This window comes from Choloepus didactylus, chromosome 6 (assembly GCF_015220235.1).
Source record: "Choloepus didactylus isolate mChoDid1 chromosome 6, mChoDid1.pri, whole genome shotgun sequence".
NCBI lineage: Eukaryota > Metazoa > Chordata > Mammalia > Pilosa > Megalonychidae > Choloepus > Choloepus didactylus.
The window spans coordinates 80,517,120-80,588,935 of record NC_051312.1 but is presented as its reverse complement, the minus strand read 5'-3'; the positions used below and the strand labels follow the sequence as shown (position 1 = coordinate 80,588,935).

At 39.1% G+C, this 71,816-nt stretch overlaps 4 protein-coding genes and 2 pseudogenes across 5 annotated transcripts; 1 reads left to right on the top strand and 5 right to left on the bottom strand.

Moving 5' to 3' along the window:
- Positions 1 to 4,706: 4,706 nt before the first annotated feature.
- HBB (hemoglobin subunit beta) lies at positions 4,707 to 6,104 on the bottom strand. The gene is made up of 3 exons (XM_037840313.1): positions 5,943 to 6,104; positions 5,591 to 5,813; positions 4,707 to 4,968 (listed from the first exon to the last, which is right to left on the bottom strand). Exons 1-3 carry the CDS (start codon positions 6,032 to 6,034, stop codon positions 4,840 to 4,842), a joined length of 444 nt encoding a protein of 147 aa, XP_037696241.1. The 5' UTR covers positions 6,035 to 6,104; the 3' UTR covers positions 4,707 to 4,839.
- Positions 6,105 to 8,745: 2,641 nt separating this feature from the next.
- Positions 8,746 to 10,043, bottom strand: LOC119537767 (annotated as a pseudogene).
- A 7,496-nt stretch (positions 10,044 to 17,539) lies between these two features.
- Positions 17,540 to 18,948, bottom strand: LOC119537766 (annotated as a pseudogene).
- A 3,304-nt stretch (positions 18,949 to 22,252) lies between these two features.
- On the bottom strand, positions 22,253 to 23,568 carry LOC119537765 (hemoglobin subunit epsilon-like). The gene is made up of 3 exons (XM_037840312.1): positions 23,477 to 23,568; positions 23,131 to 23,353; positions 22,253 to 22,333 (listed from the first exon to the last, which is right to left on the bottom strand). The coding sequence occupies exons 1-3, from the start codon at positions 23,566 to 23,568 to the stop codon at positions 22,253 to 22,255; spliced, it is 396 nt and encodes a 131-aa protein (XP_037696240.1).
- A 4,322-nt stretch (positions 23,569 to 27,890) lies between these two features.
- Positions 27,891 to 30,889, bottom strand: LOC119537764 (hemoglobin subunit epsilon). 2 transcript variants are annotated; one of them, XM_037840311.1, is made up of 3 exons: positions 30,870 to 30,889; positions 28,903 to 29,125; positions 27,891 to 28,127 (listed from the first exon to the last, which is right to left on the bottom strand). In XM_037840311.1, the coding sequence occupies exons 1-3, from the start codon at positions 30,875 to 30,877 to the stop codon at positions 27,999 to 28,001; spliced, it is 360 nt and encodes a 119-aa protein (XP_037696239.1). In that variant the 5' UTR covers positions 30,878 to 30,889; the 3' UTR covers positions 27,891 to 27,998. The 2 variants fall into 2 exon arrangements, with proteins under 2 accessions (XP_037696239.1, XP_037696238.1); XM_037840310.1 differs by lacking the exon at positions 30,870 to 30,889 and adding an exon at positions 29,244 to 29,366.
- Positions 30,890 to 62,714: 31,825 nt separating this feature from the next.
- LOC119537074 (putative olfactory receptor 52P1) lies at positions 62,715 to 63,686 on the top strand. Its single transcript, XM_037839684.1, has one exon. It carries the CDS (start codon positions 62,715 to 62,717, stop codon positions 63,684 to 63,686), a length of 972 nt encoding a protein of 323 aa, XP_037695612.1.
- The last annotated feature ends 8,130 nt before the right edge of the window (positions 63,687 to 71,816 follow it).

The following is a 71,816-nucleotide window of genomic DNA, read 5'->3' as shown; positions in this document are numbered from 1 at the left end:
AAATTTGATTTATCTTACCTATTACATAATTCATTTTAACTGACACCAACACCTACGGTATGCTAGGTATGTCAGGTATCAAGTTATTGCCTCTCAATTTCAAATCTACTCTTCATTACCTGTTCTGTGATAATGGAGAGGGACTCTAAAATAATAGAGGCAGACTCTAAAAAGCTCTCCTTTGCCAGGAGGCATGATAAATTTTGTCAGTAGAGTGCGCTGGAGAGGTACTGGAGAAGGAAGCAGATCTTTTCCTGGTTCTACTGTATTACTCTAAGCAGGGTCCTGCAGCAAGCTCAGTTTCTGCAGCACCAGGTTCCAGCAGGGTGTGTGTCTTCTGCAGTGCAAGATTCCAGAAGCACACGTGGCTTTGTAGTGGAGTGCTAACAGTGCAGCACCACCTGTGATGGCTTTCCCTGGATCCCCATCATTGAGGGTTGCAGTAGATGCTGTTTGCCTGGATTCACTTCTCTCCCTCCCTCAGACAGCTTCACAGGGAGGTCTGAAGTGCAGTTCCTCCCCATGAGTGTCTTCCCTGCTCCTTGATGCTGACCTAGCACCTCCCAATGGATGGCTTTCACATTTCTCTGCCTCAGGTAGCTTCTACAGTCTCAGTAAACTTGACCACTATCCATTAAGCCTTCACCATGTTCTCTATCAAGAGGTCTAGATCTCAGCCCTGGGGAAAAGTACTCTTCATATTGTCCCTTATTTGGTTGCTCTATCTCAGTACTAGGAATAGTGGCTGCTCCCTATTTTTGCTATTCTTAAATTTTTAACAGTTATCTTTACTTCTTACTAGCCAATCTTCCATTTCTCTAGCCACTTATTATAGTTACTAATTCTTTCTACTTACATTTTTCTTTTCAAATATTGCATGTCCCAGTGTCCTGTTCGGACTCGGACTGATACACACAGCTGTAAAAAAGCAATATCTCTGAATATATGGTCTTAAGTGGCATGGGTGGGTCTGAAAGGGAGCAGTAATTCTGACAATATTGTTTTCTCTTTAATGAGACCACTCTTGCTGGCATTATCATCAATAGTAATACTACAATTTCTACCCCTATTAGTATTAATAATAATAATCAACATTATTATTATATATTACATATTTTGAGCTCTTATCATGTGTCAGGCATTTGTAGGTTACCAGAGATTGCAGTGAACTTTTTGTATACTTGACCTCATTTCCTCCTTACAATCGCACCAAACATAATAGATATATATCATTTTGGGTAATTTACAGTTAAGGAAAATGAGGCTCAGAAAAGTTAAGTAACTTCCACAAGTTCAGACCTACTGAGTGGTAATGTTAATTTCAACCCAGACTGATTTCAAAGTTCATGTTCTAAACTATCATCTCATTTGCCAGTTCTCAGTATAAACATCCCTTATTTATGATGAATAAATTGTATCCTCTCATTTGTGGATATTTAATCTTAAATACATCCTCCACAGTGTTCACCAAAACTCATATTTATGGCAGCCTAGTGTCAGTGTGGAGGCCAACAACGGGGTAATATGATCAGAGTGCATGGGTTCAAATCTTGGTTCTCTCACATACTCAATGCTTGATTTTTGGTTACTTACTAAGCCTTGATTTTTGGTTACTTACTAAGCCTCAGTGCCTTTATCTTTGACTTAAGATAGTAATTAGTTTATCTCTGTCCATTTATTCATTCTGAAGTATTTTTGCATGCCTCCCATGTGCAAAGTATGAACTCTGAGGATACAACAATGACTAAAAGAGACAAACTCTATCCTCATAGGAAGTTTGTGATGACAAAGTGAAATTATATGTGTAAAATGCTCTGCAAGGGTTTGAAATAATAACACTCAAAAATATTAGCTGTAATAAAATAAGAATAAATGTCATAATAGTTGTGTTACTGTCTTCCCTCTTCTTTTTCTTCCTCTTCCTCCTTTTCTTTTCCTCCATAGAATCCTAAACTTAATAGAAGAGCCATCATACATACCAAGACCTCTTGTTATTTGGCTAAAGCAAGCACTAGTGACTAATAAAAAATATATAATTGCTTGATTTCAAAAGAGGTGAACTTTTCTAGCAGGTATGAAAGATCATGTAGAGCAGATGCACATATCTATGAGAGAATCAGTGATTTTGACTTCAGTTGCCTCAAGCAGAGTGTGGTTAGACATTAAATACTGATATTTTTATTTTAGTGTAAGTGAAATTTGCTTTGATCTTATGAAAAACACAAAATGGCCAGCATAATAGTTAGGGAAAAGCTTTCAGAGCCAATAAAGGTAATTTTTACTTGTAACAAATCAACTTCAAACCATGATCAAAGAACATGAACAAAGAAAGCAGATACCTGGTTTTCAGTTAGAATTGATGCATCAGTTAAGACACTTGATAGAAAATGACCAAAACATAGTGAAAACAAATAAAAACAAAAAAGGAGATTTTTTAGTTTTTATTTTATTTTGTCTATTTTTACAAGGTACTCTGGTAACTCAACTAAAAGGAAATGCTAAAGAATGTCTCAGAAACATCAGAGACCCTAAGGAAGAGGCCTCTCCTCATCCTGCTTCTCATTGTTTCTTTCTAAGGTGTCATTTTATTTCTTAAGGATTCTCCATATCATAGGTGCATAACTGCCAATATTTCTAGGTTCAGATTCCTACATCACCATTATCATGGAAAAAGGGAATTTTCTTTGATAATTACCTTCAAAAAACATAAATCAGCTATGGATTCAAATTAAAGAAGAAGCCTTTATCTCAACCTGTCACTTTGGCCAGAGGGTTGGGATACCAAGATTGGCTTGACATTGGTCTTGTGCAAATTATTCCTTTTGGGGGGAAGGTATATTGTACTTTTAAACCTTACCAGAATCAACCTGTTGGCCTGGGGTAGGATCAGTTTCCCCCAAATAGAAAAAGTTCTCCTAACCAGAAGAAAATGGGAGCTAGTAAGATAAAAGTAAGAGGTGTTCAAGGAAAAAAAAAAAAAAAAAAAAAAAAAGCTTATGCTAAGTGTAATAAATTGTGGTAAAGACTTCCATTCACGATTTGCTACTTATGGGAAATGGCCCTGCTACATGGCCAATCACATGACTGTGGTGCTCACCATGTGACGTGGTTTTACATAATTTTGTATTGTATTGGTCATTTCCATGTATGGAGAGAGGAAGAGATTTTGTCTGAGGTCACATTACCATCTTACAATGTGGCATTCAACAGCCACTTAATGAGCCCTTCTATTTCCAATCTCTCAGCTCTGTGACGCCATCCTACACTGCCCCACAATCAAGTTTCTGAAGTAAGAATTCAATTACACACTGTATTTGCCTAAAACCCCTCAATGATTCATCACTGTCCAAAGCATAAAATCCATGCACATTAAATAATGGAGTGTGGAAGAGTCTTCGAAGACTGGCCCTCTGTTCTCCAGTCATGGTCTTCTCTATTCCCTTGCAGGTAGTTTTGCTTCAATTGCCTTTCATGTCTACTTGAAACTCTCAAAATATCAAACACCCTATTCATCAGTGACTTTGCATATGCTGCTCTCTCTGTCTAGTTTTCTTTTTATTTTTCCTGTCCTTTTTTCAGGCACATATCTACGTATCTTTATAACAATTTATTTTGAGAGTTTCACCATCTCGTGTCATAAAACCTTGTACGCTCTCTTTTATGATCACTTATCACATACTACATGATTTATTTTCAGAAGCTTCCCAACAAGACTCAAAATTGGTGGGGTTGGGGTGAGGAAGAGGTTAGGGACCACTTAAACTTCTTTATTTTTTATTCAGAATCTAGCATTTACATAAGTAGCTTATGAACGAGGAAATGGAATTAGGCTGTTATTGCTGGTAATGCTATGCTAATAAATCCAAAGGCAGAAAAGCCATCAGACGAGGATAAGGAAAAAAACAGATCTTCAATCACTTCCTGAATAGTCATGCTAAAGCATCCTAAGAGTGAAAAGGACTTCCATTTGGCATTGGTGCATGAAAGGTTACAGCATTGCTATACAAAATGAAAAGGCCCTTTTCATATTATCCTCAGCTATGTAGTTACATATTTATTGCACTATTAGCAACCCATTCCTTCCATGTAGTCTGTGAAAGAGCAAAAGTCTCAAGGAGACCAGAACTACAGATTATCTGGTCACTGTTAGTGGTGGTGATAGGAAACAGGAGCTCAAAGACAGGAGAGCCAAAGTACCACCCTGTGTTTTCCCTCTTTCAAGCAGATATTTGTAGGATGAATTAACACTATATTGGGTCAGATGAGGAGAAGCAACAGGGCCAGTAGACCATGAAAGGGAAACTATAGGGAAAATGGGGTTTCTTTTGGCAGCAGAACTAAACAGAGTTAGCAATGTGGGGTTCTGGCCAAGTGTTTGGAGAAAGAGAAGACATTTCTGAGGGAGGCTAAATAAAATCAGTAATATAAAATAAAACAACAGAATGCTAACCCAAATTAAGCTTCCACTTGAATACTTCTGAGGGAAAGTATGGAATAGGGAGCAGGAGCTTTTTCCCACATACAAGTAGCTCCTTACACCCTTTCCTCACTTCATGGATGCAGAGACATGGGTACAGCTTTCTAAGATCTGAACTAACACATAATTCACCATTTTAATTCACTGGCTTGTTTCTTTATGTCCTCATTTCCACCATGCACTCCCATGTGCCCATATGAGAGATGCAGAAATAATTTAAATACACAAATGCAATGAAAATACATGTTCTTTATTAGGCAGAAGCCAGATTCCCAAGGCCTTTAACTATTTCTCCATGTTCAGTAGTTGGGCTCTGAGGACAAAGGGACCTTTTTCAGGAACTGGAAAGCAGAAAGGGGTGCTCAGTGGTACCTGTGGGCCAGGGCATTAGCCACACCAGTCACCACCTTCTGATAGGCAGCCTGCAACGGCACAGTGAATTCCTTTCCAAAGTGGTGGGCCAGCACAATCACCAGTACGTTACCCAGGAGCTGAGGGGAAGAGAAAAGAGGCAAGAACAGTTATCAGAGGGCTCCATACTGGAATCAGAATATTCCAGCATCATCCTAAACTGTGCCTAAGGTTTGCCCACAAAGCAAGAGCAAGATGATAACCGGATGTTACCTCTGCCACTGATGCTACTCCTCCTATATCAGCCTGAATTTATATGCAGAAATGGCTCCCCCTACCCATCTTAACTTAGAACTTTAACATGGTTATTCTTTAGACCTATGCAAAGTAGCAGCTGTCCATTCCTTCTCTAGGAAAGAAAACGTTAGTGAAAGAAAATATAGAGATAAACAAGAACAACAAAAAAATAGTGGACTAAAAGAAGAAAGTTTAAAAATAATTTAAAGGTACAAAATGAAAAGTTTAAATAAAAATAAAGAGAGAAAAAATTACGGAAAAGAAAAAGAAGAATGAAACGAGAAAACAATGATTGTGAACAAAGCCGGTAAAGAAAATAAATGGCCCTGAGGAGTCCATAGGGATGCAACCAGAAGATTTTTTCTTTTCCGAACTAGACCCTGAATACTATGCCCTTTTCCTATGAAATGAGCCTGGCCATAGAAAGAAGGAGGAAGGAGAGCATTGAAGGTCCCACAGACTCACCTTGAAATTTTCAGGATCCACGTGCAGCTTGTCACAGTGCAGCTCACTCAGATGAGCATAGGTGTCCTTGAGATTGTCCAGGTGCTTCAGACCCTCACTAAAGGAGGTCAACACCTTCTTGCCATGGGCCTTCACTTTAGGATTGGAAAACACAGCATCAGCAGTGGACAAGTCCCCAAAGTGTTCAAAGAACCTCTGGGTCCAGGGGTACACGACCAGCAGCCTGAAAGGTAGAAGTAGCACAGGAGACAGAAGGAGTCAGTGCCTGTCAGAAACCCAGGAGACTGCTCTGTCTCCACAAGCCCAGCTTCCATCCTCCCTCCTTAATCTGTCTTATAACCTCAATACCAACCTGCCCAGGGCTTCGCCACCAACTTGTTCCACATCCACCTTGCCCCACAGGGCGGAGACAGCAGCCTTCTCATCATCAGTCAGGTGCACCATGGTGTCTGTTTTGTGGTTGCTAGTGAGCACAGTTGTGTCAGAAGCAAGCGTAAGCAGCAGCAGGCCCTTCTCCTCCTTTTATGCCAAGCCCTGGGCCCTCCCCTTCCTTACAGGGAGCAGATTGGCCAAGGCCTGGGTGTGGCCCACAGGGTGAGCCCTAAATGATGACAGCCATACGTGTCCTTGGCAGTTCTGGCACAGTCCTGTGGGTCTGACTTCAGATTCTCCATCTTCCCTTTTGTTATCTCCTGGCCTTGACCTTTCAGATATTGCTGCAAAAAAGCATCTTCTTTGGCAAGTTTATTTGTACAATTTTTAGAATCACACCCAGGCAGGACTTTCCCAATTCTCTTATTTAAAAAATGGGGAAACAGAGTTCCAGAAAGTAGAAGTGATTTGCAAACAGTGGTTAAATTTGAGTATGTGGATGGATCTCCTCCTATGTCTTCAGAATATGCAAAACAATTACTCCTGTAGTGTAGCGTTCCTCTCCTTGCCATTAAACAATGCAGTGAAGAGTGCAAAACCCATCTGCAAGCATTTCTAAGCTTAGTGTGTGATCTCAGAGTTCTCTGAGGGCCCGGCTAGTCATTTTCTCCACTTTCTACATCTCTGTCTCCTACATTTTACTCCCTACCTGAATTCCCAGTTCCTTTCTTTTACTTACCATGTTTTTTCTACCTTAAAATCTTCTTCTGATCCAAGCAATCCCATGTCTAGAGTCATCTTTCTCTCTCCTTTGTTTTCACCAGCAACAAATATTTAACAGCGATCCCTCATCTTCCCAGCTCTAACACTCTGAAACTCCAACTGCAAAAATATTTTTAGGTTAACCAAAAGATAAGGACTACTCTATTTCTAGTTGTTTCAAAGAAATTCACAAAATCCCATTTCTTTTGTTCCATTCCCCTAAATATTTTCTTCATCACTGTCTAGAAAAATAAAATTTTCTCATACTTTTAGATGTGTCCCAATTCCTATTAAGTACTTGTGAAAAATATCCTCTAATTTTGCTCAGCAATGTTAGGAAAGGCTTATTTCCCATCTGGATACTTGGAGGATAGGTCAGAATTATAAGCCTCTAAATGATTAGGGGACTGAAAGGAATAAAATTTAAATATTTTCTAATTATCTTGATTTTCCTCTAACCTCAGAAGCAGTGAAGACCTAAGTCCATAAGTCGATGCTCAGGAAAGATTTCACATTGCAAATTCTGGGAAAAGAGATACTTCAAATGTTTTAAATGTTGTTGTTGTTGTTTTAAAAAAAAAAGATTTGACTTTTAGAATTTGGGAGTTTTCATTTTATTAAATTTAAAACTGCAGTAGCCTTATCATTGGTTTACATTCAGACTGTTTTCAAGAACCAATTCCACACCCTTAATATCTGAGGTCAAGCATGTATATGTGAAAAAAGGAGGCCTTCTCTTTGGAGGGAGTCTTATGTTATAGAACATTTGCAGGCCTCACCAAATGATTATAGAAAATAAGTTCATATTTTTCTATAAAGAGCCAAATTAACAGGAACATGGCATAGATTAAAAAATGCATACATGCTAGAAAAATAATGCTCAATAGAAGGAAGTTTCCTGCCTATGCTCAGCAATGCAATTGCTGACTGATCTGGATTCCAGTTTTGCTAATTGTCAGATTAGTGTCCTTTACTTTTCCACATACTGTCTCATGTGTTGTGCCATTAATGGCAACGGAACTCTATGCAAATGTTTTGTTGTTCAGATTGCCCTCTATTCCTAAAAGTTCCAACAATGACTAATAAATCATTGATTGATTGATTGATTGATTCATTATTTCATTTAAAAATGGTCACTTATTCCCTATGGAAGAACTCAGTCAAGGCAGATTACTCAGGGAGGATGGCACAGAATAGGCGAACGTGTTTATATAGAATGGAGTATGTGTATGATGGATAAAAATAAAGGTGAAAAATGGGCAAAGGGAAAGGGTTCAAAATCATTTCCTTACACAGTAAATGTCATTGAAGCTGGGACACAGAGAGGTCACAGGCATTGAACTCTGTCAGAAATGAGAATACACACACACACACACACACACACACACACACACACACACATACACATATACACACACAAACCAGGGGATATTTGGAGATATTGTGGGATCAGTTATAGAGAAGATAGTTCCTTAATGCAGGAGCACATGGTGGAGTGTAGTATTGGGGGCTACAATGTGTAGGCAAGAGAAGTAGGAAAAAAGGAAACACAACAGTGTGTTGAATGCTTTCATTAAATCCATTATTTTGTTGGAAATTGTTGTACCTTAGGTTTGATATACTCCATAGAGCTACTGAGGTGCCAGTATCCTTTCTCTATGCCAAACCTGCTTCCCAATCCCTACACTTTGGAGGTAGAAGTGTCATCTGTCAGTGTCTGGTTATGGCCTCCTTCATATTCCCATTTCCCTTGACATCTTTTCATATGACACGTGAGTTCCCTATTTGTAGACCCTAAGGGATCTTCCCATACCACTAGGCTGAGCAAAAATGAAAGAAAATAAGTGAGATGAATCATAAAGTTGAGCTGAAAGATCTTTATTAGGCAGAAGTAACAAAAATAAATAAAAAAAAAGAAAATTAAAAAAAAAAAAAGGCAGAAGTAATGCTATTGATGGTGAGCATTATTTCCCCAAGTTCTGAAGAGAGAATATAGGGAAACACTGACTTCTGATGGATGCCAGCAAACAGGCCAGGATCTCAATGGTACTTGTGAGCCAGGGCATTAGCCACACCAGTCACCACCTTCTGATAGGAAGCCTGCAACTCCGGGGTAAATTCCTTGCCAAAGCGGTGGGCCAGCACAATCACCACGATGTTACCCAGGAGCTGAAGGAAGAGGTAGGTAGACACATAGACATGGTTAACAGAGGAATCCAGCTTGACTTCTGAGAAACTGGGGTAATGCCCAATTATTCTACCCACGCCCTAGCCAAAACGGATCCCAATTTTATTCCCACCAAACTTAAAAAAAGTGAATCTATAAATAAATATTAATTAACAAATTCATTGATTAATTAGTGTGATATGGGCTGTCTCTTATCAACTTTTGCTGCCCCCACTTCCTATATGACCTTCTGATCTTTCATGCTCAGATACTGACTCTCCTCCCAATTTATTCCTGACTTCTGGCAATTCAAATTTCAAAATAATGCAGTTTCTAGAACATCATGTGCCACTTCTCTTTGATTCAGGCTTTACCAAACCCAATTTGGAGAAAAAGAAGCAATTTCCCAAGGGTAGAAGTAGCAGATAATAGCTGGTATGCATAATTTGAGTATTGGTTAGTGGAAAAAGCATTAAGAAAAAGGGAGAGAGAGGCAAACGCTAGTAAATTAACTAAGAGCTTGATAGAAAATAAGGTCATGAGACAGGAAACAAAGAATATTGAAAGAAAACAAGGATGTAAAATTTAAAAAGCATTTAATGATAAAATAGAGAAAAAGTGAAAAGGAATGTGGAGGCAAAGCTAGTAAGTGAAAGAAGTACAGTGAAAGATAAGACATGAAAAGATTGGAACATCTCCTAAATTCACCCTGAAGTTCTCAGGATCCACGTGCAGCTTGTCACAGTGCAGCTCAGTCAGCTGAGCATAGGTGTCCTTGAGATTGTCCAGGTGCTTCAGACCATCACTAAAGGAGGTCAGCACCTTCTTGCCATGGGCCTTCACTTTAGGATTGGAAAACACAGCATCAGCAGTGGACAAGTCCCTAAAGTGTTCAAAGAACCTCTGGGTCCAGGGGTACACGACCAGCAGCCTGAAAGGTAGAAGTAGCACAGGAGACAGAAGGAGTCAGTGCCTGTCAGAAACCCAGGAGACTGCTCTGTCTCCACAAGCCCAGCTTCCATCTTCCCTCCTTAATCTGTCTTATAACCTCAATACCAACCTGCCCAGGGCCTCGCCACCAACTTGTTCCACATCCACCTTGCCCTACAGGGCGGAGACGGCAGCCTTCTCATCATCAGTCAGGTGCACCATGGTGTCTGTTTTGTGGTTGCTAGTGAGCACAGTTGTGTCAGAAGCAAGCATAAGCAGCAGCTGGCCCTTCTCCTCCTTTTGTGCCCAGCCCTTTCCCTGCCCTCCCTGATCCTTGAGCTGATTAGCCTAGGACATGACAGAAATTGTTTGTGAGAATGTAGGATGTGCCCTTATTCCTCACATTTCTTCAGCTGTCTGAGAGTGACTATTCTAGTTCTTTTATGTCTTGCTGATAGTCTGCACTCCCTCTACCTATTTCCGGACCTCATCTCCTTCAGTACTTGCTTCTATCAATATGCTCCCAGTTTCATTTATGTGTAAAAGTTTTTGTCTGATATAATGGGAATATATTGGTGTTTAACTCTTCCAATTCTGCCACTGGATAGATAAGAAATTTGAGATCCAGAAAGAAGAAATAAACGTATCCAGTTGACTCTGAATGGAGCTAGTCTTGTCTCTAAGAAATGTAAGATGAGTTTAAATGATTAGATTAGGTAAATATATTGCCATGTTTGTGTGTTACTTCTCTCCCTGTCTGTGGTTGGGTAAATTATTCCAGTCACCAAACTACTTTTTCCTCTTTGTTCTTTGAAATAAATATCCATTAAAAAAAAGAAACAAAAATTAATTCTATATTGCCTCTCTATCAGCCACTGAATTAGGCTTCGGGAACTTGGATTATAATGGGAAAATTTTAAATGAGAGATAATGACAAAAACCAAGAATCTATAATATGTTGAAGGCCGTGATATGACTAAAGAAAGAAGACAGAGGAAAGCAAAGCAAATTTATCTTATTTGTTCAAGTCAAATCTGACAAAGATTCTGGGAAAATGCAAGTATAGTAATTTCCACACCAGTGTCCTCAAGAAGAAAGAGGAGTTACTCCCAGGAATGAAGATTCAAAGGGCATTTCACTCTTTTCTCAGAACAAAATCATTTAACCTGATTCTCACCTAAAGTCCATATATCAGTCTTTCCCTTATTTTCATCTTATTTTCACCAGATCATTTTGGAAATGTTTTTTTGTAATACAAACCCCATGTAAGCTAAATGGAAATTGATTGGAGTTAGTACATCATTGTTCCAGTTAGACAGAGCAAAGAGGAAAAGAGAATGTTTTTCATATTTTGTTTCCTTGGCCCTCCCCTTAACATTTCAAACTCTAAGGGTACCAGCAACACAAGGTTCTTAGAATTCCCCCATTTTCTCACAGAGCTTCCATTGTGCTTCTTACCCTTTTGCACTAGCCTGTATTCTCCTTTCCCTTCTGTGTGGTTTGAAGCTGTATGTACCCCAGAAAAACATTTTCTTAAATTGAATCCATTCCAGTGGTTCTGAACCCATTGTAAGTAGGAGCTTTTGATGACTTTACTTCATTTAAGTGGTGTCCCGCCTCAATAGGATGGGTCTTAATCCTATTACTGGTGTCCGTTATAAGTGGAGTGAAATTCAGACAGAGAAAAAGAGAAAACAAGTCACAGAGGGAGCAGCCAGAAGCTGAAACCAATGGAACCTGGAATAGAAGGGAGAGGACAAAAGAGACTGCCATGTGCCTTGTCACGTGACAGAGGAGCCAGCCCCAGAATACCAGTCTTTGGTAGAAAGCATTGCCTTGATGATGCCTTGGTTTGAACTTTATTTTAGCCACAAAATCATAAGCTAATAAATTCCCATTGTTTAAGCCAACCCATTGAGGAGTTTAGGAAACTAAAACAGCCTTCATATATAAAAATAGCCATTTTCCAATTATGCCACTACCATTTTTGCCTGTAATCCACTCCAGATTGGCATTTGCTTTTTTTCTTAAGTATTTAAAAAATGAAAATATTAGGCCATGTTTTTAATAATATTATTTCTATAACAAACAAAGAACCATTAGGATTTCCTATTTCTTTTTGTTTTAAGTACTGAGCACTTTCCTTCAAAGACCTGCAAGTAAAGAATGAGTGCTATGGACACTTGATCCCAGAGTCATAGTTATGCAATGTGGCAAGAAAAATAGATGATTGGAAAGGAAAAACAAACAAGCAAACAAACTATCACTGTTTGTAAAGGTCATTAAGGTCATTTGATTTAAATACAATATATGAAATATAATTTTACTTAAAAGATTTTCAATACCTTGAAAAAATTTGAATTCCTACAAAATAATCTGATGAATATTATATGAGACCTATACACTCAAAACTACAAAATGTTGCTGACAGAAGCTAAAGAACACTGAGTTAATGGAGTTCGTGGATTGGAAACCTTCATTTTTTAAAACACTTATCATTCCCAATTTGACAGATACAAGAAAATCCCGATAAAATTCTAACATGGTTATGTGAACATTGACAAGGTGAATTAATAATTTATGTGAAAATTGGAATATCCAAAACAAAAATTCGAACTTGAACAAGAAAATTGAAATAAGTAAGCCATCAGCTCTCAAAAAGTAATGCACATCTAGGCTAAATAAGATAGTGTGATATTTGTACAGTGAAAGGCAAGTAGATTAATACAACAGGAAATGTCATTGAATGCAATGAAGAATAATGGTATTTTCAAGACATGTATCAATTAGATAGCCATTTGGAAAAGAAAAATTTGTCTGAACTCCAACCCCATCCTCCATGTAGAGATTAGAATGAAATTTGAAAGATAAAATTATGAAGCTCCAAAGAGAAAAGGTAGGTTGATATTCTCTTCACATTAGTGTAAGTAAGGGGACAACATGCACTGACCATAAAAGTAAAGACTGTTAAATAGAGCTTCATGAAAATTAAGAACTTGTTTATATCAAAATCCACCATGAGGAGAGTAGGAGAATATATTTATAATGCAAATACCTGGCACATATCAAATTGGTAAAATAATTGCTATAAATACATATTAAAAAGACAGACAACTCATTTTAAAAATGAACAAAGAGGATATGATAACCATTTGCCAACGAAAAATAAGTGCTAACATAATCAGTTCAAAGTAATACCACAGTGGGTGTTTTGGTTTCTAAAGTTGCCAGAATGCAATATACCAGAAATGGACTGGCTTTTAACAATGGAGATTTATTAACTTAGAATTTACAGTTCTTAGGCAGTGAAAATGTCCAACTTAAGGCGTCAGCAGGATGCTACCTGGTCTCTGAAGACAGATTGCTGGCATCAGGACACCTCTGTCACATGGAAAGGAATATGGCTGATGCCTACTGGTCCTTCACTCCTAGATTTCATTGCTTTCAACTTCTGGTTCCAGTGGCTTCCTCTCTGAGCTTCTGTGCAGCTTCTCTAGGGCTTTTCTCTGTGGGCTTTTCTTAATGTCATCTCTTTTCTTCTGTTTGTGATTTATCCTCTCATAAGGGACTCCAGTATCAAGACCCACCTTGAATGGGGTGGGTCACATCTCAACTGAAAAAATCTAACCAAAAGGTCCCACCTATAACAGGTCTGCACCCACAGGATAGAAAGTACATGGCCTTTTCTGGGGGTACATAATAGCTTCAAACCACCACAATAGCATTCAAATATACATCTACCTGCATAACTAGAAAAAAGGAAGGGTGGAAGGAAGGAAGGAAAGGAGGGAGAGATGGAGAGAGGAGGGAGAGATGGAGAGAGAAGGAGGGAAAGAGGGAGGAAGGAAAGAATGGAAGGAAGGAAGGAAGAAAGGAAGGAAGGAAGGAAGAGGAAGGAAGGAAGGAAGGAAGGAAGGAAGGAAGGAAGGAAGAAAGGAAGGGAGGGAGGAAGAAAAGAAGGGAGGTGTGGTGGTTTATAGCTCTATACCCCAGGAAAAACATTCCTGATCTTAATCCATTCTTGTGGATATAAACCCATTTTAAATATTTCTATTTCTTATATGACAGTGTTCCCCAGGATTCTCTCAGCCCATAATTCTCTTAGAATTATGTATTTCCATAATACTTAACCAATACAGTAATCATTGTGACTATCATTCCACACTATACTTATTCATTTACTGTACATATTGCAGTTTTCTGCCATCTGTCAGTCGCTAGTCTGCTGTCTGATTTATTCCTCATACTTCTCCCAATTTTATCTTTATTTGAGTAGTTTATATTTCCCAGGTCTCCTTGCCCTTTGGCTTCTCTGTTTATTCTATAATGTGAATCACCAGCTGAAGGAGGACATAAACAAGGTTATTTCTGGCCCTTTCTATCTCTCTCTGGTGGGGTCTCCTGCATCGGTGAAGTCTCTAATGATTGTATCAAAATGCCCGCATTGGACAGTTCCATCTGTTTGCAGGTGAGTCCCCACCATCTTGCTCACCCCAAAAGACCTCCAGTTCTGGGCTTGGGTATAAACATCTCTTCCCTTTGCTCTTCCAGGCCTAAGTGCCGAAGAAGCTTCCTGATACTAACATCTGGGTTGCCACACTGTTAGCTCTTTGGCTTCTCATCTCTTCCAACATATATGTTGAAACAACTGATAGTGGTTTCTTTTTCCTGGATGGACTCTAACAGACAAATTTAATAACCTGATTTCTGAGGCTATATCAAATAGTCACTGAATTCCTTATGTGAAAAATATCTGACTCAAAATATTCATTCAATATACTTGTAATGACCAGAAAGATTAAGAGAGAAAATTGACGAAAAGGTCAACAACTGCATAGTCAGAGGAAGGAAAAATATGACCCATAAAGGTTAAGATATCACTAAGAAATTTTGGAACCAGAGTTTCCCCATATTAAGGCCCCACCAAACTTCTTTTGGAGCACTGAAAGGAGGCATTATGTAGGAAAGAGAAGTCTGATTTTGGAATAATTCATTCACTCCTCCACATATCAAATATGTAATAAGTGCAAACTTTGTGTGGAGTTCTGTGTTTGGTGCCAGGGAAAGAAGTGTTTCCAAGACAAAGTTTCTATCTTAAAAGAGTTTAATATTTACTGGTGGAAATACAAAGGAGCAGGCTAAGTGCACTAATTTGTAAAGTGTTAAGTGCTATGATAGGAAGAAGCCTGTAAAAGTAGCAGAGTTTATAAAATGGCTTTATAACCCAACTATAACGCAGAGAGAATGGTTTCTTAATTGAGTTAACACACAAGTGGAAACTGAGAGCATGAGTACAGGTAGACAGGGCAATGTGAGGGGAGGAAGTCAGCCAGACTGAGTGATCAGCATATATATGGGCAAAAAAAAAAAAAAAATCATTTGCAGAAATCCAAATCATATACATTGGCTGGGGCAATTTTAATTAGGTCAGTGCTCATATGTCAGTATATGTTCTTGATTGTGCATGGGTTATTTGTGCATGTGATATATGAAATTTTATATGTATCTGTCATCTATCTATCTGCCTGGCTGCCTTCCTATGTATCTACCTATCTATCTACATCAGAGAGCATTTATATTCATATATGATTATATGTGATGATATGCACCAAAACCCATTTTTTTTTTTTACATTTTGTGTGTTTGCCTGTATACCAAGGTGCATGTTTGTACGTTTGTCAGTAAAGGTGTGTGTGGGAATTGCTTTGTGAGAAATGAGGAATAAATAACACAGGAAATGGAACCCTCTACCCTAATTTAGAAAATAAGCTGATGTCTAAAAGGGCAAAGAATAGGATGATTAGACATTCGAATTGCTCAGAGAAATTGCTTAATTAATACACGTTGCAGTAGCAAGTGACTAAATGATAACTGTGCATGAATGACTCCTGTCAACTCCAATTAGGGGGCTACAAGTGGCAGAGGACTATGATGAAGCTAAAGAAATTCCAGACACTGGTGAATGGTAGCAGCTGATTTTCCATATGCTCCCATGGAGTGAGGAGTGAGGAGATCTCTCTGGGATGGATACATATGGAAAATATTCTGAGGAAGGGGTTTTCAGAGTGAAGATTAGTGCAAAGGGGGAAGAAAGGAAATGAGTCTTCTAAAATCTATTACCTGTTTATTACTATTATTAAGTCTTCAGTTTGAGAGTGCTGAAGATATCTTCAAGGCCTTGGGTACAGGAGTTTGAAGTGATAGATAATTGCCAGCTCCAAACAGAGGTAGATGGAGGCATTTTGTATTTGGTCAGTAGATTTTCCTTCTTTCCATTCACAAACTGGGAACCTGGTCATCATCTATGACTCCCCTGCTCTCTGTTTTCACAATGAGGCTCCAAGACCTGCTGAATCTTTGATTTTTTTTTTTCTTAGTTTCATTGATCCTGTCAAGTCCAGTCCTTAACCACATCACTGTGTATAATCACAAGCTCCTCTGATCATACCCAAGTTTCGGCCCTTTTGTCTCTAAGCTGTTCTGTCTCAACATATGAATCAATATACTTAAAACTCCGTATTCATTATGTTCCTATTTCTTGTAATATTAACTTATTTTCCTGCATCATCTAGTCTCTCTATTAGTTTCCCTAATATGTTAACACCCCTCTCTTTTTAAAGGACCAGTCACTCCTCTGGCTCCTTGCTGAGACAACTGGTCTGCTGATTTCTGACTTTCAGCCTTTGAATTTACCATTTTTCCACATAAATTGCCTTTTATCTCCACCAAAGATTTGTTTCAATAGTGTCTATTCCTATTAAAAATGTAAAATAAAAACATACCATAAAAGTTGTATGTGTATACATACATGTATACATAAAAAAGAGAATAAAAACACCACCATTAAAAACAATTAAAATTGTATATCTCTATGAATAGAGAGAGCTAGTTATTTTCCAGATAGTGTGATAAAAACTTTGCAAGTATTCATTTAATTCACGCAAAAAAAAAAAAAAAAAAAAAAAGAAGAAGATAAATATGGTGAGAAAATATGGGCTTAAATGATTAAGAAATATGTCCCAGGTCACAGTGCTGGCAAGTAAAGCTCAGATTCAAACCAGGGCAGTCAGTTTGTATGTCTTAAGAATGACTCTTGCTAATACCATTGAAAATACTAGGGGGAAGTTCAGGGCATGGTCCTTGATGTGGAAAACCCGGCCTTCACCCCATTAGAGCTGATCAAGAATATGTTTACTATGCTAAATAGTAATGAACCATGATTCCAAACTGTGCTCTGCCCTGCGTTCAGACAGCTAACTGCCTACACAGGACTCCTACTTTTGGTTCCTAATAGATGCTCACCTTATCATCAGCAATTCTATTACATCTCTCAAGAGTACCTCCATTTTCTGCCTTTCTGTAAAGACATGGTGGCATTCTAGAGTCTACTTTCCCTTGCAAGGAGTCTGAGATCCCAATGAAGCCACCCAAAAGTTTTGTCTTATCTTGCAGAAAATCACAAAGATCTCTTCCTTATTCCCCCCAAACACTCACACACCAACTCTCTTTCCCATTGCATACTTCCTCTCTTCTGAATGGGCATGAAAGATAAACACAGAGAAGTGAAGACAATGACATTTCTTATAGGGCAGACATTTTAATTTTATTATTATCATACAGAAACAGTACCCAGAGCAGGGCAGTGACTTCCCCACAATTGGAGATGGACTCAGAGGACACAGTCCCCCAGTAGATAGCAACAGAGCTGAACAGGGTACTCAGCGGTACTTGTGGGCCAGAGCATTAGCCACAGCAGCTGTCAGCTTCTGCCAGGAGGCCTGCATCTGTTGGGTAAATTCCTTGTTAAAGTAGGTTGCCAAGGCAATCAATATCATGTTCCCTAGGAGCTGGGAAGGGAGCCAAAATAAAAAATAATCATACATACTAGCCAGAGGGCCTTGGGCTAGCCAAGCAGTATGTCGATGTAACACACATTTACTTACTGAAAGCATTTGACCTGCTTTCAAGGTCATACTTCCACAAACTGTACATTATGCTTGGCATCAGCTACAATATGACTCAGCCCTGGAACTCCCATTGTGTTCTATACTTCTCTCACTTGCCTCATCAATTCACTATCACAGAATGTTGATATTAATTTCTTCCCTCCTTAAAAGATCTTTTGCCTTTCTTTAAAGTAAGATGATAACACCACAAGGAGCTTCAAAGGTGTAGTATAAATCTCCAGTCAACATATGTATACAATTTGCTTGGATGGACATTTAGGTGACAGAACCATGTGCCATATATCCAAGGGCATTTCATCATTGTTCAGAGAGAGAGGAAAAAACAAAAATCTCCCTTGAAAAGACCACCCCAGCCCTTATTTTACCCTGCTTGGACTTGTTCTAACCTTGAGAAATGTGCAGAAAAGTGTTCACCAACTTTCACAAAAAATTTCAGTTACCAAGGGAGATAGAATTCTCTCTGCCCAAACTTCTCTTCTTCAGGCCAAAAGCACTCAGTTCGGTTTGGGGCAGTGCTCCTTAAAAGAGACATATATATATATATAATAATCAGTGACCTCCACTGGCCGTAGTAATTAATCTACTTGTCTTATCTATGCTCTTTGAACAATTTAATTCCCCAAATCAAGCCCTTCTCAGAGATAACTTCTACATATGAGAGGTAACTGTCTCTCTTTCCTAAAATATCCATGACACAAATATCTAGAGTAAAAAAAAAGAATGCACTAGCACCCCAGAACTCACCCAGAAGTTCTCAGGATAAGCTGCAGCTTATCACAGTGAGCAAAGGCGTTCTTGAGGTCATCCATGTACTTAACAGCATCTACAAAGGAAGTGAGCACCTTCTTGTCATGAGCTTTGACCCTGGGGTTGCCCATAATGGGAGGTACAGAGGGCAGATAGCTAAAGTTGTCAAAGAACCTCTGGGTCCAGGGGTAAACAAACAGCAGCCTATGGAATGTTCCCAGAACAGATCAAAAGACAGAGACTGACAGAAAACCTAGCCTAATCCCCATTTCCCCTTCACTCTTTGGCTTTCTGTTCTCTGCCCTGGCCTCCAGTGTCTACCAGTTCAGGATCTCACCTCCAACCTCCTCCACATTCACCTTGCCCCACAGGCTAGTGACAGCAGCCTTCTCCTCAGCAGTAAAATTCACCATAGTGTGGAGTCTGGGAGCCTGCTGGTGACTGCAGATGAGTCAGAAGCAGGTCTGCTGATGCTGCTCTGTGTGGCCTTTTATTCCTCATCTCTGACACCCAGCCTCTGGTTTCATCCAATGATATAAAGCTGTTACTGGTCAAGCATGGTTTGTCACCTCCAAGGGTGGGTTTGCGAAAGGGACGGTCTGCAAAACGGACAATTGAGTCTCTGACAGTGTTTGAATGGCTCTCTCAGGGGAACTCGGCTGTTCAAGGTCAACTTGAAACACCATTCCTTCCTCCTCTTTCCGTCTATACTACATCCCTTCCCTCAGCATTTTCTATGCAATTTATATCTCAAGCTCCCCGCCGCTACTAGCCCTGTGATGCTCTGAAGGTTGTATACGAGACATGGATTAGAACCAGAAAGGTTCAGAATTCTAAGTCTGTTAGGCATTGGGCCAGCTGCTGTGACAAGACATCGTTCTCTTATTCAGACCAATTTTCTATAGTAAAGTCCAGTGTTTCTTGGCTCTCAACAATTTTAAAAAATGTATTGGACCCAAGTTTTTATAACTCTTTTAAACAGGATGAAACACCCCTATCCAGCATCAGTTTGGAAGCAGAATAGGGAAGAACCGGGCAATTTAGAGCAGTGCTTTTGCATTCTATTAATAGTATGTATACTTGTCTGAGCACAAATTATTTCCTCTGAGTGGACAGGTGTCTGTGGCTCATCCCATGCATCTACCCATTTAGTTCAGAAATGCAGGTATTTGGGTGTTGGGAGAGGAGGGAGCTTCTGTGATCATTGAAGACCACACATGGCAAAGACAGGATTAAGTGCATTGTTTGTATATACTAGATCCACTTTTAAACATCCCCTCCATCAGGAAGAGGCAGTCTTCATTGACAGCATAATATGCACTACTGCCACTGTAAACTAAGGTACTGTGGTCTCATGCACCTCAATAAAAGCAATTACAGTCATGTACAGGGCACACTTCTAGTGGTAGAGGAAATAATTTATTTTATTTTTTCTCTCAGAGGCTATTTCCCCAAATTCAGAATTCCAGGAAACTGGTTTGTCTGTTTCTCCCTAACAGAAAGAGTATATTTTAAGAACTCAATCTCTGTGTATACTTCCAGGGGTACTCAAAAATTCAAAGAATTCAACCTAATATATTAGTGCTGGGTTTCTGCTTTAGAGAATAAACCTGTCAGTCTACTTTGATCTAGTAAGGGGCTCTTTTATCTAGTCTGCTTAAGGAGTGGGGAAGACTTAATTTTACAACAAGGGTAAGAGTTTGAGGCTCACCTGAGAGGATACTCTTTTAAGATCAGAGGTCAATGAAATGAAGAAACAAACAAACAAACAAAGAGACAACTTTGAACAGCCAGAATTCCCACTTGTATTCAGCTGCAGGTCCTGGCCTGAAAGAAGGGCTCAAGGTAATTCCCCTCTCATGACCCAAATGCTATTCTGAGCAGAGTGTGACTTTGCTGCAATCCTGCAGGTTGTGGGACATCTACAACTCTGCAAGTCCTTGAATAGCTTCTTCATCTTTTCAACAAAGCAGCAAATCCATCATTTACTCCTAACTCTGCCCTATCTGAATCACTTTCCAAGACTCATTGAATTTTTTGTGCTATGGCTGTTCCATTCTTCTCATTTTCTACTGTCTCTTTGGTCTACATTCTTATCACATCAATACCAGATCCTCATCACAGTCTCTGAACATTTTCCCTATTATTCTTCATTTATTAATTCAACAAATATTTGTTCTCCCCCTACATGGCATTCACTGTTCTTGACACTGGAAATATTGGAAGAACAGGACAGACAGCCTTTTTGCTCCCATGATGTTCACATTCTAGTGGGCAGAGGACACAGAAACAAACAATTAAACAAATAAACCAATAAGAGATATTCAGATGGCATTAAAAGACAGTCAGGAAATGGAAATGGTGATACGGTAGAAGTGACTACAGAAAAATAATATCAGCATAGATATCTTACAGGAGGTTATATTTGAAGTGGAACCTTAATCAGAAGTTTGGAGAAAGTAGTTTGTGGAAAAAGGAATGATTAGTTCAGAACTCTGAAGCTGGGGATAAAAGAAGAAAGGAAACAACAACAACAACAACAACAACAAAGAAAACCTCAATACTATATTACAGAGAAAGAAATTACGTGACCAAGTGTAGGAGACAGGAAATCTGGAGACATGGGCCCAGGATTTATTATTTGGGTCTTATAGGTGAGAGAAAGAGTGGGTATTTATTCCAAATTCATTAGAAAAAAAGGGAGATTTATAAACTGAAGATTATCATGATCTCTAATTCACTTGACACACAGAGAGTAATCCTCTTATCTTCTCTATTGATCACATCACAGTCTTACCTATAAATATATATTAATTCCCAGTCATGCAGTAACTCCCACATATCTGATCTCACCTACCAGTCTATGAAATTTATTCCCACTGACTTCCCATCTAACATTCCCATGGAGCCTTTTCTCTGTAATCCTACTCTACTATATATTGTTTTCCCTGGCAGCATTCTTAGATATACGGTGCTTTATTGTCTTATCTTTTCTTGTAAAAATCTCCACCCCATGCAAAAAGTGAGTGGGAATGTATAATTATACACATACCCCAATGTAAATACTATGGGGTGTGGTGGTTTGAAACTGTATGTACCCCAGAAAACATGTTCTCAAATTTAATCCATTCCTGTGTGTTTGAACCCATTGTAAGTAGGAACTTTTGATGAGGTTACTTCAATTAAGAAAGTGTGTCCCACCTCATTTCTGATGGGTCTTAATCCTATTACTGACATTCTTTATAAATGGAGTGAATTTCCAAAAGAGAGAGAAAGAGGCTGAATATTGATGGAAGCTGGAAGAGAAGGGAGAAACAAGGGAATGCTGTCATGCACCTTGCCACATGACAGAGGAGCCAAAGATCGCCAGCAGCCAGCCCCAGAATGCCAATCTGTGGGGAGAAAGGATTGCCTTAGTGATGCCTTGATTTGGTCTTTCTTTGGTCTCAAAACAGTAAACCAATAAATTCCCATTGTTTAAGACAACCCATTTCATGGTATTTGCTTGAGCATCTTATGTAAGTAAAATAGCGGGGTTCATTTACTTGAAATTACACACAAAGACAAGTTATGTCAATTATATTTGATTTCTTAGCATGACATCTTTATTACTTTGTTGTTATTTGAAAAATAAATCTTGCTAAAGGCTGTGCACTGGTGGCAGGAGACTCAGTGGTATTTGTGGGCCATGGCACTGGCCACTCTATTCACAATCTTCTACCAGACAGCCTGAACCTGGGGGGTGAAATCCTTGCCAAAATGGTTTGCCAGGACAATCACTAGCACATTTCCCAGAAGCTGTGGAAGTGGAAACAGACAACAGATGTATGTATTTGAGAAAGCAGAGGACCCCAGCCTGGCCTCCAGCTATCTGGCCACCCCACCACCATGCAAACCTAAGCCTATATTAGCTTCACCCAAAGCCTGAGGTCTTGCTTAGCCCTGAAACACAATTAAATCACTGCACTTGATGAACAGTCCTTAGCCATGATTTCACTGTTTCTATCTTCTAACCACCAGCATCCCCACATTTTGTGGGTGAACAAAAATATGAAAAGCAAAATCTCACAGCTTTCTTTCTATACTCACTCCAGTTCACATATACCAGTCGTGTCCCTCCCTCAGAGATTCTTTGTTCCACTCCTGGAGTACAGGATATAAGTTTGAAATGAGGCATTAGCAGCATTTTGTACAAATGTCCAGTCAGTATAGGAATAGACTTGACAATACATGTCTGACCACCTAGGTTCCTTCCTTATACTGAGCCAACATGCACCTGCATGTTATCTTTCCCCATGACCCTACTTTTCCCACTTCAAGAAAAGGATAAAATAAAAGAAAGAAAAGCAAAGCTCCTTCCACAGGACTACAGATTTCTTCATCTCTATACAACCCTCATCTAAAAGCCAACAGAGTTCAGAAAAGTACCTATAGACTTAAAGAAACATCTCTTCAGTCCTGATACTTGGTGTTACTTCACCTCTCTGGAGTTGCTTCACGAGCAGCCCCAAGATCTGCAAATATTTCACAGCCCATCACTGCCTTGGTTGGGCTCAGACTAACTTCAAAACAATGCGAGCAAATCCTGGACTCACCCTGAAGTTCTCAGGATCCACATGCAGCTTGTCACAGTGCAGCTCACTCAGGTGGGCAAAGGTGCTCTTGAGGTCATCTAGGTGTTTCACACCCTCACTAAAGGAAGTCAGCACCTTCTTGCCATGGGCCTTGACTTTGGGGTTGTCTATAATGGCAAAGGCAGAGGACAAATTGCCGAAGTTGGCAAAAAATCTCTGAGTCCAGGGATAGACAACCAGGAGCCTATGGGATGGTCCAGAGCAGATGGCAACTCAGATCTTGTCACAAGACCCAAAACCTAGCCTACATTTTTGCCAGGCTCAGCTTCCTTCCTTCCCTCCCCTGTCCTGGACCCCAAGAGTATACCTACTCAGGGCTTCTCCTCCAGCCTCTTCCACATTCACTTTGTCCCACAGTGCAGTGACAGCAGCCTCCTCCTCTGCAGTAAAATGCACCATGGTGTCTGGTGTTAGAACTTGCTGCTGATCTCAGATGAGTCAGAAGCAGGTTTGTGGTGCTACTGGAAGCTGTGGCTTTTAATCCTCATTTCTGTCCTTTGGCCTTTTGCTCCCCTTGATGCCATAAGGCTATAGGTCAAAGCTAGGTTGTGACAGCCCCCCCCCCAGGGGTGGGGTTCAGGAAAGGAAGGTTTAAGATGGACATTTGCGTCTGTGATAATGCCTGTGGGGGCCATCCAAGAGAACTCTTGTGCTCAATTTTTATGGTCATTTCCCTGTTTCAACTCAGTAACACAATTTTTTTTTCTCACTTATTCTTTCCATTAGCCACTCTCCTTCTCTTCCTACTGTAGAATACTATAGGACTTCTTTGTCAACCTTTCCCATATTCTTACCACTACTTCCAAGCATAACTATAAATTAAAGCTGAAGCATGACTAAGAATCTGGAAAGTTTAGAGTCCATTGAGTTCTTTAAAGCATAGGTACAAGAGCTCTAATAGGATCAGTATAAATCTCATTCAGTGAAAAGTGATTTCCAAAGGAGGATCTTTGAATAAACTTTCTGTAGCTCAGATTAAACCCTGATCTCTTTAGCTAACAATAGTCAGGGAGAAATTATTTCCATACAGCATCAGTTTGAGTATAGGAATAAGATAATGATGGGTAATATGTAGGGTGGAACCCTTACCTCAAATCTATATACCTGTACTTATGTGAAATAAAGCATGTTTCCTTGTATGAGCAAAAGTGTTCACCTTCGTGTTAGTGTATTCACCAGTGTGTATTTTTTCCACACATGTGTGTGCTGACTGGTTGCGATGGGTTTTGGCACAGTGTGGCTTTTCTAAGCTCATTGAAGACAGAATTGGAAAGTCCTTAGAAGGTACTGTGGAATGAGATTTCCTTGGTAAATGCTTGGTCCACTTTAAGCCAGTCTTAGTCCCAGACAAAACATTGGATAGCACCTCCTTTGTTTCTGCTTATATACTTGTAAGACACGTCTGAAGGATCAAGAGCTCTTTTTGGTAGCTAATAGTTCACACACTGTCACAGCTGGGACATCACCACACTTATCTTCACTTCAGTGCAACCTTTTGACAAATCATACTTCTCAAATGGCATGCAAAGTTCATGCTTCATCCCCCTCTAGAAGTTATGGACAATCTCAGAACTTGCTAGATTATGAACAGAAGTTTCAGAAAACTGGCTTATTTTCCCCTGAGACCATCAGATATTGCTGATCACTTAAAAAGGCAGATTAAAAATTTACTTGTTCATCTGATTATACATAGAAGGTCTCTGTCTTCAAATTATTTCACCTCCTAACATTTCAGGTTGCCTGAAATTATAACATTGCAGATAAATCCTTTCAGTCGTCATGATTTCATATGAACTCTATGCCTGTTGGTTAAGGGAGACAGCTAAAACCAGGGGGATAAAATTTATCAAGATTTCAGTATTATATTCTAGTAATAGCTATGATAATTTGTGATCTCTCTCAACTTAAGGGTGAGATGGGGAGAATTTTATTGGTATAGAATTATTATAGTGTTCAGAGTCTGAGAGAAGTCCATATTACAGTCTCTTTAGAAGTAAAAGTCTATGGAATAGGATGTAGATAGATCTTTGACCGCATATGATAATTCCGCTGGATTCAGTGTATGGAACTTTGTCTGACAGGATAACTTATAAGGTGACATCCAAGCTTCTGAAGGTTTTAACAAGTGAGTGAGTTTTAATTGCAATTCCTAGACTCCTCATTTTTGCTAACAACTTCCTATCTTAGAGGAAACCCAGTCAGTGATCCAACAGTCATATGTAACTGTTGTTTTGCTCTTAATCTATTGACACCATCTCTTTCAAATACTTGTTGGTTCCTCCTTGTTCATAGCTGTTCCACCTTTTCATGTTTCCTATGTCACTACTTCTGACATTGCCTGAATTCTCGCCTATAAACCTATTATTCACAATAGCCATTCAACAGTCAGTGTTTTGAAAACATTCATTCAATATATTTTTATTGAGCAACTATGTGCCACATACTTTTCTGAATATTGGGCATTTAAGATAAACAAGTCAGAGAAGGAAACTGCTCTCATAAAGTGTATGCACTAGGGAGTGGGAGTTATAGAAAATGAGTAAGTAAATCAACAAAATCAATTCAGATGTTATTATTTGCTATCGAGAAAATTAGCATTGGGTTTTTTTATGTGACTGGGGCACAAATATGTCAGAAATGGTCTCACTATGGTAGTAATATTTGAACTGGGGCCAAAAAGACAAGAAGAAACCTGTCATGGGAAGATATTGGGAAGGAAAGTTTATGGAAGTCAAATAGAAAATGCCAAGCTCCAAGACAGGAAAAATCAAATCCTGTATTATTGAGACATAAATAATGGGCCCAGTGAGTTTGATACATAAACAGTAAAGGGAAGACAGAAGAGGAATCATGGGCCTAAGCACTTAGAACTTGTCTTCATTGGTGGGAAGTAGAAGTCATTATAGGATTTTAATCCTGGTGCTGACATACTCTCTAATCCACTTGTACTCTTACCTAGATCAATATTAAAAGAATATCTTCTTCATCACAACATTATTTTTTTCTCAAGTAGCTTTTATTGCTTATTGGCAATAAGTAGTTATCCATTCTTATATGAAACATCTTGAGTCATCCAGGCCTATTTGTGTGTGAGTGTGCATGTGTGAGTACGTTACATATGTATTTATTTTCAATGAAAATGTAGTTGAACTGGCAATTTCTAGATATAGATAAAGAGTTAGATCTAGATCTTTATCCCTAAGGGAAAAATAGTGTATCTTCTGCCCACCACTCCATCATCACCACCCTTGACCCCTGCATGGTTCTGGACTTTAGAAAAGCCAGATCAATAATTGTGAGTAAGGAAGAGGAAACAAGATTAAGTAAAAACTCCATTACTCTCATTTGTTGACTGACTGGGTGAAGACATTTGGTGTTATAAGTGGCCCCTGTTTACTCTGTTTAGGGACCTAATGGGAGATTGCATGGACCAGGGAGACAGGTACTACTTATATTCTGCAGCTATAATAAACAGTAGGCTTTCATCCCTATTGCGGAGACATAAAACACAGATTTGAAAGTAATTCACAGGACAAATTCTGATCAATATGTGGGGTCAATGAAATGTCTAATAGTTTTAAGTTTGCCATAATCTAGCATTCTAACCTGGAATGTGTGAAGGTCTCAAGCCCTGATACCAGAGGTTGATTCCTTCACTTTTTGCAGACCTCACTGCTCCCTATGGTTTAGGCTTCCCCTGGGTCATCACTACATGCCTAATTTCTGCAACTTCAAATCCATTTTGCATGATTAAACAGAATTACTTTCCTCAGAAATCCTATTCCTTGAATCATGTAAGATCCTAAGAGTATTTATTGTTTATTATTGCAAACAGCATAGTAATACTTTCCATTTTATATACAAGGCCCTGCATTATCTGGTCTTTCCTAATTCCCCACCTTACGTCTCACTCTCCACTGTACTTCCAGAGAGCCAGCATCATGTTCTTTCTGCTGGTATTAGACTCTGAGCCTTTGTTAGTACTTTACATCCTACATGGAGGCTCCATCTTCTCACCACCCCTAAGAAAATTTTACATTTTTATCTTAACCCTGACTTTATTTTAGTGCATGTTACATTCTGTCAAGGATAATGCACAATGACTTCATGTGTCTTAGCCTTGACTCCAAATGATTCAGTCAAACTGATCAGGAAAGAGCAAGTTGTTATTGTTTCATAGGAACTTTTCCTGGAAAGATTCTAGCCATCTTCCAAATCAATCTCTTATCTCCAACTCAACCTCACAAGCATTCTGACAAGCTAGCTGCTTAAAAATATGTATTAGAGCAAATTGAAATAGTAGCTCTAGGCTAGAACTTGGATCCCTTCAAAGCTTATTTTTTATTATTTTATGTATGTATGTAAGTATGTATGCATGCATGTATTTACCACAAATCTGCTTTCTTCTTTCTCAAATACCACTTACCATCTCCTTCCTTCCTTTGTGTAAGTTTTTGCCACGCTGCCCCACAAATCCCTGTCCACTTCACGGAAGCCTTTTCCACACCTTAGAAAACTTCTTCCCCATCTTAGTATGCCCCTTGGCCCTCTAGAATGCTCCCATTAACTTCTACCTTCCTTTGATGAGAACTCAAACCCTCCTCAAAAGAATACTTGCTCATGCTTATGTCTCTTCCCACCCCTCAGCCAGTGAACACTTCCTCCTTTAAAACAAGAGTAAAAGATGAAGAAAATAAAATGTTAATTACTGATTACTGAATAGAATGCACTTTATTAAACAGAAGCTGTGCTCTCAAAGCCAAAACCCATTCCACATGTGCAGAAGGATGGCTGGGGACACAGGGGCCCTGGTGAGGTGGACAGAAGGCTCAGTGGTACTTGTGAGCCAGAGCATTGGCGACACCACCCACCAGCTTCTGCCAAGCAGCCTGCACTTCAGGAGTGAATTCTTTGCCAAAATGAGAAGCCAAAACAACCACCATCACATTGCCCAGGAGCTGTTAAGGGAAAGGCAGACAACACATAGGCATGTGAACAGAAGTTTCCAAAAAGAATTTTCAGATAAAATGGCTAAATACCAACACTGTCTGCCCACTCCTCACCTCAAACTGCTCCAAGGGTTGTGTCTATCCAATATGCTCAAATTAACTAGATCCTCGGTTCAATTTTATTTTTATGAACCATCAGTCCAATATTCTGCCTATGTATATTCCCACCTCCTTTCCCCATTTCAGCAGTTTTATTTACCTCCTTCACTCATTTACCAATTATCTCACTCCTGTAATCAAAGGAGTTCAGTACTGCAAGGTTTCTCAGAGGGAGTTAAAATCTCCAGCCAATACAGGAACAAGCCTTTTCTTGAACACAATACTGATAGGGAATTTAATATATTTTAGGAAATTCGTTGTATTTTTCTTTCAAAAAATCTGTCTCAAATTTTTCTCCAAATCAATCCTTAGTACTCGGACAAAATAAGGCTTATTCCTTCTTTTATATAGGCCTTCATTTACAAATAGCCAAATTTGATTTCTCCTTGCACAATTCTGCTATTCACCAATACTCTCCAGGATAAACACATCTAACATTGGCTAGAGTTCCTAAAAAGTTTTAAATAAAATCAGGCTGTTAGTAGGCCCATACTGGTTCCACTTCTGAAACTAGTTGTTATTGGTTATGCCAACTAGAGGTCTGTCCTCCTAACACTGAACTTGACCGATCATTTCAGAATAAGTACAAAGCAAAAATGAGCACATGTGCGTTTCCTGGACTTACCCGGAAGTTCTCAGGATCCACGTGCAGCTTATCACAGTGCAGCTCACTCAGATGGGCAAAGGTGCCCTTGAGGTCATCCATGTGCTTAATAGCATCTCCAAAGGAAGTCAGCACCTTCTTGCCGTGGGCCTTGACCTTGGGGTTGCCCATGATTGCAGAGGAAGAAGACAGGTTACCAAAGTTGTCAAAAAATCTCTGGGTCCAGGGGTAGACGACCAGAAGCCTATGAGATGAAATCATAGAAAATGGAAAATCAGACACAGAAATCCTTTGGATATTTCTTGTCAATTTTCCAGGCTTGCATTCACCTTCTTTCCCCTGCGTTGAGACCCAATGCCTACCTGCCCAGAGCCTCGCCTCCGGCCTCCTCCACATTCACCTTGCCCCACAGGCTAGCCACAGTAGCCTTCTCTTCAGCAGAAAAATGCACCATGATGTAGGATCTAATTGCTTGCTGGCAATCACAGATGCGTCAGAAGCAGATCTGTGCTGCTTCTAGAAGATGTGGCTTTTTATTCTTCACTGTGGATCTCTGGCCTCTTGTTCCTCTGGTACTTTACAGTCATTGGTCAGGGCTGAGCTGTGTCCCTCAGGGGTGGAGCTAGGTCAGCAGAGGGTCAGCAGTGAAGGATATACACTGCCTTTGTGATAATGTGCACTGGCTCCTGAGACACCCTTTCCTTGTTGGTTCCTCTTCCACCCTCAACAGAATTTTTGTTCATTCCACTTTATCCCTCTTTTCTCTCCTCATGCTATATTCCCGGCTGACATCCATATCTCTAATTCTACTTCTCTAAGCAAGGCCCAGAGAGAGGAGCTAAAGTCAAGACTGAAAAAGAGATCTGGTCAAAACAGATATAATGATTTGGGTTAAGGATGTTGTCAGTGGCAAGTATGGTGTCAAGAAAAAAAATTACATTTAATGACACAGAATCTCAACCAAGTCTATCTGTCTTTAGATGTGGATCATAAGGAAGTCCTCTGGATTTCAGTCTTCCCAGGGAGACAAGATCCATGCATAGATATATTTGGAAACTAAACAGAGTAACAAGGTATCCACAATGAGACTTGGGCATTAAGCACATATTATAATATCAGGGGTGATTAGCTAGAGAGAACAGAACAAAATTACATCCCGTGTTTCCAGGGAATCTTCTCTGTGTCCATTTCTCTATATTATCAGGGGATTTGGCTACTTTGGGGGGATAGCCTAGGCTCTCTTGTTTTTATGTCCTGCCTATACTCCTTCTTACCAGTGAGACAACTGAGGAAATTGGAGTTTTTTTTAAAACCAATATTTGTGATCAAACTGAAGAACAGGTGAATTGATTTGTTAATCTGCCTAGGAGTTGGGCTGAGTATAATGTTTGTTGTAGGTGTAGGTGCGGAGACTTCAAAATCCTGCAGTTTTTTGTTGTTTGTTTGTTTGTTTGTTTTTCTCCCCTGTGGTACTTGGGCTTTCCAAAGAAATCCTTAGAGTCTCTACTTTGTACGTATCTCACCTGTAATCCACTGTTACTATATTGGAGTCTTATTTGATGTGGTGTTAAGGAGTGAGGGAGGAAAATAATTCTATAATCTTATGATTAAATCTGTGAACTTCACATGTACTTCTTAGCCTTTTAATGTACTCTTAGGTGAGATAGGAAGGCTAAGGGAGCTGGAGTTGATGAAATGCTCTTCTCCTAGGTGGGCTAAGGCTACAGTGGAGTCATTTCTCCTGGAGAGCAGGCCTTTGCTACGGAGAACGCTCTGGGTTTATTTCAAAATGGTTACCTCCCCCCGCCCTCCGCGAGAGCAAAGTGGGGACTCTTCACCATGAGAACATGATGTGCTTCTGGTGGTTAAAGCCCCCACCGGTCCCTACTCTCTCCCACCACGACTGCAGCTCTCAGGAGATTCTCAAGCTTCTGTTAGTCCATTCAGCCGCCAGCAATTCATCAAAATTACCATATAGGTGTTCCTACCTGTTCATTGCTCCAGTGAGTCCTGCTCAAATAAGTACATCTTAGCTGTGTCTGCCTAGTTACTCTTGTTTCTCAAGATTTGGGGCTGGTGTGACCTCAAATCTCTGATGGGTTCAAGAAAAGTTGTTGAATCTGTTTGTCAAGCTTTTTTTTTCTTGTTGTAAGGATGGGAGTGACAACTTGCAAGTTGTTTACATGATTCTACAATGCTAATAGTAGTCTCCATCTGTTTTGATTACTTTTCCCAAATTGGTATTACTCCATGTGTAAGGGCAAAAGCAAATTTAAAAATAAAAATAAAAAATGTTAAAACCTACAGAACTCTATGCACAAAGAGTGAACCCTAATGTAAACCATGGACTTTCATTAATAATAATGCTTTGATTTGATTCCTCGATTGTAACAAATGTACCACTAAGGCAAGATGTTGACAATAGGGGAAACCATGGGTGTGGAAGATTTTGGAAATAAAGAAACTCTGTGCTTTTGGTGCAATTTTTTTTTTCTTTGTAATCTAAAACTTCTGTAAAAATAAAGTTTATGAAATTATATTGTAATTATATACTTTAATTATAAGCTCTAATTTCTTTGCCAATTGCCTATGATATATCACCTTCTTGTTTAATGCTTATTCAATGATAAAATTGTTTTTCTTTTTCTTCTACTTTTGTGGAGAGTTTTGTGGAGAGTTTTTGTGAGTTAGGAGTAGATTTTGTTTATAATTATACTGTAGTGTAATGTGAAAATACCTGTGATTTCTATCTGCAACTAGGCAATGGGTACTGCAAATTTTACCCTAGTTTGCTCCTTACATTCAAAGTGGATGGAAATGCTAAATTTCAATCAGAAATTAAGGAAAATAGAGTTTTTTTTTTTTTCTTTCACATGAAACTTCACTGGGCCAGAATACATAGACCAGAGAGACAGGATTTTAGGCCAAGAAAGAAGATATTTGATCACTGAAGTAGAAGATCGATGAGCAGACATGAAGTATCTGGCCTCAAGCCTTCAAGTGAATGAGAGTTTTCTTATCAACAGAGCTCTGGATTTCCAAGGCAAGGCTTCTTCATATCCACAGTGTGAAGACAGTAACCTTTCCTTTCACCATGGGTATTAGGGACAAACATTGCCAAGGCCCAAGAATAAGGAGCAGGCCCCCCCTAGGTGAAGAGTTTGGAGAACAAGCCTTTCTCTGAAGCAGGGTATGGAGACCACCTCTGCCATGCTCTCTGGGAGTGCCCCATCCTCCGCTCACCTTGGCGGGTTATGGATACCCATCTTCTCACAGATTCAGAGTATGGGCTTGATCCTCCTCCCTCAGATGCAATTGCAGGGCCCATATGTCTTCCTTTAGTTGCAGTCTATGGGACCAGAACTGCTTGCCTCTGAGATCACAACCCATCCCTGCTAACTTGTTACTGAAGTTACAGAGAAGGGCTTCAAGAACGGCAACAGCTGGAAAGGCAGCTGGACTGTGGCTCAGTACAAGACTTATGAATTCTGATTCCCACATCATCTAGGCTCATTAGTGCTTAGGTACTTTTCGGCTCGAGCTAAATTAGCCAAGCTGTTCATTTGAAGCATTTCTTTTTTATTCTATTGAAGAACATGAATATCTCCTTTCTTGAACAAAACACTTGAAGTTTAGACGAGAAGTGACATGATTATCCAGGATACATCAGAAAGATTAAATAGTCAGAAAAATTAAATAGAAAGAATATTCATTTATTATTTGAAATGTAAAAATAAGATAAAACCCACACCTTGTATGTCTTAAAGTAGTTAATAAAAAGAACTTTAACAAATACCCCTGAATTTGAGAAAGATTAATTCCTGCCTCTTAGGGTTTTGTATAGCATTTATATTTTATAAATTCTGTGGAGGATTTTGACATGTGTAAGACATATCTTTTCAACAGGGAAAAATCAAGTTATTTTCTAAAATCTTGCTGGTTAATTTATGACATGTATACTGATCCCAAGAGTAAAATACTGTGCTGTCTTTAGAAGCTATTAGTGTAGAAAATTATATCAATCAGATTATTGGTAGATAAAGTAGACCCTTTACCTTCTGTTTTTCAAAGAATTATCTGAGAAAAATTACTTCAATACTTATTCTTTGCCACAAATGTGTTGTTTAATTTTAAAGTAGGGAAGAATTAGGGACAAAGTTTGTTAACCATTGAGGGGGGAAAAAGCTCTTTAGGGTTCTTGATTAGAGAGTCTATAAGTTATTCTCCTTCCATTATGTCTGAATTACATCCTCATAGTTTGAATAGACAGACCATATAAAATGTTCTATTAGGTTTCGCATTAGCCTGGAATGACCTGAATACCACGAGTAGCAGAAATGCTGGTGGCTGCCAGGTAGGAAGCCTATAAACCATTTTTTCTTCTGATTGCAAAAAAAATACAAGATAGACCATAACTAGACGGTCAGCTGTCCACACACGGTGCTTCTAGCCTTACTTATTAGAATGGGTGGTTGGTGAGTTTAAGCCAGCGTGGGAACTCAGCCTTCGAGTGACTTCTCTCCATTGATAGCTTAGAGGCACAGACATTGGTTTGGTTGAACATCTAAAGCAACTGAGCCTAAAAAATAGCAAGAGAAATTGTGACTGTTTATTAAGCAGGGGCATCTGGAAGAGAGGGGAATGGAAAGCATAATCAGCCAGGGTGTATGCTACTTCTGCATGACGGAGCCTGGAGGACTAGCTAAAGCTTAAATCCGACAACTTTGAAAAAGTCATAAATTTCCCATTTTTCTGTTGAATGTGGCTTTACTTTCTGGGTTCTTTGACTCTTTTTGTTTTTCCTACCTTGAATAAAAGATTGCTTTTGTTTATTTTCATGGTTAAAATGTTGACAATAGTATTGTCTAATGTAACTCTATCAACTAAGATCAGAATAGAAATAAAAATACTTTGAAATAGCCAGAAGGAACCACACCATTAAGAGAGCTAGTGTTTTATAATCTTCCTTCCTTCAGTTTACTGGCACTACACAAAGGTTATGTGGGCCAATCTCATTGCTCTTTCCCAAGAACTAACTCAAGTAGTAATTTACAACCTTTATTTAAATGTAGCACCCCTGAAGCATGAATAAACTCAATATTTGCATTTCTACTTAGGGTGATTAAAATAGGACTTTTCTTGTGGCAGGACTTAGAATTCTATTTCCATGAATGATTGAAAACATACACTCTATGCTGAGATCTAGCTCTGCTTCTAAAAGATTGGGAAGTTCTTGGTTAGATTTTGTTTGTAAAAAATTATTTTACTTCTTACTTAAGCGTCCTGACTTTGGTACTTTAGGTATTCGGTACTGAAGATAGCAAAGACTATTTCCTGGATAACGAGTTAACATATTTCCAGAGGAAGATAATTTGAGGTTTGGGCAGTTAAAGCAGGGCTTCAGTGGAAGTAGTAAATACATGATTAGACTGTATCCATTAACAAAAACATCCACCATGAAGAATTAGCAGAATCCAGGGTGTTTTGTTTTGCAATGTTGGACAGGTGGATTGGGATTTAATGAATTGACGCCTCTCAACACTCTTTTTGGCCCTTGCTAATTCTAATCCCTGGCAGGAATCCTTCTGAAACCAAATTTCCTCAACCCCTAGCTTGACGAGTCTGAGGTATCGACCATGGAAGGAACAGCTTTTCTCAGGTCCCTAGTCCAGCATTCATGATGCTGAAGCCCTTCTCACCAACTTTATCCTCATACAGGCCCCAACATCACCAGCCTTTTCCTGCAACCTGTTTGTTTTTCTTTGTATTGGTTGTTCATTTTGTGGGTTTGTGTTTGTTTTCTTGCTTTGTTTCGAATCAACAGAGGATGGCAGACTTGTGTTTTCTCGTTCTGGAGAACTGGGCTGGTGATAGCTGGGTGGGGTCAGAAAGCTGTGGGTATAGATAAGGACACAGGACAGCACGGAGCTGCTGGTGGGAGAGGGGCCTAGCTAAAGACAGTGAGAGCCTAAGATTCTTCTCCTATTGCTTCTAAATCCCCATCCCTGGACACGACTCCCAGGAATGAGGCTGGCCTTAACATTGAGGGATTGAGAATGCCTTCTTGACTGAAAGGGGAAAAAGAAGGGCAAATGAAATAAAGTTTCAGTGGCTACGAGTGTTCAAATAGAGTGTTGAGAGGCTGGCCTGGAGGTTATTCTTAAACAAGCTTCACTAGATATTTGAAATGGCCACAGTAAGCCAAGCCCTAATCAACTGATGGAACTGAAATACCTAGGTCCCATTCTGAGACTCTATAAAAGTTTCACCAAGTCTATTTTTTCAGAAACTTATATCCTCCTGAGCATTCTAGTGCAGATAGATCCCCAGACCAGAGGGCAACAGCCTATTTGAGAACATCAACCAGATGCAGCTCCACTTCCCCTTTTCAATATGAACAAGCTATGGTGTCTCACTAGCCTAGACATTCCTGAAGGTCAAGAAAGTGATTAAACTAAAGGAAGGGGTAACAAACAGACAAGACAGGGAGATTTACAAAGGATTGCAAGATTTGAATCTTCATATAAATATTTTTTTGGATGCTAGGGTATTAGAATAGCTAGTAGGAAATTACTGAGAGTGGTTGAAAGTGTAACCCATAACATTCTTTGGAATTTGTTCTATTGCTACTTGTTAAATTGTACTTTAAAAGTTATCACCTTTCTGTATATATGTTATATTTCACAATAAAATATAAAATCATCAATCAATCAATCCCCATTACCTGCTCCCAATACAAATAGATAATGGAGAGGATTGTGGATTATTGCTTGAGGGCTCTGCATGGTCAATTGCTCAAACATTCCTGATAAATATGTTCTCTGTGTGTTTTATGTTTATGTGTGGGTACAAATATGTGAGTATTGTAAAAAATGTGAAGGCTACAGTGAGGAGATAGTTTGAAAGGCTTGGCAGCTAGGGACATAAACTGCTTTCTTCAAATTCAACTGAGGTTTTTTTTTTTTTTTTTTTTTTTTAAGTGACAAACAGAAAGAGAGAGAGAGAGAGAACTAGGGTCACCTGAAAGAGACAGAGTGACTCCCAGGTTGGAAGCTCTGACTATAATCTGTTGCAATGTCCTAAGATAAATATTTTAACTGTTAGGTATTTGACTGACTAGCAAAGCATAGTAAAAAGAAGGATTCTCTGTTGGCTTGGAGTCCAGAGATGTTTTGAATCTCACATAACTGTGATGTCCAGGCCAAGGCTATCCTTCCCGTGAAAAATGGATGAATAACCATCCCTGACCCCATTGGTTTGGTGCCTACTTTAGTGACCTAATTCCATCAGTCTACCTGTCTTGGCACAACTTGTATCCTCTACTTCTACCTGATTGATAAGGAAAGAATTTATTGGTCACACAGACATGAGTATTCCAGTTAGAAACATCAATGTAAATTAATAAATATATACCCAGGTTTCTATTTTAGTCTTCTATGCCTTTTAATTTGGCTGGAACAAATCTTTAAGAGCCAGTGTCACCTTTAAAACAAATAGGCCAGATCCTGGAATTCAATAACTGGATCAAAATCCTGCCTGCTGAGGCCTTCCTAGTTCTGGTTGGCCTTATCACTTTCAGAATTACTGCTCTGATATAGTTTCTATATGTGTAGCAGTGAGTTTTGTGTATATATCTTTATACTTAGTTATTTATATATTTAGCTTTTGATTCTTTCATTCAACACTGTAATTAGTGCTAGGAATATAGCAATGAAAACAATCCTGTTGTTGACAGTGGGAACAGACAGGCAATAAATAAATAATCGAGTAAAATATATGGTATATGCCAAATGATGTTAAGTGTTATGGAGGAAAACAAAGCAGATATGGAGGACAGAGTGTTCTGGGGATAAGTGTGAAAGGATACTGTTTTTTTTTTTTTAAATCATGTGGCAGGGAAGTCCTCAGTATAAGTTGACATCTGAGAGGACAACAATCGATAATGAAGAAACAGTTCATATGGAACTGTGAGCTCAAGGAAGAAAGAATTGTAAGAACAAAGATGCTAAACTGGGAGCATGTTTAGAATTTTCAGGGAATGCCAATACCAGTGTGTACCAGAGCCTGCACTGGGCCCTGAGTATACAAAACCAACACAGCTCCTGACTTCAGGGTGCTCCAGGGTAGTAAGTGAAGCATAATAACCTTTGTCTGAAAATTCTTCCATGAGGCCAGTTGAAATAATCTATCTGCCTCTCTTTTTATTTTTTCCCTGTTGTATAATTCCTTAAGTCATTTCACATTTCTGAAATGTCTTTTGGCAACCATTAACTATCCCATAGAAACCAACTCCATAGTCATACTCTCCTGGAGGCATTCTCTGATTAAGGGAGGCCATCTCCCTTAAATTCCTGGCTATTTCTCCTCATAGTAACACTCTCTACTCATCTTGGTTTTATTCCCTTTGAGGTCTTTAACTGCTACACACAAATGGGGGCCCTGTTAGCCTCTCTGAGGGATGTTTCTTCCCCATCAAGCTTGGAGTCAGCCACATCTTCCCATAAGAGTGACAGCAGAGGACTGGTGTAGTGGTTTCCTTAAATTGGGGCTCCCTGGTGGCATCCCCCTGCCCAGTCAGATCAGACCAAGATGTGAGCATGTGCCCTCACTGAAAACACAGGCCCTTTGTTACCCACCTGTCTGGGGTGCCCTAAAATGGTGATGAGTCACCCCTTTCTCTGTTTTACCCCTTCTTTTTCCATGCCCTTGTCTCAATCCATGTCTCCAGAACTCTGTGCAAAGTAGAGGTTCAGTATGTAGATTCTTAGAAGGGTCAGAGCTGGAAAAATCCTTTAGTCATTCAGCTATGTTGCATCTTTATCTAGAGAAGGAAGGTAAGGTTGTGCCCTGGGTTATACAGTACATAAGAAGTATCACAGATCTCACTGCGTAAGTCCAATTCTTCAACTTACTCTGATAGCAATTGATTAATGACTACATTTTATGAGATTAAAAATCCAAACAAAAGGACTGACAAAGGATGTTTTTGCTGCTTCTAGGTAAGAAGACATAATTTTCAAGATAAATATTTGATGAATAATGACTGAATATCCTGTGGTATCTGATAGGACAACCAGAAATAATTTTTAAATCAGAAGAGAATATATTCTGAGATGTATCATATCCTTTCTAAGGGCCCCTTTCTCTTCATGATGCTGGTTAGAGTGGTGCTAGAGTCAGGCAGTCAACTTCTGCTTTTCCTGCCATCTGTTCTGCAAGTCTCCGGCTGGGAACCCAGATAGCAGTCATCATTCAGAGCAGAAAACATCTGGCCACACACCCTAAGCCTCTAAATAACTCAGCATGACTCAGCATTGCCGTGCTGGGGCCAGATCCTGGCCTAGACAGACCCAGAAGGAAGAGGGCAGGGCACTGACTCAGACTGGGCCCAGCCAGATTTTCTACCCATGGACCATGGAGGCAGCGGTGGGGAACTAGACAGAAATGGAATATGGATTAAGGGAAAACTGGAGCTTATTTAATTAGAGATGAGGAGGCTGAGGGGGATAAAGGGGCTGGGCTTATAGAAAGCATTCTCATTCAGTGAATATTTTTGGAGCGCCTGCTGTGGGCTGGACATTAATTTCAGTATTTGAATCATAAACAAGAAAAGACATTTATCCTGCCCTCTGGGAATCCTACTCAAATATAACTGTGAATGATAATAAAATATTACAATATTTTCCATACTTAACCAAAAGATGTATGAAGCATAAAGGGAGGAAAAAAAGAATGGATGACTCTGTGTGGATCCTTTTTAGGGAGTGAGGAATGGTATGAAAGATTTCCCAGAATTAAGGAAAGGTAAGTTGGACCTTGGGAGTTGATAATGGATTTCCTGGATGGAGAATACCTGTTCTCCATCTCCTTTCAGGGCAAGGTGGATGGAACCAGATGAAACACAGTGCAACAGAGTTGTTGAGTCTTGGGGAAAAGTCCCTGCGGTGCAAGGACAAAGAGTGAGACTTTGTCACTCTTTATAAAAGCCCTCCCTCTCTTCTCTCTTCTACATCAGGGATTTTATAAGCCTACTAGGGTCAGGCAAGTTGCACAAAAGAACAAGGTCTACAGTGAAAACAAGCCCATCTGTGATGAAGGAGGGCAGTGAATGCTTTAGCCCCCTGCTGTCCTGAGGGATTACAGTGGAGAGGGAGGCAATTGCTTAACCTCTTCGTGTCTCTGATCTGTAGGATGATGACATGGCTTAGCTCATAGGATGGTTATGAGGATCAACTGGTTTATTGTAAAAGGGTTTAGAATTGTACCAGGGGCGTGGGACATGCTCACTAAGCATTATATAATACATAGCAAGTATATAAATATAACTGCTAAGTTTACCTCTTATTTTCAAGAGATGACTGGAGATACAGCTATTTAGAGGCATTCCTTGATTTTCAATGTTGGCTGCAGATTCCATGGATTTTAAAACACTCTTCAGGCCGTACAGAGCAATTCTATAGATGAGTTTTATATAATATGCCATTAGGTTGCAACTTCTAATCTACCTTCTCTCTCTCTGACTCTCCCATTAGCTCATTCCCTTTTCTCTTTGTACTTTTCAAAATGCCCTTCTCCCTGGTCTACCTTTGGCCACTGAGTGTCTCCTCGGGACAGGTAAAATCTCTAAGTTCTGGCTTAGAAGAAAAGATGCTGATGGCTGGTTTTAAGAACAAGGAACTGGGAGAGCTCCAGCTTGACATAGAAAACATAGGGGCTTGTATAGGATTGATGCTGACTTCTATTCTGCTTGCAAACGAGAAAGACAGTGTGAACCCTGAAATGATTTTGGGGCTAGTGAACACATAGAGCAGGCACCTGCCTAGTAAAATTTGTGGGGACTCTGTTGTTAGGCCCTGAAAAGAGAGATACAGAGAACTTGCAGAATTTCTTCTCATTTTCTGTATTCCTATTATATCCCCAAAGCATTGTCACACAACCTAAACAGACATATATTATATGCTTGGGGCAGTGGGGTTCCCATTATGGCAGGATGAAGAGAGAAGCAGGGGTTAGGACAGAGGAGTAACTGAAGAATATGATACATGAACACTCTTTCTTAACTAAACTCACAGCTTGACCAGGGGTCAAAGGGTCATTTGGGCAGATGTTGACCTCCAGTTTTCTCAGGGCCCTCCCTCTAACCCATCACCTGACAACCTCTCTAATCTAAGTTACAGAGTCCTTTTATTCTAAACTTATTTCCAAATTTCTCTTTATTTCTGTCTCTCAGTTCTCTTAAGGAGACAAACATGGTTTAGGAAGTATGATGCCCTGCAATTGTACCTTGAACCCAGATCTTCAATCTTATTTGGGTGAGAGTAGGGGGCAGGATACGGGCACCTCTTTTACTTTCTGGGATTTTCTGTTGATGCCCATGTTGGGGTTTTGTTGTGGAAAGAGCGTAGTTTTCCACTGCAGAACTGGGACAATGTCTCAACATCACCACTTACTAGCTCTGTGAACTTGAACTGGTTGTTTCATCTTTTTGACCCTCAAGTCCTCCATATTTAAAGAAAAGCAGTATAATGTACACAGTGGATGAGCTCAGGCTGCCTGAGCTAAAATCACAAGTGTTTAGCTATGTACCTTTAAGACATTTACTTACACTATCTGTGTCTTAGTTTCTTCGTCAGTCAAAGAAAGGCAATAATCCACTTTCAAGTAATGCACTGAAGAGAAAATGAATTAATTCATATTAATTAGATCATAGCATACAGTAAGTACCCAAGAGGTATTAGTAATGATTAGCATTAATTAAAATATGCTCAATAATACACACCTCACACAATTTTATTAAATGTGATTATTTAAATATTCCTGAATGGTTTCAGATATACAGAAAAATTTCAATAAGTATTAATTCCTATTCCCTTTTCATTTTCCTCTAGTCTAAATAGCCTCTGTTTCTTCACATATCCCTTATGTACTGTCTAGTATCTTAATCCTCTTGTTTCATGGCCAACTCCCATGCGGTTCTTAGTGTACCTCTCTTACTTCAGATCCTTGGATCATACAGGCACTTAGTGAAGTGAAATTTTCTTAGACTGCAAAGTTGCTGTCATTCCCCTTCAGCTGTGCCCTGTGGCCCTACAGCAGCTGTTTTGGTCATTAAAGCTAAGTCCTGGGCTTGGACTGTAGTACACAGTACTTAGGCAGAAGGCCCTCCTGGAGGAGGGGCAGAGGTCGGGGGGCTGCTACACCATGCCCCAGGCCATTGCTAAATGAAGCTTCCAGCTCTGAGCCTACCACTGTGTCTCTAAAAGGGGTGGGTGTTGTTTTCCAGAGACCGCCTGCTGCTTTGAGACATCTGGCCTTTAGGGAGCCCACGGCTCTGGCCTGAATTGCTAGGTCTCTTATCCAGACAGTGCTCTATATCGCCTTTCATCCTCATAGCAACCCCATAAGATAAATGCAATTATTGACCATATTTTATAGATGACATGTCTGAGTTGAGAGGAGTTAGGCATTTGACCCTAGCTGAGGGGATGGGAGAGTCTCTTGTGGTGGAAGAATGTAAAATAAATGCTGCCCCACCCAAACCCAAGTCCTCCCTCCTGCCCCTGTACTCATGGTCTATCTCTCCTGAGAGCCGTGGACTCCACCCAGAGCCGCCACCCTGACCTAGCTGACTATCTGAGCCCGCAGATCTGTAGCCCTCCTGGGACTCGATAGCTGCTGGCTCTCCCTGACTCTGCCCTCTCTGCATTCTCTGATAGACGCATCTTACACACAAGCTTCCAGGGTCCCTCCAGTGACTTTGAGTTTGCTGTGTCAATGTTCCCTGAAGTCAGAGCCCTTAGAGACCCCTTTTCCCACAGACTTCTCTGTTGCTGCCTTCTTCATCCACTGCCCAATCCCCCTGCTTCCCCAAAGCCTCCTCAGCAGTGTAACAAAGTGGCTTCAGAGTCTGACCTGGGTCCAAGGCCCAGCACTGCCTCTTACTTGTCTGATCTTGGGCAAGTGCCTTGACTCCCTTGAACTCACTCCTGTGTCTATAAAATAGGGATAGCAGCTGTATCTATCTTATGGTGGTTACTCCGAGTATGAATGGAGCTATGACACATTGCCTGTAAAGCAGATGCTATTGATTAAACTTCAGAATGAGGAAGTTGTCAATAAAAGTAACAGTTTTTATTAATCAATAATCCTGTCCCTCTTCTCCAGCTCTATTTCTTATCTTTCCATCCCCACATTCCCTAATTCACCTTCGTTCTCTCTTACCTATTTTGATACACCTTATTACTACAATAATTGTCTGATATGAAGGTGGGATTTGGGGATAATATGTTTACAGGTGAGGTTTTTCTTGAAAAAGCCCTACCTACGAGATGGATCATCTCAGCAAGGTTTGGGGAGGGGAGACAGGAGCTGAGGAAGGAATGCTGGGCAAATAAATCTTGGGCCTTTTGGAAGATAGAGGTGAGAATGTGAGCAGCCTCTGGATGCTGGGAAGGCTTCCTTATGGGAACCCCTTCAACTAAGAGGGTCACAGAATGCAGAGAAACAGGTTCCTGGTGGACAGGAGGAGCTTCTGACAGGACAGACTGAATACAGGAGCTCTGGAGGTTTGGGATGGGGAGTGGGGTTGCTTCTGTCACATTAAGGCAATCAGTTGACTCTGACTATGCTAAATGTAGGCTTTGTGAGTCTTTCCTCTTTTCATCCTACTGGGGATCCTGATTTTAGATCAGGATCCACAAAGCGCTTTATTACTACCCCCTGGAGCCCTGAAGATGGAGGACACACTGCGGTTTGCACTTCACTCAAAACTCTTTTCTTTCCATGCTTCTCCATTATCTACTTGATAATCTGATCAATCCAACCCAGAAGTGTGGGGAGATCTCTGTCTCCTGTGTAGGCCTGTGTTGCTGCACATACTGTGTATACGATGGAGGACCAAAGAGCAAGAGAATAAAATGTTATGACATAGAGCTTTTCAGAGCCACAAGAGTCTTAGAATTCAACAGCAGCCTTCTGCTTAAGGTGGGAGTCCCTCTGAAGCACCCCTGTCATGCTCATGCTCATTTAGTCTTGGGGGAAAGATCTTCTATCACGAGGAGGAGCTCATGGTTTCCCACTGAGCCCAGGTTTCTGCTGAACAACTTAATATTTGAAAGTTATTACATAAATGAAAATCCTTTAATGCTGGAGCACATAGTGTAACCCAAATTGCTCTTCCAGAAGATAATTTTTTGATATTGGAACAATTATACAATCATTAAACAAAATTCTATGCGTTGTATCAGGTGCAGGAATCATAGCAATGAACCAGAGAAACATGGTCCCTGAATTCATAGAGATAAGCATTCAACTGAAACAGTGATCATAAGCACCACCTCATCTACATTCGGTGTAGTCTTTCTCCATCTCAGAGATTCTACACTCAGGTTGGGAAAACAGACCACCATTCTAGAGGCAGCTACAGAGTAACAGCATAATTTTACACTCTGTCAGGGCTGTGGAGTACAGAGGGTGAAGACTGCCCTGGGAATAACGTGGCCCAGAGAGCCCCTTAGAGGCAGGAACTAGAACTTAAACATCTCTATATGCACAGTGTCCTACACGCAGAGTGCCAAGGAATAGATATCAGCGAATATTTCCTGGATAAATGAAAAGAAAGATGCTTAAGAGTCAGAGCTGCTTGGGATCAAATAGTAACTCTACTGCTTGCATGGATAAGTGTGTGTGTGTGTGTGTGTGTGTGTGTGTGTGTGTCCTTGGGCAAGCTAAGACTTAGTTTCTTTAACTCTTATAAAAATAGGGATAATAGTATCTACCTCAAAGAATGGAAAGAGCATTAAATGGGATAACCTATGCAATGTACTTGCCACGGTGTCTGACATATAATAAGCCTTTACAAAATGTCAACTATCTCTATCATTACTATTATTGTTATAAGCAAACTGATGTAAAGTGCAGAGTAAAATACTTTTTAGCTGTATCAAAACTGATTGAAGTCAGACATAATAACACATACTACTATAGTACTTAATATATCTCAGGGACTGCTTTATTACCTTGCATGGATTAATTCACTCAATCAGCACAACAGTCTTATGAGGAAGTTAAAATCCCATTTTACAGATGAGGGAACTGAGTCATATAGCTAGTAAGGGGTGCACAGTCATCAGCCAGTCCGACTCCAGAGTCCTTGCTGTTAACCACTGCCCTACCCTGCTTAAGATTCCCTGCAGCAAAGAGTTTTATTCTTTGGGATGAGTTAGTAGGGATGGCTATGTGGGGAGAAAGCCATGTCCTTTCCTGGAGATACAGGGATAATAGAAGGGAAAGGGGCATCCTCTCTTCTCCACACACCAGCCAACACGTACAACTAGTCTCAGCTGGGCCTGGATGAAGAAAAGAATAGTATTGCTGAATGAAAGGGCCTAGGGACATCTTGCCAGTTGGGGACTCTCAGGTTCAATGGCCTCCTCAGTGGAGGAGCTGAAGGAGCTTCTGAATTTGATCAATAGATATTTTATGTTGGAGGAAGGGCTATTAGGGATTTGTTACTGCAGGCTGCTATTTACAGAAGAGGAAACTAAAACTCGAAGAGTGGAAAGGACTTCTCAGTAGGATTTAATTTGTCAGAGAAAGGCCCAGACTAGGACCCAAGACTCCTGACTTTCTGCCCAGTGCATTTTCCACTGAATCCCTTTGATTCTAAATGTTCTTATTCTGAAAGAAGGAAAAGCCAGGATCTAAAATATTAGCTACAGTCACCAGGAGACAGCCAGGGCTGAGACGGCTCTTGGTTAAGTCTTTAAAAATAAATAAATCATTTAAATACATCAATAAGAAGGCCCTGCTCAGAGGCCCGTAGGAGGGAAGGGAGAGGCTCTGGAGCCTGCCCGTCCTGGGTCCTGGACATGCAGATAGTGCTATCACAGCCCCAACTGGCTCTTGGAATGAGTCAGCCTACCACAGGGGCAGGATAAGCCATCTCATCTTGACCTGACAGGGCACAGGCACATGGTCCATAGATTCAGGCCATGGATATTGTCAACCTTAAGAAAAAGACCCACATTCAGAAGTGTGCTTGCACCCTGCATCACCTTTTGTGTGCCTGAACTCCAAAGAGCTCTCAGCTCTAAAAGTGATGGCAAGGTCTTTGTACTAGAGACCACCATATCCAAACCCCCAGCTCCCCTCACATACAGTTAGGGAGAATATACCTTTTCCCAGGCTCACACTCATGTTTTTGCATTGTAGTCAAGGAATCATTGAGGAATTTATTCTTTATATCGTGTCTTGCTCCTCTTAATGCAATGGCTTAGTGGGATTTCAATAAAAAATTAAATTTAATTACAAAAAAACTGGCAATGAATTTAATTTCAGATTTTTTTCCTGGAAAAAGGGACCTTGAAGACAGCATGTTGGATGACATAAGCTGGACACAAAAGGACAAATATTGAGTGATCTCACTGATACAAACTGATTAGAATAAGCAAACTCATAGAATCTAGAATCCAGGTTACCAGGGGTTGGGGTGGGAGAAGGGAATAGGGAGTTAAGCCCTAAAATGTGCAGAGTTTCTATTTGGGACTATGGAAACATTTTGTTAAAGGATGATGGTGATAGCACAACACTGTGAATGTAATTAATAGTACTGGATTATATATTTGAATATGATTAAAAGAGGAAATTTTAGGTTGTATACATGTTACTAGAATAAATTAAAAAAAAAATCCATGGACCTGCACAACACAAATGGTGAACCCTAAGTTAAACCATGGACCATAGTTAGTGATTATGAAATTATATTTAATTATAACTATGTTTAATTATAATTTAAATTATAACAATTATAAAAATATGCTTTTGTCAATTGTAACAAATGTACCAATGTAATGTGGTATATGGGAATCCTGTATTTTATGCCTTAAAAATAATCCATGATCCTTTAATCCTGTCTTTACCTCCACTTCACACAAGGGTGGAGGCAGAAAAAGAAATAAAAGGAAAAAAAAAGAAGGTGGCAATGCTCACTAAGTGAATCTTGAGTTATATTGGGTTGAAGGGTACCTGCTCTTGCAAACTCATCTCTTCTAGGCTTTTGTACTTTCTGTTCCTGATTTTTTTTTTTGTAATTTACTAGTGGAGCTCATTTTAAATAAAGAACAACCACAGAAGCTCCAGTGTTGTCTTAGCTGGCTGATGGAGAGACGTGCTCATGTACGTCTCCACATATGGCAGAAGACTCGATGGGGCCAGATGTGGTGGTGGCAACAGCCAGCCCAGGGGGAAACTGAGGATGGCATTGACACAGGAGGCCATCCGAAGTGAAGAGCAGGGAGGAAGGTGCAGGAGCCATCAGGATCAGGTCGGGGTTTCAGTGGGGTTGTGGTGAGGTGGGTGGATGGCTGGGTGTTTCTGAAGGGGGAAAGAAGGGCCCGGTACATGGAAACCTTTTGCCAGGTTCTGGAACATCAAGACTTTCAGGCTCAAGGACTTCAGTTTCCCTATTGGTATTGCAGCCAACTGAGTCATTTGCAGCTGTTCTGCAAACATCAGCACCAGCTGATGACATCGGACTCCTTTCCTTGCCCTGCTTGTTTTCGGTAACCTTCCCCCAGCTCTCCCAAAAGCTGACTCTCAGGGCACCCTGTCGGGGAACTCTGTCAGGGTACAGCGGAGACCTCTAGCTGAGCAGCAATCGTAAGTTCAGGCCTCAATCTCTTGTTCAGAGGGATAAAGCCCCAAGTCCCCCTCCTTCAGGAGATTATAGGTACTGACTGCAGAAGCAGCAGATAAATTTCCTTTCCCTTGTTCTGTCTTTGTTCTTGAAAATAGCATTTCCAGGTTAAGCAGGACTTTCCCTCACTCACAAACACTACTGAGAACTTTGTATACCACAGCAGCTGAAGAGAAGACTAATATTTAGCTTTCTAGGAAGAAGAATCCCAGCAAAAAGAAAAGGGCCATGCTCCCTCCACACCTTCATATGAAGGCCCTCATCCTAGGTCTGCTCTAGAACCAAGGCCTTGCCATGGCCAGACACCGTGGGCCAAACCAGAGCACCCGATCCTGCCCTCACACGACAGTACTAAGGAGTTCCATTTATCCATTTTCCCATCTCTCCATCTGCTCAGTAAATCTTGTTGAGCCCCTACAAAATGTCCAGAACTATGCAGCACACAGAGGACACAAGTTCCTGTCCCTATTACTTCAGAACAACAGAAAGTCCATGAAAACACAATGGCTACTGCTCATCTATCCGAACTGAAATGGTCTTCAAGTCCTGGAAACAGCCTGTTGGCCTGTGTGACATGGGGAAGAGGTGTTGTTTGCTTCCCCATGTATAATGCTTTCCTTTAGGTGTTGGTTTATAACCATATCTGACAAAACCAGGAAATGGATTTTGGCCACAGGGAGAGGGGTGTTGTTCTATATGGAGGACAATTGATTCATGAAAAGAAATATCAGTCAAGGAAGAAAAGTGATAAGAATAGAAACTAAATGTTTTAAGTGAGGGGTGTAGGGGTGGTAATTACCTCACTAGAATACAAGCCCCACCTGGACGGGGAATTTAAACTGCGTTGTTCACTGCTATATCCCTAACTTTGGGCACAACAACAGGCACATAGTAGATGCTCAGTAACTATTTGCTGAATGAATGAATTTTGAATAAACTGACAGAGAGGGATGCTGTTTTAAAATTAACACCAGGGGCTATCACATATTACTCATTGAAAACAGGAATAAAAAAAAAAAAGAGGGAGGAGATGCAGAAAGGACAATCATTAAGAGGACAAGAGTGAGGCAAACAAAGGGGAGGGGAAAGTGCAACCGGTGAACTTCCAGAGGAGGGTCCACATTTCTCTCTGGCTTCTTTTCCTTATCTGCCCCCTTGTTCATAGCATCTCTTTTGCCTTCCTCAAATGCTGAAGCCCTCCTTCTTGTCACTAACAAAATTGTTGGTGGCCAACAGACAGATACTCAATTGAGTCTGGTGCTGCAAATTGTAGGAAGTGGACAGGAAGGGATAATCTTAGAAACATGATATAGCCCACCTGTACTTTTTCTTCACTATTTATTTTTGTACCCCCTCTTCTGGGGCCTTGAGTTTGGTCTTCTCTGAAGTGCAATGCAGCACCCATTTACAACAGACACTGCTGAGGCAGGATCATGTAGAGGGCAAATGAGCACAGAAATGGGAAAACTGCAGCAGGTGGCTGGTAGAGGCTGGCATTGATTGGGAGCTGGCCAGGGCACCTGGGTGAATGCGTTGGCAAATAGGTTAGTGCCTTGGCACATCTTCCTCTTCTGGGGTTTAGGTCTGGTTCTGGGCTGGAGGACACAATGCTTCCTCTAAACTCCTCTGAGGGAAAACTGTTGGGAGGAGGGGGTTGCTGGGCCTTGGAGAAACAGGTGGAGAAGTCTTTAACCACCAGCTCTAGCAGAATCATAGGCTGCATATCTCCCTAAGCAGGCAGACACTTTGAGCTGTTCAACCAATTAAAAAAAAAAAAAAAGAAAGCTCCAGGCCTGTCCTTATCACCATTCCCTGAAGCTATCAGAGCAGGCACTCCTACCTCACCCATGCATCCCTTCTACAGACTTTCAGGGTTTGAAAAAACTTGAGAAGTTTGGGACTATAGCCTTCAGGGTCTGACACACTCTTCTCCTTTGTCCACCAAGTTCAACTGTCCTTTCTGGGGCCTATTGCAGTAGGAGTGGGACTGAAAGGGTTAAAAAGCTGGGATCACAGATACAGGGAGAAGAGGAAACATTAATGTCCTTTCAGGCACGTGGTAGACAATATCATGAGATCATTCACTGTTAACATGCTCCCAGGAACTTTTAGTCCTGTCACTTAAGAAGTATGAGTTGTGGGTCATAATTTTTCAAAATTTTTGAATGCTTTTAACATCAGTTTCTGACCTAGGTGCCAATTAACAGAATTAAGGCTGCGTACCTCAGATCTGGAACAGAGCGTTTTAAACTGGTTAGAGAAAAAAAATCATGAAAGTTATTAATTCACTCATTGATAATTATAAACTGGAAACTTCTGGTACAGTGTAGTAAGTCAGTATATGTGCCTGGTGCCTGTGTTGGAGTGGAGCTGGAGCAGAAACGCAACTCTTCTGCCCCCTTGTGGTTGAAAGAGTACCCTGCAAGCTCTTTCCACTGCCTTGTTTATTTAATAGTGAAACTTTTTTGTGTCTTTGGAAGGAAGAGAGGGAGGTTAATAGGCTGGCTTCTCTGTGTTTCAACTTCTTCATAATTACCAGGGAATAATTATTTTAAGGAATATCAATAAAATGTCATATTTAAGAGGTGGTATCTAAAATTTCATAAACCTCAGTTTGAGTCCAGCCTTTGGAGCACACATGTGACATTGGGCAAGTAAATTAACTTCCATTGAGCCTAGAGGTCTCCAGTATGAAATTGAGATAATAGTATCTTCCTTCTAGTGTTGAAATTAAAATTTTATGACATAATGCAGCAGTGAACTTATATTTTAGCAGAGTTAGAACCTTATAAATGTTACCTTTACCCGTGTGTCAAATACTGATCAGAGTTTACTGTGCATTATCTCACTTAACTTCAATAATACATTATGTAGCAGGTACTTATCTCCCTTTTCCAAGAAAGAACATCTCAGAAAATATAAGGATATTTCCAAAGTTTGGATATAATTGGAAAATAATATATCTAACAATTTGGATGCACATAAAGTAAAAACGGAAAGGTCTTATGCAAACCTTCCTAATCTCATTAATCTCCCTAAAGGAAGCCAGACTTAACTGTCTGGTATGAATCTTTCTAGAATGTTTTTCTGAGAGATGTATGTGTATGAGGCAGAGAAAGAGAGAGAGGAGGGAAAGAGATTGTTGCTTTCTTTCTGAAAAAGCTCCTTCTATTATATAAAACTGAGAGTAATGTTGCCATTTCTGCCTTTCTGGGATGAATAAAGGCTATCCAAAATCATTTTGAATGTCTGACATTTTGAAAACCCAAGAGGATTTTACTATTGTTTGCTTTAGTATCAGAAATGGAGGGAAAAGGATAGACATACTGGGAAAAAGGGAAACTTGGAGGAATTCACAGATGTTCTGTCCTTGCAAAGTGGGGGCACCCCACTTTAACCAAGAGACCCCCTCATCTATGCCCTCCCATGTAGTGCCACCCATCTTCACCCCTTTGCTACATAAGAATTTCCTTCTCTCCAGTGGTCTTAGCAACAGCCACAGGGTACTTTCCTGAGTTCTGCCAGATATGTGTATGGAAATATTACACACAAATAGAAACAATAGTTGGCTGCTGCCATTAGTATTTTATCACTCTGATTATCACTGGCATTCTCAGTCTTTCATGGTGGTCACTCTGGGTTATACTGAGTGTGGGTCAACAGGCAGTGCGACGTGGTTGGAGATGCTCCTCATGCTTAAAAGCCTAGACTGAAAGTGCTACAGGAAAGTGAAGTGAATGAAAACATTTGAAGATATTATACACACAAAGTAGAAGTATTGAATGCTTCTCCAGTTCAGTGCATAGGAAAGAACAATGAACAAAGGGTCCAATATTATAATGAGCAATGTTAACATAAATCCCCACCAATCATTTATCCAGACACAAGCAGAGACTATGTGGATCATGTTAAGATGCAGGCAGGAAAAATGAGAGAGATGATGAGAGCAGGAAAAGAGAAGTCATTTGAGCAAGAACAGTAAGGAAAGGACAATCAGGATGTCACAAATGATTGCCATGCCCTCTCAGTGAAGAGGACTCTGAAGATGAAGGCATAATAGAGGTAGCAGCAGGGATCCAGAAGGTAGTCAAAGGACTTGACTAACACAGCAGAAGATGCCACAAAGGAGAATCTAAGGAGAAAGGAGAGCTGGACAGAAGCTCTAAAGCTGAACTCTGAGGCATTGACGCAATCACAGGACCCCCATGACTGTGGGAGCACTGATTGCAAATTCAAAGGTGTTATGTGACATATTTTCACTATGCTTAAGAAGTGAGGATAAGAACCTGGAGGGCCCAAAGACTATCAACATCCATAATATTTGTATGAGTCTATCCTCTGTCACTCTAAACAGTCTTATTCCAGAGCAAATAACTTAGGTTTGGGAAAATATTTTACCATGAATTATTTTGTATGATAGTTAAAAGCATGTATTCTGGAACCAAACAGGCTAGATTGAATTCCCCTGTGTTATTTACTAACTACTAAACCTTGGAACATGAATTCACTGTTCTGTGCCTCAGTTCTCTCATCTGTAGAAAGGGAATTACCTGACCCATTAACTGCTGAATATCAAATGAGTTAATATATGCACAATGCCTGGTGCATAATGTCAGCCATACTAATTATATCATCATTATCACCAATCATCATCATCATCATCATCAACTTTGTGTGGGTGAATTATTTCCATTGTATGTGTATTACTAGGTGTGTATGGAGGGTATGGAGGTTGGAGCAAGGAAATAGAAAACACCTGAAATGTAGAGACAGCCTAAAAGAGTAAATGATACTGTCAAGTGTTAAACATGGGTTGTTCTATAAAAAAAGAGAGAGAAGGATATTCCCCTTCCTGAGAGCAGCATGGCAAAAGCAGCATCTTTTCCAGGGAAATCACTCATTCTATGTCTGTGTGGGAACTAGCAGTAACTCAAGCAAGAGCTCTTAGCCAGAACCAAGAGAGGTCATGAGGAAATAGTGTTAAAGGAGACATTTGCAACTGATGGATTGACTCAGAAGAGGATGAGATGAACCTCTTTTCTCCCCAGATATGTTAGAAAATGATTAGCCTAGAACTGTTTAGGAGTCTAGGTTCTCGTTTCATGGATTAGTACTCTTGATGTAATAATCATTTGGAGTATATTGATGTTATAAACAGAATAAAGTGTCCTCTACAGAAACAAAGTTTAATGGAAATTTAAAAGAGAAAAAGATCCTATTCATTCAAGACTAACCGTGGAGAGTGATGTGATTTTATCAGGTTGATAAAAAACAAAGGCTAAAAGAAAATAAGAACAAAGTTAAAACTTGATAATTCCCGGTAACGTACATGAATTTTTGGCTAGATTAGTTAAGTGATAAATAATTTGAGGGTCTTAGAATTCTCAGAATATTTAGATGCTTTGTATAATCTTCTAGATTTTGCCTGAATATTTAAAATGCTGGTAAATGAATCTGCAGTTCTTCCTGGCACAATAGTGGCAGGTAATATATAAGATAGCCTTTGATTGTTGAAAGTGTTTCTTATATTGATCTAAATATCAACCTCATTGTAACTTGCCACAATAGATACTAGTTCCTTCAACTGAAGATACTCAGAATATGGATTATCACTCTTTCTCAAAATATCACTTTTAAAAAGAACTATCTCCCCATCTCATTTTCTTTATAAAAATCTCAGTTCTTTTAAATCCTTTTCATTTTCTGTTTATGATTATGAGGCCTTTGCCCCCTCTTTCTGTGTCCCTTTTTCTAATTCTTCTGTATGTATGGGATCTTGCTTAAGTTCACATTTAACAATAAGCTAATGGATGCACTTCCCACATGCAAAAGCAGATTTAGGTTAAAATATATAACCAGGATAAATATTTATTTTTAACTTTGTTTGTTGCATTCATCTGCTCCATCATGTCAACATGATGTGGAGATATGGAAAGAATATTTCTGGTGTGTTTTCTCCTTCAGAGACACTTCCTGTTAATTTACTCATTCTTGATTGCCCCAGGCAGTGTGAGCTCACCACCCTTCCATGATCCCAAAGGCTTCCGAAAGATGTGTTATATTTCTTGGAGCTTATTTGAATATATATCAATTGTTTATTTACATGTGTCTCTCCTTAACTAGACAACACAATCCTTGAAATTAGAGGTTATATTTTATTCATCTTTGTTTTTTCCAGTATCTTAGGACCTGGGGAAGAATAGAATTGGAAAGTAAGAAGTGAAGTTTTCCCTATTTGCAGATGACATGATCCTATATACAGAAAATCCTGACCAATACAGAACAAAGCTCCTAGAGCTAATGAATTCAGCAAAGTGGAGAATTTCAATACCCCCAAATCAGTAGTGTTTCAATATGCTAGCAATGAAAAATCGGAAGAATATATTAAGAAAACATTCCATTTAAAATAGCAACTAAATGAATAAAATATCTAGGAATAAATCTAGCTAAGGATATAAAGGATTTGAACACAGAAAACTACAAACCATTGCTAATATAAATCAGGGAAGACCTAAATAAATAGAAAGATATCCATGTTCAAGGATAGGAATACTGAATTTCATTAAGATGCCAATTCTACCCAAATAAATTTACAGATTCAATGCAATCCCAATCAAAATACCAACAGTCTAATTTGAAGAAATGGAAAAGCCAATCATAAAATTTTGTGAAAAGGTAAGGGACCTTGAATAACCAAAAACATGAAGAATGAAGTTGGAGACTCACACTTCCCAATTTTATTACAAAGCCGCAGTAATCAAAAGAGCGTGGTACTGGCACAGGGATGGATATATAGAGCAATGGAATTGAATTGATAGTTCAGATCAACCCTACATTTCCGGCCAACTGATTTTTTTTAATTAAATTTTATTGAGATATAATCATATAACATACAATCATTCAAAGTGTACAATCAGTTGTTCACAGTATCGTCATATAGTTGTGCTTTCATCACCACAAACGCTGAACATTTTCATTACTCCAAAAAGTAAAATAAAAATTAAAATAAAGAAGAACATCCCAAACATCCCATTCTCCTCATCCCCCCACTGTTCAGTTACTTTTTAAAATACAGTTTAATTGAGATATATTCACATACCGTACAGTCATCCACAGTATACAATCATTCATAGCACCATCATACAGTTGTGCATTCATCACCAGAATCAATTTTTGAACCTTTTCCTTACTCCCCAATAAAAATAAAAGCAAAGAAGAACCCCTAACTTTTTCCATCCCCTCCATCCCACCTTAATCTTCATCTAATCTTTGACCCCATTTTTCCACTCATCTGTCCGTATGCTGGACAAAGAGAATGTGAGCCACAAGGTTTTCACAGTCACACAGTCACACTGTGCAAGCTACATAGTTATACAATCATCTTCAAGAATCAAGGTCACTGGGTTGCAGTTTGACAGCCCCAGGTATTTCTCTTCAGCCACTCCAACACACCAAAGACTAAAGGGTGTTATCTATATAGCACATAAGAATACCCTCCAGAGTGACGTCTTGACTCCATTTGAAATCTCTCAGCTGCTGGAACCTTATTTTGCTTCATCTCTCTTTCCCATTTCGGTCAAGAAGATCCTCTCAATCCCACAGTGCTGGGTCCAGGCTCATCTCCAGGAGTCATTTCCCGTGTTGCCGGGGGAATTCACACACCCCGGAGTCACGTCCCACGTAGGGGGTAGGGCAGTGAGTTCACCTGCTGAGTGGGCTTAGTGAGAGAGGTGGCCACATCTGAGCAACCAAGAGGCTTTGTTGGGAGGGACTCCTAGGCACAATTATAAGTGGGCATAGCCTCTTCCTTGCAGCAACTAGCCTTACAGGAGAGAGCTTTCCCCCAGATTGAGGGCTCAGCCCACCAAATTGGCAGTCCTCAATGTTTATGAGAATATCAACAATAGCCCAGGTGGTAAAATCCATCACTTCTGCATTTCTCCCCAGCTCCTTGGAGGGCCCCACAAATACATTTCTACTGTCTGCCTGTGTCACTCTGGGTTGTGTTGGGATTTTGCACCAGGCTGTACAAACTCACTAAATCCCACTTCCCATTCAAAGCTCCATGCACTTATGGTGTTCAAACAAACTGATCATACAAGTTTAATTATCTAGTGTGCTACAGAAAAAAATAGATCCTGCACCAGATAAACATTTCCTCCCTTGTTCTCACATATAAGTTGTAGTTTTAAAATCCAGTCAGTATCATCCTTTATCCTTGGGCCTGATTTGTCTTAGTCCTAACCAGATCCTCTTTGTTCATATCTCTAATAAAAATCGGAATTGTTTTTCAGCTCTTTCAATAGTTGCTGTGTGTGGTAACACTGACATTCACAGCTACCAAGTTCCAGCTCTGAGTCTCATGTGTCGCACAGATACCCGAAGCTCCAGAGACCAACCAGGTTATACACAAGGAGCTCAGCATTTCATTATTTAGAGATAACCATTGTAACTCAGGAATAGATGTGACTGCTGTAAGGGCTTACAATCTAGGGACCATTACAATAAGCATTTCCCTGATAAGCTGTGCTCTAAGATTCAGTTCTCAGAGTTTACACATTTTAGTTAGTCCATACTGGTGAGGCATTATGTTTGTCCTCTCATTTCTGGCATGCTTCACTCAAAATGTTGGACTCAAGATCTCTTCACCTAGTTGTGTGTATCACAGCTTCATTTCTTCTTGTAGCCACTCAATATCCTATTGTGTGCATACACTACAGTTCACCATCCTGTTCATCAATGTACTCATAGGCCACCTCCATCTATTGCAAATAGTGAATACTGCTGCTATATATATATACCGGTGCGTAAATGTCCATTCATGTCCCTGCTCTCCAGTCTCCCAAGTATATACCCCAAACTGAGGTTGCAGGACCTTGAAACCCACACATAGCTAGCTTCTTGTGGGACCACCGTACTGTCCTCCAGATAGGCTACACCATTCTATCCCGTCCACCAACAGTGAATACATACATCTCTCTCTTCAAGTTCTCTCCAGTACTTGTGTCCCTCTGTTTATTTTTTCCCTACAATTTTATAGGGATATATTCAAATACCATTCAATTATCCACAGTGTACAATAATTTACAGTATCATCATGTAGTTGTGCATTCATCACCTTAATTAGCACTTACATATGTTCATTACTCAAAAAAAAAAAAAGAGAATTGAAACAAATAATAGTAAAAAGTTTAAAAGGAAAACTAAAAATAAAATAGAGCACAGCAATAAGGTCAGTAGTAAAAAAAGATAAAAGGAACAGTAAAAATTAGTTAAAATATAGGCACAAAGAGAGAGGCAAAAAAGGTAAAAAGACAAAAGAAAAAGAAAAAGAAAAAGAAAAAATGGCAACTAAAAAGCCACAGAAGAAAAAGTTAAAATAAAATAAAATACCATAAAAAGTGAGACAATTCTAATGCCAAAAATTCCATACCCCTCTCAGGTGTTCCCCTCTTAGATGCATTTAGCTTTGGTGTGTTGCTTTTGTTACAATTAAAGAAAGCATATTGCAATGTTACTGTTAACTATAGTCTCTATTTTGCATTGATTATGTTTTTCCCTCAATACCACCCCCTTTTTAACACCTTGCAAAGTTGACATGTATTTGTTCTCCCTCATGCAAAAACATATTTGTACATTTTATCACAATCATTGACTGTTCTAGGTTCCAATAAGCCACACAGTCCTTGTCTTTATCATCTATCTTTCCTTCTTGTGTCTTACATGCCCCTAACCTTTCTCTTTCATTTGTTCAGTGTACTTGCATTATTGGGCTACCATCTCCCAACATTGTGCTCCAAATCTCTCTCCTGTCTTTTCCTATCAGTCTGTAGTGTTCCCTTTAGTATTTCCTGTAGAGCAGGTAACTTGTTCACAAACTCTTTCATTGTCTGTTTGTCTGAGAATATTTTAAACTCTCCCTCTATTTAAAGGACAGTTTTGCTGGATAGAATATTCTTGGCTAGTGGTTTCTCTCTTTCAGTATCTTAAATATATCATACCGCTGCCTTCTTGCCTCCTTGGTTTCTACTAAGAAATCTGCACATACTCTAATTGATCTTCCCTTGTATGTTTTGGATCACTTTTCTCTTGCTGCTTCCAGAATTCTCTTTGTCTTTGACATTTGATAATCTGATTATTAATTGTCTTGGCATATTAGGATCTATTCTGTTTGGAGTTTGCTGTGCTTCTTGGATCTGTAATTTTATGTCTTTCATAAAGGATGGGAAATTTTCAGTGACTATTTCGTCCATTATTTCCTCTGCCCCTTTTTGCTTCACTTTGCCTTCTGGGACACCCATGACACATACATTCATATGCTTCATGTTGTTGTTCAGTTCCCTGTGATGTCACTCATATTTCTCCATTCTTTTCCCCATCTGTTCTTTTGTGTGTAGGGTTTCTGATGTCCTGTTCTCCAGTTCATGAATCTTTTCTTCTGCCTCTTGAAATCTGCTGCTCTATGTCACCATTGTGTCCTTCATCTCTTGTATTCCCATAAGTTCTGCCAATTGTTTGTTTCAAACTTTCAATTTCTTCCTTGTGATCACCCAATGTCTTCTCTACATCTTTCATCTCTTCTGCCATATCTTTCTTCAACTCATTGATTTGATACTTAGATTGATTTTTAATTGATTTAGGAGATTTGTTTGATTAACAAATTGTTGTTTCAATTCTTGTATCTCAGATGAAGTGTAAGTTTGTTCCTTTGAATGGGCCATGTCTTCATTTTTCCTAGTGTGATATTTCATTTTCTGTTGTCTAGGCATCTGGTTTCCTTGAATGCCCCAATCAGATTTTCCCAGCCCAGAGGGGCCCAGGTCTCAGGAGGAGACTGTATTCAGTATTAGGTTTCTCTGAAGGTGGGCCCTAGAAGATTGACATACTTCCCCATGAAGCCTCTAGACTCTGTGCTTTCCCTATTCAGCCCAGCAGGTGGCACATATCAGTCCCAGCTCCCCATCTGTGTAAAGCGGCATGGTCTCTTTAATTCACTGTGGACCCTGACCTGGTGAGGGGCTGAGAGTGTCAGAAGCCAAGCTTAAATTGTTTCTTGTTTGTTTGTATATTTCCCCTTGGGCTATGTGTTCTGAATTTTCTGAAGGAGGGCAGCTACTTGAACTGGTTCCACTCCCCTTTTCTTAGGGAAGATACACCCACTAGTGAGTTTTCTTCTCCATTTGAATTCCTCCTTCTTCTTTCTGGTTCTGTTAACTCCACACTTGCCTGGGTCAGCATGGACTTGGAGATGCCTGAGGCTTTCTCTAATGGGCTGCTTAGAATGAGAGAAAAAAAATACAAAAAGAGCAAAAGCCCCCTTTCAGAGCCAGTCCCCAGCCCCTTCCTGCTTCCCTTCCTGCCCCATGCTTGTAGCTTATATTCAGTAGTCCAAATGTGTTAATTAAAACTGCAATTGGTGCTTAGTTGAGTTACTTTCCCTATAACCTGTTTCTTTTTTCCTGCATGGCAGTGTTTCAGCTCAGCCCACCCTGTCCAAGCGGGGAGGGGTTTTAGCTCCATGTTTACAGAGATTTATGTATGATTCTGTGCTACAATCTCAGCTGCTCCACCCATTCCAGCTCGGGTATGATGTGTGTACATTCACGGATGTCTCCCAACAGTTGTTCCAGATTATTTATTAGTTGTTCATGGTTATTTACTATTTGCTCTAGAGGATTAACTAAATTCCACACATCTCTATGCTGCCATTTTGCTCCACTCCTCCCAACTGATTTTTGACAAGAGGACAAAGACCACTCAATTAGGAAAGAATAGTTACTTCAACAAATGTTGCTGGGAAAACTGGATCTTCATTTGTAAAATCATGAAGATGAACCCCTACCTCACATCATATACAAAACATCAACTCAAAATGGATCAAATCACTTAATATAAGAGGCAGAACTATCAAATTCCTGGGAGAAATTATAGGGAAGCATCTTTAGGGTTGTATGTTAGGAAATGGTTTCTTGGATCTTACATCTAAATCATGAGCAACAAAAGAAAAAATAGACAAATGGGACCTTATCAAAATTAAAATCTTTTGTGCATCAAGGGAGTTTAGCATGAAAGGCAAAAAGACAACCTAATCAATGGGAGAAATATTTGGAAATCACATATCTGATTATGGTTTAATATCAAGAATATATAAAAAATTCCTTCAACTCAACAACAAAAAGACAAAGGACTCAATTAAAAAATGGGCAAAACACTTGAAAAGTCATTTCTCCAAAGAATAATGACCAAAAGGCTTGAAATGAAAAGATTCATTCATCTTTTCAAAATGAAAAGATGCTCAGCATAATTAGTCATCAGGGAAATGCCACTCAAAACCTCAATAAGATGTCATTTTACACCCACCAGAATTGTTACTATTAAAAATAAATGGAAAATTACAAGTTCTGGAGAGGATGTATAGCAAAAGGAACACATTCATTGTTGGTGGTAATGTAAAATGGTGCAGCCTCTAGAAAGATATTTTGGAAGTTCCTCAGAAAGTTAAGTATGGAATAACCATATGACCTGACAATCCCACTTCCAAGCATATAGCAAAAAGTTTTTAAAGCAGGGGCTCAAACACATATTTGCCCACCAATATTCATAAGCAGCATTATTCCCAAATACCAAAAGGTGGAAGTAACCCAGTTGTCCATCAACCAATGAATTGATAAACAAAATGCAGTACATATACACAACAGAATATTATTTAGCCATAAAAAGAAATGAAGTTCTGATAAATGTGGCAACATGGATGAACATTGAAGATATATTATGTTGTATATTTGATATTATAATAGATTTTTTCAGAAAAATCCATGGAACAGTCAATCCCATGTTAAACCGTGGACTACAGTTAATAATATAATTATCAAAATGTGCTTTCATCAGTTGTAACATATGTACCACACCAAGGCAAGGTGTTAACCATAAGATGATAAATGGGAACCCCATATTTTATACATGATTTATGGTTTTTCTATAAACCCACTTCTCTTATTAAAAAAAATATAATAGTGAATATGGGCTATATTTTATTTTGGTATTTCTACTAGTGTTGGAGGGTATAGAAACATAATATTTTCTAAGATGAAACACCTGAGAAGGGTTGTGAAACTCCAACTGACATGACAGTAAATGGCTTCCCTGGACTGACCTATTTTTAGTTTATCCTCCATACTGCTGCCAGAATGTTCAATTAATAACATTTCCTTAAAACCAAGTCACAACCTCCTCTATCCCTGAACATAACTTGATTCTACCACCAAATGCACAGAGTATTTTGTTTGTTGCATAATGTTTTCCTTTCATTCATGATTAAACTGCAGACCCATTGAGAGTGACAACCATGTCTTTCACAGTTTTCTATATGTGGAATATGGTGAGCACCCCCGAGCTGTTCAATGACAGATTAATAAAATGTAAGAGTTTCACTAAAGAGAAATTGCAGCGCTAAAATTAAAATTGAAGTGTCAAAATTTATCCTGATTGAAGCAATTGGACAGGATGATGCTCCTCTAAGAGAATGTACAAAAAAGGGAAAAAAAGAGTGAAGTTTGGCTAAACTCTTGAGGTGCAATAAGTTATAGCTGGTGAACATATGAATTTGGGGCAGCTGGGGAAACTAAACAAGACCACTCAGAGCATTTGTTGAGGTGCCAGGAGAAACTTGTCTTGTATAATCCTAAGGGAGATCTTAGGATCAGGAGACGTATTAATCACCCCAAAAGTTAAAAAAAAAAATAAAGTGGAATGACAGCGGAAAGATTTTCATGAGATTTTGCATTTATGAAGGTGCTGCAGACCTTAGCATGAGAGTAGTGACTATATGATTATTTGATTTTCAAGTGTGAAAATAGTCCTTACCTAACTGAAAGACTCTTGTTCTCCCTGCCTTTGCTCTGTGCTATTCCACCTGCTTCCCTTTTAATATTGTAGGCATTTTTTTGCCCCATTTTTGCCCTTACTATACTTTTATGTTAGTACCTAGCATGCCCCAAGAAGCCATCACTATCCTCAGAAGCACAGCTTGTACCTTGATTCATCTTAGATATGGAGGATATCGTTATCTTCCACATGGTTGTTAGCTCCATAAGGGAAGACGTTGTTTGAAGCCAAACTCTCAAGGAACTCTTTCCTGAAAGTCAGATCCTTCAATTGTGAACTCGGTTGGCTTGATTAGCACTAGAACCAATTCATGGAATAAACATTCTTTTAATCAAAATTTTAAATTAAGTAAACTTCAAAATTTATCCTTTCTTTCTTAAAAAGTATCCCTAAAGATTCTGATACAAGATTAAAACTCAGGAAGAGTTAAGGAAATGATATCAATATTACATGGGTTCTGCAGCTCAAACCATGTTTAAGAAACACTGGCAACATCTCATTTAGAATGGTTCCTCACCTGTGTACAAAAAGAAAAATACACGGCAAATTAAATTTGGAAGAACATGAAAATGGGTGGGCCTTTCCAAACAATCCCTCTTATCCAACCAGTCTGAGGACAATGGGGCTTTTAAATATATTTATTTTCTAATTTTTTAACTAGCATAATTAAACATTTACATTTATATATCTATTCTGTTCCAAATTTCTGACTCCCCACCAGCAACCCAGCTGCTCTATAATTCTTTAAGGAACCTCTGACTTTATAAGGTAAAAGTATCACCAAAAAAACAAAAAAAAGCAACAACAACAAAAACTATTCATGCTTTGAGAAAGGTGGGAAGAAAGACAACATGAAAAGAAATTCAAATTAGAAATGGAGTCTCTGGAATCTTGAGAGATTTCATCGGTTGTGAGTAGCCATGAATGAATGAATAAAACTTGGAAATATTTCCCATGTGTAATTCATTGTTTCTCAAAGTGTGGTCCCAGACCAGTGGCATCGGCATCACCTGGGAACTTGATAGAAATGCAAATTTTGGGGCTCTAGCCCAGACCTTCTGAATCAGGAATGCTGGGGAATGGGCTCAGCAACCTGTGTTTAGCAAGCCCTCTAGACAATTGTGATCTACATTGACGTTTGAGAACTGCTGTATTTTTAACCATGGTTATGCACAGAGAAGCATTATAGAGGTATTTGAATGCATAGTGATTGATTCTGTTTTTTTCAAATGACTCTGATATCTTCCAAAATTAGTGACTATTTAGAAAATACTATTCTCAATGGACAGGAGGTTAGCATTTGTCAAATCAATCATTTGTGCACTTCCTAAAATGGCACTGAGTCACCTAAATTTCTTCACCAGTTGCATTGTTTTACATAGCTACAGACAATTGTCTATAAAGGCATGATTTTATTCAAAAGTCCATATTAAAGATTTAAAGCTATTTCTACAAGCACCCACTAAACAGAAAACAGAAACCATATAACAACATCATTTCATGAAAACTAGGAATAGTCAGAATTAGCCCTTTTCATCTGAGAACCATTTCTCAAATCATGTTTCTTTTCTTTGAGTAAAAGGCCCACTGGAACCCCCTAATGGACTACTTTCATGCTCCCTCTTTCTTTGCCCCCTGGAGAGCCATGGCTGTGCTAATAGCTCTTAGAAGATGACATCATAGAGTTCATAATTTCTCTTTTATAGTCGGAGAGCCTTGGCCCACAGTACAAGGAAGCTTGTATGTTGAAAGCCAGGGTGGCTGGGATCTCCTTTTCATGGGCTAAGATCAGCAAAAAAAAAAAAAAAGAAAAATAGTGTTACATGAAACATAAGACAAGCAGATTCAGGTTGTGACTTTTAAATAGGAAGACTCTTATTGCCGGAAGGAAAGAAGCCAGTAGGAAGGATATAGTAGAACATTTCCAGGTAAGTTCTAATTTATATCATTAAAACAACTACTCTTGCATCCACTCTTTTCAATAAGATTGTTTTTCCTAAGCTCATTTTATCTGTAGCACCCACTGTTCCCATTTAACTGGGATTTATTTGCTAGCCACCCCACAACCTCTATCCCAGATACCAAAAGACACTGCCATATTTCTGAAGGTTGGGCAAGTTTACAAGACTGAGGAGATGAGGAAGTAAAAGATTCAAGAATCAATGTCTTTTAGAATAATGCAGAAACATTGTTAGATAAAAAAAAGTGGAGTGGCTCATAGCAGGAACTTTAGCAACCACCACCAGCTTCTACCATGCTAATCTTCAACCATTCCAGCTTCATGACCTTCACTCTGATGGGCATACCTGGCTTAGAGCTGCAGCACTTGTGGCTTTCTCTGCCTTTCTCCTCCATGTTTTTGGCTATCCTCATTGGCAATGGGGTTATCCTCTTCCTGGTAGCCACAGATCCCACACTTCATACACCAATGTACCTGCTTCTGTCCCTGCTGATGGCAGCTGACCTCGTATCCACTCTGTCTCTGATGCCCAAGCTCCTCTGCCTCTTCTGGTTTAATGATCGGAACATTGCTGCCAGTGCTTGTTTCACTCAGATGTTTTTCATTCATGGTGCATCTGTAATAAGATCAGCCCTACTTGTGGCAATGGCTTTTGACCGCTATGTGGCTGTGTGTGAACCATTACGCTACAACACAATCCTGAGCCATTCCCTAGTCAGATGCCTGGGGCTGGTGGCTTTAGCCAAGGGGGTGATTCTTATCCTGCCCATGCCTCTTCTGCTTCAAAGGCTGACCTTCTGCCACATGGTCATTCCTCACACCTACTGTGACCACATGGCTGTGGTGAAAATGGCCTGTGACCACACCAGACCCAATCGTATCTATGGGCTCTCTGTGGTCCTTCTTGTGGTGGGACTTGATCTACTGCTCATCAGCTTCTCTTATGCCCTCATCCTGAAAGCTGTGGTGCATCTCAACTCTCAAGATGCCACCTGCAAAGCCCTGAACACCTGCTCAGCACACTTTTTTGTCATCCTTGTCACTTATGTGCCTGCACTCTTTTCCTCACTCATCCACCGTATCGGCCACAATATTCCACCTCATGCCCACATTCTCCTTGCCAATCTCTACCTCCTCCTACCCTCAATGCTCAACCCCATCATCTATGGCATAAAGATGATGGAAATACGGGACAAGGTCACCAAGTGCCTGTGTAAAGGAATTGCATCAGCTGTGGGTCCCGGCAATAAATCTGTGAGTAAATGAACAATGAGGACAAATAATTCAATGCCTTTGTCCAACCATCCAAGGACATACTTATGTCTCCAGTTGAACTGTGGAAATAATAGATGATGAAGGTGTAATTTTTTCTAGCTCACAGGAAGACTAATAAGCTTGTCTTTCATTGTTCTATGAACTGAATAGGGAGAGCCTACAATATTTCCCTCTATGTCTAGGAGGGACACTGATGACAGGGGATTCCTGGTGACTCTCACACCTGTGCTCATGTTCATCAACTAAGCACAAAATTTCTCTCTGTAAATGATTCAAGATCACTTCTTCTTGTCTTGGTGGAGAGTTTATATTTGTTGCATCTTTCTCTGTATTTTCTATTTCTTCAATTTCCTTTGTCTGTCTCTAATTAGGATCTTGTGATGAAAGGGACCTGGCATGCTGATTACTTGGATACCATCTTAATATACAATAACTCCTCAGGCAATTGGTCTTTTCATCAGTAATTTTTAATACAATGGCGATGTGTTGTGTTCACAATAATAGGGCGATTGTGATGATGCAGATGCTTAAGATAGAAATGTAAGAACCTAAAGATGATGCACATAGATAGGATTCAGGGACTGTTGTGATACATATTACAGAAGCTTTCACTGCAATAGAGAGCACATATCCATACATCTAATTCAAAAGGCTTCCATGACCAGGAATTCTGTCTTAAACTACCTGTTCCTGAAGTGATATCCTTTGAATAGGAACAAATGGAGGAATCCTGGCTTATTTCCTCACATTTTTAAATTTCAGCAGAAATACCATTTGTTAAGGTGGCTCTGTGTTAGCTGTTCTGGATATTTTTTATATATTATAGCTCACTGAATTGCTAAATCTTTAATCCAAGGTATATAAGAACATTCACTTTGCAGTTTAAGTTATTGATGTTCAATTTCTTTATGCACTCTTCCCAGAGCTAATAAGTGGTTAAGCTGGATTTAAATTCAAATCTGTGTGAACATAAAATGCGTTCCCATTATATCACACCCATGCTGCCTCTTTAAAGACAACCAAGTATGAAAATGAAGAAGTTATGAAGCAAGACAAAGTGGAACAATTAGCAGGAATGGTTTCAGTCATAAAAAATTAGTGTTTACCTACCACATTTCTGTTATCAAAGATTAGTCTTATTATGAATGGAGGGTAAAGTTACAATCTATTTAGAAGAAAACTGAAAATATGTTCATGTAGTAGTTACTCTCTAATGCTCTACCCCACCTAATCCAATCCTTATTCTTCTGAGACCCTGGCTGTGCTCCTTGGAACTAGCATTGATGGAATTCATCACCCACCCAGTCTCCTTTCCCATTTTGCTTCTTATTGGGTTTACCCAAAGAAGCTATTTTGGTCTGGGTTCTCCAGGAAGCAGTTTCTAAGACAAGATTAAACATGCAAGAATTTTATTAGTGGAAACACCTATGTAGAAGAAAATAAGGAGACAGCTAGGATAAGATGGGAAAGCCATCAGATTACCATTCAGGTGGGTTTTATCCCAGGTGGGATACAAGAAAATCAATTAATGTCATTTACCACATTAATAAAATAATAAAATGGAGCTGAAAAACTACATGATCATCTAATTTGACACAGAAAAAGTCTTTTGGCAAAATCCAGCATATTTCTTGATAAAAAAAAAAAAAAAAACACTTTAAAAATATGAATAGAAGGAAACTTCCTCAACATAATAAAAGGCATATATGAAAAATCCATAGCTAACATCACATTCAACGGAGAGAGACTGAAAGCCTTCATTCTAAGATCTGGAACAAGACAAGGGTACACACTGCCACCATTGTTGTTCAGCATTATGCTAGATGTTCTAGCTAGAGCAATTAGGCAAGGCAAAGAAGCCATCCAAATTAGAAAGGAAGATGTAAAACTTTCACTATTTACAGTTGACATGATCCTATATTTAGAAAGCCCCAAAAAAGCTACAACAAAGCTACTGGAGCTAATAAATGAGTTTAGCAAAGTGGTGGGATACATGATCAACACGTAAAATCAGTAGCATTTCTCAACACTAGTAATGAGCTATTCATGGCATTATATCATAGTTTAATCGAAAGCATTTTTTCTTAACTGGGAGTCCATCTCACAATTTGTGGCATATCAAATTTGATGGAATATGATATTATGTTTCTTCCAAGAACTCCTTTAAATCAGGGATTTATATGTATTTTAAGTACTCATTGTTTGAACCTAAAATAGTATTTGGATGTTTGTTTAACAAAGGAATGAATGAATGAATGAATGAATATCTTGACAACCAATCTGATCTAGTTCCTGTTGCATCATCCCCATTCACTGAGTGAGTCTCTTACAATGTCAGTAAATAACTAAATAAAGGATAAATAAAAAAAAAATTGGTCAAAACCTCAATGTAAGAACCAGGACTATAAAACTCATAGAAGAAAATGTAGGGAAGCGTCTTCAAGATCTTGTGGGAGGCAATGGTTTCTTAGACTTTATATCCAAAGTGCAAGCACTAAAAGAAAAAGTAGATAAATGGCACCTGCTCAAAATTTAAAACTTTGTTTCATCAAAGAACTTTTCAGGAAAGTGAAAAATCAGCCTACACAGTGGAAGAAAATACTTGGAAACCACATATGTGATAAGGGTTTAACATCCAGAATATAAAAAGAAATCCTATAAGTAAATAATAAAAAGACAAACAACCCAATTAAAAATGGGCAAAAGAAATGAATAGACATTTCTCCAAAGAGGAAATACAAATGGCTAAAAAGCACATGAAAAATGCTCAACATTACTGGCTATCAGGGAAATACAAATCAAAACCACAATGAGATATCATTTCACACCTAATAGAAAGGCCCCTATTAAAAAACAGAAAACTTCAAGTGTTGGAGAGGATGTGGAGAAATAGGGACACTCATGTACTGCTGGTGTGAATGCAAAATGGTGCAGTCACTCTGGAAGACAGTTTGGCAGTTCCTCAGGAAGCTATGTATAGAATTACCATGTGATCTAGTAATCCCACTACTAGGCATGTACCCAGAGGAACTGAAAACAAGGACTTGAAGAGATATTTGCACACCAATGTTCATAGAGGCATTGTTCACAATTGCAAAAAGATGGAAACAGCCTAAGTGTCCATTGACTGATGAATGGATGAACAAAATGTGGTATATATACACAATGGAATGTTATTCAGCCATAAAAAGGAATGAACTCCTGATGCATGTGACAACATGGATGAACTTTTTTTTTTTTTACACAGAGGGCAATAGAGTGACTCAGTTTTTATTGCTGGGGATCTTTTTTTTTAATCAAAGAGCTAAATAATTAATTTTAAAAACACCATTTTTAAAAGTTTCTGCTTTGAAGTTTTCTGCTTAAGGTAAAATATAATCATTCAGCAGTAGGTTTCTGTGGGCTCTCCTTAGGCTTCAACCTTAATACACTGCAACGAGGTTCACATTTATTTCTTCTACCTAACATATTTTTAAAAACTCCAACATACCTTGTTTCTCAAAGTATTCATTTCCTGCTGTCTAACACGCATTATAATCTGGAAGCATGAAGTTACATTACACAAATATTTTGCATTTTTAAAATAAGCACCTTTGCCACTTCTGCAACACTGCACTTCACATAGTGGTGCAACAAAAGAACTTGACCGCACTACTTATGATCCATTTTACCACTACCATCTGCAGAACCCATAGAGCTTTTTACTCAGTACCTCTGGGCAGACACTGTACCATGAATTCACAGAATGTTAATATCAGTCATGAATAAGAGTACCATCAGTAATACTGAAATCAATGCAGATGTTACATAAAATATGAACTTCTCAAGGAGTAACTTTTAAATTATTTGGGCAACTGTTTTCTCTCTTGTATTATCCATTGAGAACATTCCTGTTTAATTATGCTCTTACACAACTTATGAAAAACTAAATTAGATAGATAACCGGTTGACTTTTAAGAAACTGTACTGCTATCTACAACAGGAGAAGAGCTTCTGAAAAATATTTTACAGAACTGTATGATCAATACCACCTCATCGGTCCAGTCCATTCAACATGGATGAACTTTGAAGACATTATATTGAGTGAAATAAGCCAGAGACAAAAGGAAAAATACTGCCTGATCCCACTGTTATTAATTAATTATAATACACAAACTCATGAAGATAGACTCTAGAATGGAGGTTACCAGGAGTTAGATTAGGGTTAGAGAATGGGGAGTTGATGCTTAACTTGTACAGAATTTCTATTTAAGCTGATGATAAAGTTTTAGAAATGGATGATGGTGATGGTAGCACATTACTGTGAGCGTAATCACCACTGAAATATATAGGTGAATGTGAGTAAAGGGGGAAAATTTAGGTTGTGTATATTACTAGAACAAAAATTAAAAGATAAAACAGGACTGTACAACACAATGAACCCTATTGTAGATGATAGACTATACTTAATAGTACAAATAAAAGAAGGTTCTTTCATGAATTATAACAAATGTGCAATACTAATACAAGGTGGTAATACTATTGTGGTATGTGGGAAAAATACACCTAATGTGAATAATGGATGAGAGATAGAACTACTTTAATAATCTTTCAGCAATTGTAACAAAGTTAACTATTGTTAAAAAAAGTAGTACAATTATAAAGAAAGTTCTATAATTAATTGTAACAAATGTTCCACATCAATGAGAGGTGTTGGGGGTCGAGCATTGTATGGGAATCCTGTATTTTATGCATGATCATTTTGTAAACTCACAATTTTTTTAAAAAATAAGGTAATTATAATACAAAAAAACCTCATAAGTATAGAGATACACTTTTATACATAGGCATTATTTATAAACGTAGCCCATTTATGCAGAGAAGCACAAAGTAGATCTCACACATAACTTCATAGCATAGCCTTGCCAAGCTCCATGCCCTTTCTTTTAAGGTCATCCACTCCCATACACCTATTAAAAGTGATTCCTTGAGATTTCTTCTCATTCCAAGTCTTTAGCAGATAGGCAGGGTCCCATTTAATGATTGATAAGTAGACTGAGTATTCTGTTTTGATCTACCCAGCACAGGAAGGAGAGGAAATTCTCCCCTCATTTGTACCAGAAACTCTGTTTCAATAGATAAATCTTCTAATGTTCCACACTTTGTGATTTTGGATAAGCTATTCAAAGAAACCTGAAACCTTTTTAAATCTTACTTTCTTCATCTGCATATTAGGAATTATAATGAAAGTAACTCAAAGTAATTTTTTCAGGATTAGTTAGATAAAAGTGTGATGTTCTCAGGGTAGTAGCTAGCATTAGAAGAGGCTGAATAAATATTTGATCTCATTTCATTATTATTATTATTATTATTATTATTATTATTATTATTATTCCCTGGGCTCATGTTAGGACTCAGGCTTCACAACATCTAAGCTTTTCAAGCTGCCTTAGAGAAATACCTCTACTCCTCCTTTCTATGGTTTGGAGTTGAATCTGAATCTTAAATGCAATACTTCTACTTATGCCTTGTACAATTCTATTTACTAGTTTTGTTCACTGGTCCCCATCTGTCAATGACACTTTTGGATTCAGCTGTTCAACAGTGATGACATTTAATAACGATGCCAAGCAGCCTGGATGGGCTCTCAGATGAGTCAGGGCTGGTGAAAAGAGCGAGGGGAATCAATGGAAGCCAGATGGAGGGAGTGGCTGGGAGGGTGTCTCGTGAGAGAGAGAGGGCAGAAAATATGGAGAGGAAGACAGTGATAAATATAAAATAGAGAAGCCAGTGCAAGAGTAGTTTTCATAAGATGCATGAATAAGAGAGCTAGAAAGATAGGAGGAACTGACATTTCAAATATTGGACATGGGATCGTGCTGGCTGAGAGAAATGTGCCAGGAATGGCCATGGGAAAAGGTAGTAAAAATCGAATTGAAGTGAAGGCTAACACTTTCCTACTGAAAATTAGTGGGAATTATCAGAAAAACAGTAATTGAATACCCTGTTTTATTTAAAAAAAAAAAAACTAATATGTTGTATCCATAGAATAGAATACTAATTGATAATTAAAGAAGAATGAACTATTGATGAATCTCAAAGACATCATGCTGAGTAAAAGAAGATCTCAAAATGTTGCATACTGTATGGTTCATTTATATGAAATTCTTGGAAATACAAAACTAAAATGACAGAAAACAGATCAGTGATCGCCAAGGGCTGGGAAAGGGGGTGGGGATGTGACTACAAAGGGTGGTATGGGGGAGTTTTTCAGGGGATGGGACTGTTCTATATCCTCAAAAAGTCAATTTTACTATAGACTAATTTAGAAAGAGAGAGAATCAGGTCCTGTACCTTTATTTTACAGAAGGAGAATCTGACTGGATATCCCATGGCTAGAGCATGGTGGAATCAAAGTGATTAGCAGCAATATTTCTAGAGACAATCCCTACCCATCACACATGCACACAATGCACACCCATACCCACAAACCACTCATGAAGAAAGGGGGAGGGGACAGGATCCAGAAAAAGGAGCTTTGTTGAAATTTAGTAAAATGTTTGGATATATTGGGGCAAAAACATATTTTCAGATTTCAAGCAGAAAAAGAAGAAAATAAAAGAAAATGACTGCAAAATCTGTTACCATGTTTAAATCATTAAATAATTGCCAAATATAGTGTCCATAAACAAGATGTTTGAAAACTGTGTGACACTTAGATTGTTTTTTGTCCTTTCTCAACAACTGCTGAGTAGGTGTCAAGAAGAAATAAATGAGTTAAATGTAAAGCTTCTTGGATCAACACCTGAAACATGGTGAGGGTTTACTATGACTATGAGAAATTGAAGTCTGTTGTGAATTAAATAAATCAGCTCTAGCCAGACCATTGCACAAGCATTTTTTTTTTCTTAAAATGACTGCATTAATAGTTTGGGAAGAATATATTGACAGGCTGTCATTCCTGGAAAGACCTTAACTTGATGAGGAAACACAATTACTGTCCCAGCTGAAAACATGATGTGATGGAGAATGAACTATTCTGGCTTGATAGCCCCTCAAGAGGATAACATAGACATGATTCCTGCTTTGGGGTCAGTATTAACTCAAGGCATTCTGTATGGGAGAGACTCTGGTTTGTCAAACTGGTGGTAAGAGTCAGGAGTGAGGGGTCTAGGGACTTGTATGAAGTTGCCCTTATTTGGAAGGACACTGTTTTTACTTAAATTGTACAATAAATGTTCTTATGGATCAGCAGTATAGCTGTAAATATTGGTTTATTAGTTGAAAAGATTTTCAAAGCAAGGAATAATAGAAAGAATACATACATTATGAATTTTATTTAAATTTAAAATCTATAAATGTATATTTATTTAATAAAATCAGTAATTTTCACAACATATTCATCCTGTTATTTTTTTCATTAACTTTTCACAATTGAGACTTGCTGTTTAAATCTCAAGAGAGTGTAAAATTATATCATGGCATCATTTGGCACATGAGTACATTTGGGCTCTCAACTTGATCCCATAAAATTTTATTTATATAAAGATACTTGCTTCTTTCACAAAGTGTATGAGTTCTATATAATACCTAATTTTATTTTTCTGTGCATTTTCTATACATTTATACCACACATTTATACCACACATTTATTCATTTATTTTTGCAGGTGATCTTCCTGTAACTATCAAGGTTATAGCATTGGATTCACCTCCTTTTTTCTAAGCAATGTATTTTTTATTTTATTTAAAATTCAGTTTTATTGAGCTATATTCACCTACCATACAATCATCTGTGGTGTTCAATCAACTGTTCACAGTACCATCATATAGTTGTGCATTTACTACCCCAATCTATTTTTGAACATTTTCCTTATACCAGAAAAAATAAAAAAAAGAGTAAAAAATAGAAGTAAAAAAAAAACACCAAATCATCCCCCCATCCTACTCATCCATCCACACGCTGGATAAAGGGAGTGTGATCCACAAGGTTTGCACAATCACACAGTCACACTGTGTAAGCTACATAGTTATTCAATCATCTTCAAGGGTCAGCACTACTGGGTTGCAGTTCCATAGTTTCAGGTATTTACCTCTAGCTATTCCAATACACTAAAACCTAAAAAGGGTTATCTATATAGTG

Coding starts and splice junctions, on each gene's coding strand:
- HBB (XM_037840313.1), bottom strand. CDS start 6,034: ATGGTGCACCTGACTGATGATGAGAAGGCTGCTGTCTCCGCCCTGTGG. Junction 5,814..5,942: donor GGTGGCGAAGCCCTGGGCAG/GTTGGTATTGAG, acceptor TCTACCTTTCAG/GCTGCTGGTCGTGTACCCCT. Junction 4,969..5,590: donor TGGATCCTGAAAATTTCAAG/GTGAGTCTGTGG, acceptor TCTTCCCCTCAG/CTCCTGGGTAACGTACTGGT.
- LOC119537765 (XM_037840312.1), bottom strand. CDS start 23,568: ATGGTGCATTTTACTGCAGAGGAGGAGGCTGCTGTCACTGCACTGTGG. Junction 23,354..23,476: donor GGAGGAGAAGCCCTGAGTAG/GTATACTCTTGG, acceptor ACCATCCCATAG/GCTCCTGGTTGTCTATCCCT. Junction 22,334..23,130: donor TGGATCCTGAGAACTTCAGG/GTGAGTCCAGGA, acceptor CCACTTCCACAG/CTTCTGGGAAATGTGCTAGT.
- LOC119537764 (XM_037840310.1), bottom strand. CDS start 29,335: ATGGTGCATTTTTCTGCTGAAGAGAAGGCTACTGTGGCTAGCCTGTGG. Junction 29,126..29,243: donor GGAGGCGAGGCTCTGGGCAG/GTAGGCATTGGG, acceptor TTCATCTCATAG/GCTTCTGGTCGTCTACCCCT. Junction 28,128..28,902: donor TGGATCCTGAGAACTTCCGG/GTAAGTCCAGGA, acceptor TTCCCTTAACAG/CTCCTGGGCAATGTGATGGT.
- LOC119537074 (XM_037839684.1), top strand. CDS start 62,715: ATGCTAATCTTCAACCATTCCAGCTTCATGACCTTCACTCTGATGGGC.